The 72,089-nt window shown below is 41.3% G+C and overlaps 1 protein-coding gene and 1 long non-coding RNA gene across 3 annotated transcripts in view; both read left to right on the top strand.

Moving 5' to 3' along the window:
• The window catches only part of LOC143156355 (uncharacterized), a 46,761-nt gene extending 34,376 nt beyond the window's left edge, over nt 1-12,385 (top strand). The window contains exons 2-3 of one of the 2 annotated variants that reach the window (XR_012994612.1): nt 134-313; nt 10,773-12,385. This is a non-coding gene — a long non-coding RNA (uncharacterized LOC143156355). Of the gene's footprint in view, nt 314-10,772 lie in introns of both variants that reach the window. The other variant, XR_012994611.1, reaches the window with a different exon arrangement.
• A 17,908-nt stretch (nt 12,386-30,293) lies between these two features.
• Nucleotides 30,294-58,541, top strand: TGS1 (trimethylguanosine synthase 1). The gene is made up of 13 exons (XM_076329697.1): nt 30,294-30,409; nt 31,514-31,578; nt 33,453-33,625; nt 35,668-36,520; nt 37,970-38,087; nt 39,051-39,137; nt 40,215-40,386; nt 41,883-42,234; nt 43,150-43,323; nt 44,276-44,419; nt 45,751-45,967; nt 47,072-47,150; nt 58,248-58,541. Exons 1-13 carry the CDS (start codon nt 30,312-30,314, stop codon nt 58,362-58,364), a joined length of 2,649 nt encoding a protein of 882 aa, XP_076185812.1. The 5' UTR covers nt 30,294-30,311; the 3' UTR covers nt 58,365-58,541.
• Nucleotides 58,542-72,089: the final 13,548 nt, after the last annotated feature.

The following is a 72,089-nucleotide window of genomic DNA, read 5'->3' as shown; positions in this document are numbered from 1 at the left end:
ACTATCTATACGTTTTTAAGTGCTCTGTTATTACCTGTAATTGTTGGGTAAAGGATGAGTCCTAAAGAGTGCACTCCCTGGTGATTTGGTCATGGTATTACAGATTTCATCTTGAATTAATGTCCTCTTTCAGCTGCTGCCCTAGGCCTTGCCACTGCCTGTCTGCTCTGTGACTCAGTCCCACAGCTGAGATCATCCCTGTTTCCAGCCATCAAGGGTACTGGTTGTCCACATAACTCCAAACCTAACAACTGAAATCGCAAACAAAATACCATTGCTCCTGGTAGAATGTCCTTACTCCTGTCATCCTCAGGTAGGAAGCTACTGAAATTTTTACCATTTATATTTGAGAACACATAGTTGAATTAATGAATCAAAGAGTACCTGAAAAAAAGATGTCCTTTTTAATTCTCTGAATCAGGACAAATACACTAAAAATACATTTTCTTATGTTCTTTTCATTTTCTTTTATTCTTACTAATTTTCTTTATATTCTTAAAATACATTTCTTAAGGTAGTCTTAAAAATAGAGGATATTTGCTAAGAAGTGTCTACAGTTAAGTGCAGCTGTCATTACACTGATGTTTTCTACAACATCATGAGCTATAGGTAGATTGCTAGATAGCCTACTCCATTAATAGGAGTTTCAGAAGTTCTGCTTTATAGTAATATAGTCCAAAGACCCCTAACAAAACACTTGTCTCTTATACCCTGTAGGGTTTTCAGAGCATTGTCTTTGAATCATTCACCCAACAAGACAGTTCTGCTAAATGTGCAGCTGAAAGTAGCCAATAAGGGGAAAAAAAAAAAAAAGATTTGAGTAGATTTTTATTTTCTTAGTTTTCTTGCCTCAGTGGTGTGCCTCCATGCGATGATGCGTCAGTGAAAAAGCATCTCCTGACCATCACAAATGTGGCCAGCATGAGAAGCTGTTTAAAGTCAGGGACTGCTTCGAGATTCAAGCTCCTTTTGTATCCTGGTCAGAACTTATCAGGATCATTAAAGTAGAAGTGAAAGAACAAACCATTAATTGATTTCACATCTGTGGGTCAAGACCACCTTTGAAACCAATACGAGTGTCATTTACCTAGACACTCTAAGTCGTAGAGCTGATATTAAAATCATACTTTGTAAACAGTTTAATCAAAGTTCTAACAAATAATTAAGTCTTCCATTAACACCGCCCAGATGTGGAAATAATCGTATTAATCATCCTAGGTAAAGCAGTGCCTGTAAATAATGTCATTCTAGGTAGAGCAGTGCCTGTAAATAATGTTGCGTAACAGTTGACATTATATAGAGCCTTTCTGCATCAATATTTTTCTTTTTCTTTATATATTTTATATATGTCTAGAATACAGACTGAGCTTTTGGGTTTTGTTCTTTTTCTTAAAAAAGTTTCATAAAGAACCCGATTTAATAATAAGTTTTTAGACTAACAACAGTGATGTTAGAAACAAAAGGATTTTTAGTACCTTTAGTGCCTTGATGCATCTGCACCCACTTGCACCAACTAATATGTCCGTCCTATGAGAGGAAAATAAATTATGCTGTGCTCATCTACAAGAGAGATCAGCTAATGTTGCAGTAGTGAGCCTAAGATTAGCAATTTGTGGCTTTGCATTAGCAAATCTTAATGTCCTTTCTATTTAGTGCTTGTTTGTATAAATTACTTGCAAATGATACAAAAACAGATTAAAAGTTCCTAAGTGTTTTACATGCATTACAGATGTAATTTCCCTCCATGTAATAGTGGGAGTTGCACTGTCTGTTGAAATAATCTGTCGAAATTCCGGAAGACTGGATGTATTTTAATACAACGTTACCACTTCATATTCCACTCCTTCTATTTGTTAATGAAGGCTTCCTTTTCCTCATCTTACACAAAATTATTCCTAATCGTTTAAAAAGGACATTAATTGCTTAGAGTTAAAGGCCTGGCATGAGATTCAGAAAAGGTAGCCTGCCTTACATTTAAAGCTGGAGAAAGCTGCTAAGATGGTTACTCCCAGCATAAATGGAGACTTTGAGGGAGGTTAGGGTCAGTTTCTGACAAAATTCATTAGAGTACAACAATTGGACATCTGGTAGGTTAGAAACTCCTGTTCTATTGACATGTTACTATTATTGTGTAAAGTTTAAAGAAGCCCCTCAGGCATTTCTAAAAATTATGCATATGGTGATAACTGCCACTTTTCCCAATTGGTTATGAAAAGAAATCTTAGGTTTGGAGGGTAAAATGCCTTTTTCATCTCTGATGTTGTATGCCATATGGCCACAAAAAGATCATCAAGATTTTGAAAAAAATAGCCAGCTATCGCAACAGTGGTCTGAAACGTTCAAAACCATTGGCTGTTGAGACTCGTAGCATCCTGATCTCAGAATATCCACTCTATTGTTGTCCTCCCAAATTACCACACCATATCCAAATTCTAAGCAGGTTCACATAAAATTCAGTGGAATTCCTGTGAAAAAAACCCTGACATATAGTGTAAAATTATAAAAATACAACACAGAGACCCTGAGAGGTCATCTTATCCATCCCTGCTCTAAAGGAAGTTCAGCCATCTCTGATTATCTCTGACTGACAGTAATTTCACATTTTAAATGAGAAAGCGGGCAGCTCTGCAGTCCAGAGGAATCAGGATTCAATCCCATGACTTCCCCCTGTAAGACTTAGGGTCTGCCACTAGAAACCATCACCTGGGAGTGTTTCCCTATTAAGGTATTTCCTACCCTTCGTATTTTTTTGCTTGCAAGAAAGCATTTGTAGTTCTTCAATCTCAGCACTTTGGCTAGCAAAATCTTCCCTGTCTAAATGTATCTAGGCTTGAATTAGTAAAAGTGCATTTTTAAAGTTGGTCTTTGACCACCACTTCCGTGATGGGTTCACAGATTTTTCTGACAAGTGAATTTAAATATATCTGTAATTTCCTAATTAATTGCGTAGCCATAATACACAGAGTTGCTTTGCTTCCTTCTCTTCCCCAAAATGTGTCTTACTGATTTCTGGTTTTGGGGAGGTTTTTTAAGTCTTCTTTGCATTTTATAACTGTGTGTTTTTCCTAAGTTATTTCATATAGATAGTATTCAGTTCTAGAGATATGTGTTCATGCAGCCTTCATGGCTGCCGTCACGGACCTTCATGCAGCTCCACTAAGTGACAAGACACTGGTCTCAGTCCTTGCATTCCTAGAAAGTAATAATTACTCCGGAAGGTCAGTGGCATTAGCCTCTATGAAAGGGATGACATATACTCTCAAAGAGTATAGATCTCCAAATATATTTTGTGGAAGGCTATAATACTACATTTCATTCATGATTGCTTAAAAGATTTTTGAGTTTGTTTTTTTTTGGTCATCCTGAGATCATGGCAGTTTCTCAAGCAAGGTTCTTGATAAAGAGCAACTGATGGACTAATCTTACACCTCTCTTGATATATCAGAAGACAAACCAAGTGAATGGTCACATTTTGCATGGATATTTCTTCTCCTACATGTAATTTGTTATCAGAAGTGTGAACACAGTTCCCTCAGTTTTCACAAGCTAAATCTGGATTGCATTGTTAACTGGTTTTGATGAAATGTAATTCCCAATTTATTTTTTTTTTTTAAATCTTCTATAAATTCATGTCCTCACTTCTCACACTATTATTTTTCTTTAGCAGTTATGATCAGGAATAAGATTAATTTCTGTTGAAAATATCTTTTAAGTTCTGTAATCATAATTTCAATATTGGTGCAACGTGAGGTTTTTGTACACAGCTCCACTTTCTTTTGCTTTCCTGCTTGAAGAACACCGTTTTGATTTGTAAATTCTCTCTTCCTTGTAATTTAATGATAATGAATTTAATGGTAAGTATTTTTTATTGTCTTTTTTCTTCTCAGTAAATAGCATTAAAAATTAATTGCTCGGTAAAAGCAAACACAGACAACTTAATCAGGAGTACAGACAAGAGCCACTTCATTTGCCATGTGAACAAACCACATCAGAGTTTTGAACAAATAAACCCAAACAGAAAAAAGCAACAAGTTTTTTTTTTTAATGGGATTTTTAACATTTGGCAAAAAGTTTGATCTGGTTGATACTTTTTTCTGCTCAAAGAATATATGTAAGCTGAGTTGTGCTTCCTCAGTGATTATCTTTTTATATTTTTCCTTGGCCTGTAGAGAAACTGCAAGAGACGTGAGGCTTCCTGATTCCTCAGAACTGCTTCAAAGTCCAACGTCTCCTGTCCATGGGGGACCTACAGTCACCCTCACTAGGGAGAACAAAGACCCTGAAGTACAGCTAGTGATTTTCTTTGCCCAAGCAAGAGAAGTAATGTCTCTGATGGAACACTTTTATCCCATCCAGTCTAATTCAGATGAGAGAAAGATTCTGCAGCTAGTCCAGAGTGGGTATCTCTTTGACAGCCCCAAACCTTAGCATGGTAGCATTCTCTATTCAAACTCTGAATTTTAGCCAAACTGCATAAAGCTTATTGAAAAGCCACCAGAATTTTATCTGTATTGAAGAGTTTAAAAACTACAGGGATCAAATATGTACAAGAGTAACACACTGTAACTTCATCTCTCCTTCTCTTACTCCTTAAAATATGCCATTTCATACAACCTCCTTTTAAAATGTATCTGTTTCTGGCTACCCACTGAATTAACTACTCTTCTCCTAATTCTGTTTTCAGATATATCCCCTTTGATTGTCCAAGTCTTTTGAGGGATTCAGAACTGTAGTTCACAGCCTTTTGGATTCTGGTAGCTAATTCAAGCAGGAGATACCAGTAACCAACCACGGCTGGTTCACTAGGTGACATCCTTCTTGAGAAAAGCAAGATGTCCAAAAGGCAGTCTGTATGTCCAAATCAAACTTGCTTTGTTGCAACATCTTCTTCTCAAGCCTTCCCAATGGTTACATTTCCTCAGCCTGTTTTATCAAGGAGAGCTGGCTCAAACAAATCTAAACATGCAATATTAGGTGGGATAAATATTGTTGTCTTTCTGTTTCATTTCCCCTGTGTTTAGCAGAGATGAAATTTGTACTTTCCAGGAAAATAAACAAGCCTTCAGTGTGAAGAAAAACCCTAATAGGAACAAGCTACTCAACTCCCATTTGTAATACAAAACCACGGAACTGAAAAGAATAATGGGGGCAAATCCAGTCTCCGGAAATCTCAGGAACAGGCAGATGGCTACTGAAGAAGCCCACAGAGCATCTGCTCCACTTGCAATGACACCAAGCTTAAGAATTTTAATAAGAGGTCAAGAGCCATAGCAATTAAGTGTCACAGGGCAAGAACAGGGCAAATTAAGGGAGTTATCAATGATAGAGTTATCTGCAACAAGAAGGAATTTGTTGAAGAAAACTCCCAGATGGTGGGAAAAACCTGTTGTCCCTGCAGAACTGACTTAGGGAAAAATTCTCTGTTGACTGCAGTTCTGGCAAAACAGATTAATGCTGAGCGCATAAGCAGTATACACCACAAACACACCTTGACGGTTTTAATGTCAATAGAAACACAAAGAGATTCTGTCCTGCAAGCCCAGGGTTAGGAAAGTGGGGGAAAGATTAGGAAAGAGGGGGGAAGAGCCTCCTGCCCTGCTCCAAAGACGAGCAGCAGAAGCTGACACATGAGATCAATATAATGTTTGCATTCTGTTACACAAATGTAAATAAAAGTCGCTTTTGCTTGCCCTTTTGGAGGCAGTAACACATGCAATATATAAGAACTTAATTTCCTCTCTGAGGATCTTCTACATAATCTTTCAAAAAATGTTTCAAACTCAGTTTTAAAACCCTTTAGGTTTTTCACACTCAGGACTCTATTTAGGACATTATTCCAGAATTTGGTCTTCAGATATGGTTTCCAGTTTACATGTATTTATTAACAAGATAAGCATTTTGTCTTGTGCCAATATTGTCCCTTAACTTAAACAAATCTCCTTCATGTTTAACTCTATATGTGGGTTTTTTTTCCTTTATTTAATCTAGGTCAAAAGGTCATATATTTTAAGCAGATGAAACTCAATTCCTCACCCTTCCTTCTGTTTTATCTCAGCCTCTCTGGTGATAACCAACGTATTGCAACTGGCTGCAACATTCACTTCAACCTGTATGTTGCTAGTAGATTTTTGTTATCAATCTGCCTGTATATCTCGGGGCAGATATTGGGGCAACTTAGTCTATATTTGGTTAGAATATTTTTCTTGAAAGCAAGATGAAATCTCATCTGATCCCTTCCCAGGAACTTCTCCGCTCATATCCGATGCTATTCGCCAGTGGTGTGTTCTACGCTACCTCTTCCTCTTTTCTCTCTTCTTAAGAGTGTTTTACCCTCGGTGTAAAACCTAAATAGTATCTAAAAGCACAGGACCGAGAACCCAGTTATGCTAAGTACCAGATAAACACAAAAAGGTCTGCACCTGATCCAGAGAGCAAGTGGAAGGCATTCTCAGAGAAAGCAGCAAGGGAAGTAATAACAGTAATAGATATTTTACTAGGCCAAATTACACATTATATATTAAGTTTCTATCCAAGTTGCGCAACAAGGCAATGTTAAAGTAGAGAAAACCAAAGGAAGTGGCTGTAAGCAAGAACTGTAGAAATGGTGGGCTTCTCACCTCTGGCAGAACTGACTACAGGGTGTAACGTTAGGCTGGTTTAGATAACCACAGAGTAACAAAATTAAGATAAAGTTAGATCTGATTGCCAAGATAGGATATGACCTGTTACGTATATCTACCTCCTCTACTTTTAATGCGGTTTTATCTTAGTAGTAAGATTATAAAGGAAGGGCTTGTCTCCGAGGCACAACTCTCTGGTGTTTATCCTGACACTCCTGAGCCTGTGTTTATCCTGGTACTCCCACTGGGAGGTGCAATGAGACCTTCACTTTGCACCCTATTATCTTGAAGGTTAGGCAATATTTATTCCTAAGAGACGGGCCTCCTGTATATGTTTCTTAACAATTTAGAATGCATAAATTTTCAGTATTAAGATTTCTATCTGTCAATTAAATTTTGAAATGTTATTAGGGAGATACTTTTCTTTCCGGTAACATTTGTACTGTTTTAACTTATTCCCTGTATTAAGTGATCAATATTTTCAATAAAAGTAGTTCAAAATCAGTTCTAGAGCGAGTTCCTTGAATAATTCACAGAGCTTGAATAACCACACGGCTGATTTTACTGATAAATTACAACGACTGAAAGTTGTTTCTTTGTGATGAGTTGCAAAGTGGTTTTTGAAGAAAGTTACATTTGAGTCACAACTCAGAAAAAGAGATCCTGGCATTATCATTGACGGTTGTTTGAAATCATCAGCTGAATGTTTATTGGCAATCAAAAAACAAGACAGAGGGTGTCATTTTGTGACTATACAAAAGTATGGTGCTCCCAAACCTTGAGTAATTTGTGTAGTTCGGGTAGCTATATCTCACAAGGGCATAGTCAAGTTAGAAAGGGTGTAGAGAAAGGCAACTAAAATGATCAAGAGAATGAAACAGCTGTCGTTTGAGGAGACACAAAAACCTGACAGTCCTCAGTTTCCAGAGGAGAAGGCTGAGAGGGATGTGGTTGGGGTTTATCCTGTCATGAAGGCAGCAGAAAAGGTGAACGGAGGACTGTCCATCAACTCCCACCGCGGTAGGACTAAGGCATGCTCAATGAAACTAGTAGGAGATTGGTTAAATAAGGATAAAAGGAAACACTTGATTACACAGCAGACAGTGGACTTCTGGAATTTGCTACCAAAGCAGCTCATAAAGGCAGAGGGTGTCAATAGGTTCAGAAAGGGATTAGACAAAGTCACGAATAACTGTTCCTTAAAGAGGCACAAAAAAGGACAGGCAGAAATGTACCCTCTAACACTCCTAATACATTTCTGCATGCTGGGGAAATACACAGGTAAAAGACTGCAGAAAACGGCCAGGCTCACGTGGTCTTCCTGAATAGCATCTCCTATTGCCTCTCTCAGAGCATATTGGGCTAACTGGAATCACTGGTCTGTTGTAGTACGGCATGTCTTACATTCTTAAGAAAAAACCTTTTGTTTGTCCCCTGTTCTAGATGCACCTCCTTGATGTTAATAAATACAATTCCCCTTCTTGGTATTAAAGAACATATTTGTGTTTAAGTTAACATAAATTCATTGGTCTACTTTTTATCCATATGGACTGAAACAGAGTGAATCTATAATATAATATTATATAAGTATACAATCTATACTTAATGGCTATATACTATAAGCATAATATATTAAATTACTTGAGATACATTCATAGAAGAATGGTTAAAGAAGCAATAAAGGCTCAAATAAAAACAGGTCCTAGGGCAGAACTGTAGAAATGATGGATGTGTCAGTTCTAACAACCCGAGATGAAGATGCATACAAAATTAATTATTACTAGATTATCTATGCCTCATCCTGAAATAGCAATACAATCACATATCTGATAAGCAGACTGACAGAAGAACCAAACATACAAAATATATGCAGATTAGTAGCACGGTGCCAAGCATGTGCAATGTGAACTCAGTTCACCTGGAAAAATAAAAAAGTCCCTGTAATTCCACAGAAAAGTAGAATCACAGGATCTTAAACCCACAGGTTATTTCATGGATAAGCAGGGCATGTTTCTAAGCTGGCACCTGTTTGCAAAGGGCAAATACGTATGTCATACAGACATACGCTCATGCTGTGAAAGAGAAGCCTACTTTGCTCTTTTGAGGAATCACAAGGCAGAAGGCAGAACCCACGCAGCTTTCTAACCGATCCAGCCACTTGGATGGACAACAGACTGTCTCATATACGTACAGCAGATTATAGAGAGACCCCCAATAACTCTCACTCTACAGGTTTGGTCATATTTCACCATTCACAGAGAGGTTTTATGAGCAGTATATACACAGCTCAAGAGTACTCAGCAATTATTTATTGGCTAACACGAAGGATAAAGAGCTGGGACTAATGTGCAACTAAGCTAAGCATTAATATGCTCACCCTTGTCTTCCAATTCTCTATTTTTTTTCTTGCTATTGTCTCTCCTTCAGTTACTAGCAACTACCACCTCAATAATTACACTTTGCCTGTGGTTTTACTTTTCTTATATGGCTATAGCTCATGTACTGTATTGCCACTCAAAAACAATCTCCTTGAAGCATTAAGCCACAGATGTGATGCACCAAACTGGACTCTGGGTCACAGAGAGCTGAATCTGAATCCTTGGGCTGAACTACATCTCCTGTCTGGGTCATTCTTTGAGTGAGTTGGCTCTGGACTTTTCTTGCTTCTGCCAAAGCTGTGCTGTCCCGTTTTTCTTTTGCACAGTTCTTAAAACCTGTATTTGCCTTTTCTACTTGTACCCAGCAGTGAGGCATGATTTAATTACTGTATATGAAATCCATTTGTTATGCTGATGTAAAAGGTTATTTAAAATGGTTCATATTTTTGCTTGCAACTCTGACATCAAATGATTGTAAAAATAATTAAGTAATTAATTCTTCCAGCTGACAGTAGTTGTGTCTGAACCAAGCGTAAGTGAAATACTGAACAGAAAAATGGAAAATCCATTCTGTATATTATGGTATGGAGGCTGGTGTCTGAATTTAGATTACAAATTTAGGCTCTGAACATCTTATTTACTACAGAAGTATTTACCTGGTATCCTGCTGATAAAGTGATTAGTTGCTGAGTGGCAGAGCCAGCCTGTGTCAATGCAGAAATCAACTGAAATCTATAAGAACAGCGTCGTGGTAATAAGCAATAAGCAAAGGTCTTTCCAGTGTGGTTTCTGCATCATGCTGTTCATAAACGGTCAGGTGCTCAGAATGCTATACTTCCAATAATAGCTTCAGGCAAGTCATCCTACAGCGTAACGCCTTACAACATGCTGAGGACACAGTAAATGAAAGTACACATTAGTCAAAATTCAGCCGGCAGTCAAGAATTAAATATTTCAGCAATTATCATTGAGTCTTGGCAGTCAAACCTTTCCGAATGCCAGTATGGTCGAAATGCTGTGAAGACAATCCAAGAGCATAGCGTATGGCATGCTTTCCTTGTGTAGCATTCATTTTATTACAGAGGTCTAAAATTTCTTGTTTATATTGCTTCTGTGACACTTGTTACAAGCCAATTCAATAACAGCTTTTTTAGCACCAGTTTGTATAACTTATGAATACATGAATAAATGTACCATGTTATCATTTGGAATTTAAATTTACACACAAAAATAACACCAAAATAAATGAGTACATGAGGGAAGTAAGAATAATCCTCAAGTTAGAAAATTGACAAGATGAATATGAAATCATCACATGACTGAGCACAGGAAATCATCCTAATGATAAAAAGTCACCTATTTTTGTGATCAAACTTTTCATTAGACTTTGCAAAGAAGCTGCTTAAGAAATCTGCACCTGAGATTTTATTTGTCTCTTGGCCTATGCACAACTTGGTATTTGTGCATACAATACAATCAAGAGCGGGTAGCTACTTCCTATTAGACATATTAAAATTCATGTTTTACTTCTCTGGTCATCGTGATTAAAAAGAAGCAAGCATTGCACATGCATGTCCAAAGAGGAAGGTGACCAAAGAAATTTACACTTAATTCAGAAATGTGGAAGCAAAAAAAGACTCCTAATAAAAAGGGCAATTCTAAAAGTAAAACACACACACACACACACACACAAAATTTCAAAATTCTTTTTAAAAAAGCAAAATTGGTAAAGAAAGGCAATCTACCTATGGACAGTCTTTTCTTTGTTTTCTAGGTAGCACCGGGACTTTCATTTCCTGCAGTCTGAAAGCCTCATGTGAGAATGCACTTCCATTTTCATCTCAAAAATCAAGAATTCTCACAGACTTCCTGCAGCATCTTCTGAAGTGTATAAAGAAGAAGTCTGAACAGTTACAGGCTTTACATTCTCTTGGATTTGGTGACATTTTAGCAATATTCAGCAGATGCAGAGGCTTCTGCCAGCTCAAAGAGATACCTTTTCCAGAAGAATACCTAATATATGTTTCCCTTGGAAGGAGATATATTAACTAGATGATGCTGGGCAGTCCCTTTTGTACAAAAAAAATCTGTTGCCAGAGAACATCTCTTCATATCTAATTCCTAATAAAAGCCAACCGTAAAGATCAGGAAGTATTTTTATTTTTAAATAAACAAAGCTATTTTAGAAGAAGTTGTAGTCACTCATTACATATCACTTCACATTTTAAATAGAGGTGATTTGAAAGAACATTTCCAATGTTGCTCTTCAGAAAATGCAGGTTCTAAAAGATGAGAATGTTCTCTTGGAAATTTGAAAGGATTTTAGAAGAAATCCCCCTTGTCTCCTAGATTCCAGCAAACTTTTTTGTTTGGTTGGTTTGGGTTTTTTTTGTTGTTGTTTTGGACACACTGTCAGACAAGCTTTTCATTAATCTGGGCTGCTAGAGAGTGCGGAAGTATATTTGGCTTTGAAAACATTTTGGTCTATTTGAGTTTTTGAAATGACATACCATGGATTTCCCTTTCAGCAAAAGACTGTACTTTTAAAATGTTTGTCTCCAAATCAGGAGAAAAAAAAAATACATAAAATGAAAATAAAATTAAAAATAAATGATAGAAATTAAAGCCTATTTTCTGACCAGCTGTGGTTTAAAGTAAGTGGCAGAATACATATGTCACTATAAACCTGCAATAATATTCATTTAGAAATTTCAAGTCAAAATTACTTTAAAAGCACTCTACTAACAAAACCAGAGGGATGTTCTGAAGCAGTTTCTCATGGAAGCAGGTTACAGCCCAGTGCACTGTAAGCTCTTTGTTTTTAACTTCTGAACACCAAGTTCAAAGCTGCACAGTTCTCCTGCAAGTGCTTTTCCAAAACGAGTGAGGCCGAAAGTAGCCTGGGAAGGAGCCCAGGACTGCTAACAGAGATTACAATTAAGAATGTCATTAATAAATAGTAGGATTTACTGTGCTAAGGAGCAGGGATGAAGACATGTTAGAGGAAAAAAGAAAGCGAGAGGTAATAAAAGAACATGGCTAAGGCTTTGACAGGTAAAAGGAGCTGGGGTAAATGAATCCTACTGGGAGCAGATATGCAGCAGAAACTATAATCATTTCCCTGCAGACACTGTAGTAGCACCTGATATTATGCCGCTATCAGCAAAGATCTTTGAAAGCCATTGGCAAAACACCTCCTGCGTGCAGAGACTCACAAGCGACCCGTGCTGTGGTACGGACAGCCCTAATCCCACTGACAACAGCAAGGGAGTTGAGTGAACTCCATGGTGGAAAATCATTTACTAGGATTTTTCTTTAAGTGCTGAAAGTGAAGCACCTGTATGTACAGAACTGCTTTGAAAGGAAAAATAAATTCACGAACCACTACGCTGTGCATCTGATGTCTGGCTTTACATCTCCTCTTATTCTGGCCTGAACGCTACAGGACTTCTTACAAAATCTCTTGAAATGCCATAAGGATGGTGTTTCCAGAATAGTCTGCTCATGTCTGATTTATTTTTATTTTAAAAATCAGTTTGGTAGTCTAATCTCTCACCACTTACATATGAATCCCTGAAGATTAGCAGGATGTCACTTGCAGGCTTTTTTATCGGCTATTGCACAGCCGACATTTCCCAGATTCATAGAGATGTCACTCATTTTATCTGATACCATAGATTCAAATGATGCCTTGCCCAGAGCATCCCTCAGTACTCGCACAGTGTGTGAAAGATCCTGCTTTTGTCTCAGATCTTTCCTCTCCTTTAAAGACCCTTATCTATGCCTTTGAAGCCGTCTGTTGTGTGCCCAAGTGCCATGGCCCCTCTTTTTTCCACCCGCTGCCCCAACCACTTCCTTTTTACTCAACCAACAGAAAATGCCCCCGTGCTCATCACTGTGTCAGAGCCCTCTCATACCTTCCAACCAAGCCTCAGAAGGGAGGGAGAGGCCAAGAGGCCAGCTTTCGGGTGGGAGAAGCTGCTCCCCCTTCAAGGCTGCTATTACTCTGCGTTGATGGTATTTCTGCTTGGATCCTTACCACCTCCACTCCGGCCTCTTCCACTATCTGCCCCAAAGCTCAGGGGAGCAGTATCACGTGAAGCACTGCTGGGGAGCCTGCTGGGACCTCCCTGCCTAGCCTGTCTCCCTGGTGGTGGCCTGGTTTCAGCTCCAGCACAGCCACCTCTCTCCTGGCCCCAGGTTTCATACCCATCCTTCCTCTCCCAGGAGCAGACCTGCAAACTAACATCTAATGCCACCCGAGCAACATGCTGAATGGGTGCCATCAGCAGCTTAGTGTGAGGGGCTCTAAAGGAGAGGCAGGAGGGAGCAAGGTCTGGGCAGCTGGCTGTGCCCATCTTCACGTTCAGCTCTGGTCTGTCATCTTCCTTGCCTCTGTACTAACTGTTCTTCCTCATCAGCACTACCCTATTGCACTTCTATCCATTCCCTTAGGCTCCTGCTCCTCAGCCAGGGGGCTGAAGAAGTGGTAAGGGGAGGTACTGAGCTACCTAGACCATCCTTTTAATGGTTCTGCAGAAACCCACCCTTTCTTGAAATGAAGGTTAGGCTGGACTAAAAGCCACTGTACAGCTCATCAGCATGTATTCCTGCACAGTTCTTCTGCAGAACCTATGGTGCCATCAAAAGTCCCCAACACTTAATGCTACTGGATTCACATTCAAAGTGTGAACTGAATGTCCGCTGGTGTGGGGGGCCTTCTGAGCCCCAGCCAGCCTTCCTTCCCCAAACACGATGCCTGCTCTGAAGACTCCAAACACTTCATGTGGCAGTAGTTGCTATCTTACTGCTCACTGCTCCCAGGGGAAATGTCAGGTGGGTGGAAAGCTCAGACCACTGTAACAGACACTAGGGTGCCAGTCAGGGTATGGTTGAACCATTGCCACAGCATCTTCCACAGGGCAGGCTGGACTGAAATGCCTGGTTCTGGTAGCACACCGGGCCTCCTGCAGGACCTATCTTCCCAGAACGCCTGCGGCTGAACTGAGCATGGGAGGACCGATTTTTGATGTCTCATATAGTTTTATAGTTACTTTATCAGTTTTATGCTGCACCTAGCATTGGATAAAGTGAAACCAATAGCCAATTTTAATGTAATTCATTGTGACATGATGAAGTGCAGTGCTCATGATGCGCTTCCTCCTACTTTCACGGGGCCTACAGACGCTGCTCAGAGAAACATTTTTTGTTTGTATCAACTCTGGTGTTTTGAGCTATAAAAGCAGCCTGCCAGGGGGATCAGTACTGACTCGGTACGTTCATTACTCAATGAACCATTACTTCATTCAGTTAAAGAGACTCTCATGTCAGGACAACATGTTCTTCATTCGACTCTTCAACCACTATTTTGTTTCCAGCCACGAACTGAAACCACAGCGCAGCCAGCTAATTACCTTTTGTTTCCAGTGCCCTGGCGGGGGGTGCTTCTGATCATCCTAAAGTGTACCATCCACACAGCCTTTTATTTTCCAGAATCACCTTGCCTAAATATGGAAAGAATAAGCAAAAGAAAGGGACATGCATTTTTTAACCGATTTCTTTAAGATGTTGTTGACAAATTAATTTAAAAGGTCTGTAGGTTCTTGCTTAGTTTCATAATTCTGTATTTAGTATTGCCTACTCATAAACTCTCCTGATGTCCCAAAGAATGACTTTTGAAATTACTCTGAAAATGACTGTTATGCTTTCTTAGTTCCTTTAAAAGCTGTTTATACATCATATATCTCTACAGGAATAAGTTCTTCTATTTTTTAAACATAATTTATCATTCTTTGTTCTACTCTTGAGGTTCCAGAATAATTAAATACCACAGCTTAAACAGGGTACCCCTTCTCTTCTTTCCTAAAAAATCCCCATAATATTATTCCCAGTACTTACCTTTTCTGTAGTCTGACAAAAACTGTCTTTTTCTCCTTTTTATATATCTGTATCTCCATCCATATTTGATATCTACATCCAGCATTGTCTTATTCCTCCTGGCTGGTATATCACTCTGTTCTATACTTATATTTTCTCTGTCTTGTAAATGTGCCCTGACCTCTCTTCCGAGTTTCTGTGTGCTTGTCAGGTTTGGTTTTATTTTGTATTGTGCTTTACCGCAGGGTTTGGAGTTTTTCTGCTTTAACTTAATTCATTATGTATTTTGTTTTCTAAACATCCTGAGAAATGTGCCTGTCTGTGGAACAGGCAGCCCAGGGGAAAGGAGAATGGGCTCCTGCATCCTACACCACCCTGGCAGGCAGGGTGTCCCACGGCAGAGGTGACACCAGGACCTTCCAAAGGAGCGGAGCTGCCCAGGGCCCACCGTGCACGGCTGCAGGGTGATATTTCTGGGAGCCCCTATCAAATAATGCACTTCATCTTGGAGCCCTGGACTTCAAGCTGTAACTGAGACATTTAATACAGACAAGATAAAATCTCTGTGGTTAAGCTTACATCTTGTTTATTTGGGGGCTGGTATTATCCACACTTGCTACCCACAGAGGTATCAGCATGACAACAGAGACTGGTTGAATATGTATGATTCACCGTTGCGCTGCTTCCTGTATCTTTATCACATCAGAGGTACAAAACTGATTTGTTTTACATTGCCATTGCAAACCATCACTAAACTGATTTATGTTCTACTTTCTTCTTTAATGAGTTTTCTTCCAGAGCTTTCTTCTGATATTTCTTCCCAAACATGAAGCAAGGCAGAAGTTTCAGATATATGTCTTTTCTGATCTGTGACTGTCACCTCCAGACATCATCTAATAAAATAAGGATTTTATTTCATGCATTAAGCCACTTTATTTTTCTATATTTATGTTTTATTATCAGGAATAGTCGTCTTGTTTGACTGCAGATTCTTTTCTTTGTGCTAAGTGTGCTACCTTTTGTTATTATTTTGTTTTTGTTATTATTTTTGTTATTATTTTTGTTATTATTTTGTTATTATTTTGTTCTTATCTATTGCTCTTTCTTAGGTACCCCGACAACACAATTAATTGCTCTAACAACTTGTACTTTTTCCTTTTGAAATGAGTGGGAGTTTTTTCATAGCTTTTAGTGGGACCATGGCAAATACCTATGAACTTCACACACACACATATATATATGAATAGATATAAAACATACACACACACACACACGTGGAATTGTCATATTGATTTCAGTAAGACATCTAAGGGTTCTCTGTTATGTGTGGGATTAGGATACAGACTGGCACACTGGAAATTGAAGCTTTTTTTTCTTTTCAAGCTACACAACATGTTCAGCAAATACAGTGGCAGCACAAGCTTCCCTATGCTGGTACTTTAACACTGATCTGTAGGATCCACCTTAAGGGCCACGTAATTCAGTCTCCTTGCTTGTAGCTACATTAACAAATCAAACAGGACAAGGGCTGTTCCTTGGCCTTGAGGACAAGGGGTCCTTATGTCCATGGGACTGAACTCCTTTCTCCTCCCTCCCTGAAAGCAGGGTAGCTTCATCCATTCTGCCTGATGGGAACCATCAGTGGCTAATTCTGTCCCCCAGACTGTGCCCAGGAGCTGTCTGGGAGGCTGCTAGATGGCTCGGGCCAAAACTGCGCCAGGGACTATGATGGCATTTAAACAGAAACAGTAATTGCAACTCAGCACCTGACCCTTCCCCGTCCTGCTTGATTTCCTGGCGTAGCTAGTGCCTGAGGCTGTCAGTAAGGATAAACACCACCAACTATGTTGAAGTTTGTTGTGCTCATGGCTAACCAAGCTAATCGCAAACTTACTTCACACCAGGCAAACAGCTTATATGAAGATGGCAATAGTTTTCAACCATTAGTCAAGGATGAAATAAAAAACAAGATGTGCCATACTCTGTATTCCACTTGCTAATGCTCTGAATCACGCTGTCTCTCTTCTGATCACCTGTAATCACATTTTAGCTACTATCTTTCAGTTTATCTTTACAAATACTGGTCCTTGTATCTCAACCCTTTCATAAGTCTGTGCATAATGCTTTAATGATTGTACGTAAGAGCCGCAATATACATTTGTGAAACTCTACCTATGTCAACCTCCCCTATACTGTTCCTCTTCCTGAGAGCAAGAGAAGGTCCCAGTAGGTGCTGCCGAGCTCCCTGGATCGTTGGTTAATGTACGCTGTGTACACAATGTACACGCTGTTACACATAATGTACGCTGCTAATGGATAAGGGTAGGATAAATTTGCAAGGTGTGCTGTTTCTGATCACTGTAAAAGAGGATGAAGACTGAGAGATGATTGATGGCCATAGGGGACACCTTCAGGCTTTATGCAGACCTCCTTGCTACAAGAAAGTATGTCTTAACTCCTGATCTGCTTATCATTAGGCCAAACGTGTTTTGGCTATTATGGTTTGTAGTAAACCTGGCAGAACTTAGCCACTGAGCCAAACGACCATAAAAACAAGTCTGAATGCTGAAGTGTCTTCCTTGTGGTTTTGCAAAGTGTTCAAGATCCCAACCTTAAACATCAGTAACACTGGAAAAAACCAACAGAGCCACAGCAGGGCCAGCACTGAGACAACCCCAGTGACCAGCAGCAACACACATGGCAGCTACCAGGACAGACAGTCTTTTCTTTTTGATCTGTTTTTCTGGTTTCTGTGGACTTCCCAGATACAAGCCTAGAAAAAAAAAACCCACCACACATTTCATATTCTAATCATGTTTTAATATGAAACCCTATCCCTCTTTCTACAGCTACAGTGTATTTGCTCTAGCATAACCAGGACAAGTTATTAGCCTGGCGTGGAGCTGATGAAAGACCGAAAACAGGAATTTTCTTCAGATCTAAAATCTCTGCCTTGGACTTCTAAAGCTTTTTCTTTGCATAGACTTGGTTTAGGCCAAATGTTTAGGGACTTGTAGGTTAAAAGAAACTGCCTGTAAAATCACACAACTGTGAATAATTTTATCATACAGTACAGAGTTTCGCTTTTCCAAACACTGGAACACTCAAGCAACTAGGGAAATCTTCCCTACTCACAATTCAAAATCTTTTTCGGCCAGCACCATGATCCAAAAACGCATTCCCCCAGGCCTCTCTCAGGGTTACAAGCCACTGCTGCTAGGAGATACTGAAATATCCTTCTCTCTGTTGAATGGCACGTCTCATCCATCCCCATGTGCCACTTCTCAAATAAAGTACTGCCCCCCAAAGCAGTTGGACTCATTATGGTTTTGCATTTACCCTTGTTTTGGGGAAATATAGTATTTCATCTTAAATGAATAGCAGAGAATAAATCTACCACTTAAGTAAGATTTAACATAACAGAATTAGAAAAAACAAATCATCAGTGTGGGTTTCCAGTAGAAACAGCTTTTCTAATCACTGTGGCAGGACCTGACGTGACACCCTGTCCAGACTGCCCAGTGAGCCCTGTCTTGTGTCTTGAATTGCATTCATGTGCCAAAGTCCTAGAAGTCCTAAAGGCTTTAGAGAAATGGCCCAGGAAAAAGGACTAAGGCTTCTTCCTCTCCCCTCCCTTTCCTTCCCCTCCCCTCCTCTCCCTCTTTCTAATTCAGAAGAAATATGTGACCATGCCTGATCCAGACCAAATACGGGCTTACAGGGCATCCTATAGGGCACACAACCAAACTTCACTACTGTCTGATACTGCCACAGTTACACTAATTAAAAACCTGACATGGCAAACTGATGAGTTTTGTTTGGACCTGTGTAAAGCAGTATCAAAAGAACATCCCAACCTTTCAATTAACAAGAGCCCAAAATATACACATTAAACCTCCTATAAAATTGGTATTTATGATGCTACTGAGGATTAAAAAAAAAAAAAAAAGCAAACTCCATTAAACAAAACAAATCCATTGAGTTTGTCTCAATAAAAAAAAAAAGTACATATGAAACTAGTAAAAAACTAGTAGTAGTAGCAACGTAAAGGATAATTTCTCTCCATGTTACTTTACCATATAGGTACCTTTTGCTAAAACCACTGCTTAAAACAAACACGTTATGAAATACAAATTCATGCTAAGGTAAAAATGTTGATAACAAAAACAACAATGTAGTAATAACAGACATTAAAATAACACTAATGGAAAAATAGAGGGATGAGAGTAATGGCCTACCAAATGCTGCCTTAAACTCTCTTTCTAAACTTACTGGTTTTTTTCTGAAACAGACAGTAAACACAGTTCAGAGTGATAAACTCTTTCTGTGATTCAGATTGCCTGATTCTGTTTCTCTTGTTTGGAAAACGGGTCTTTTGACGTTTAGCTAAAATAGACAGAAACTGTCTATACAGCAAACCCTTGTGATGTTAAATGGAAAATCAGTTCAACAAAAAACATCAAAATTTCACTCCCTGTGACTTTACCACTACATTCCCACCCCGTAAGAAGGTCATGTCATCTCTTGTCCTGTCTAGAAGCAGCCTTGGACAGAAGCCAAGAGAAATTAAAATAAGGAGGAATAGAATTTCTCAAGACTCATACCAAAAGCTTGCACCTGCTACTTAAAGTCTGTGGCAACTAGAGGTCAAGGAAGGTACGACCTTATCTGGAATAGAGAATATACCTCAGACGTTTTACAGAAAGTCAACTATAAGTACAGTGACTTTGACTTTAAAAACAAATAAATTTAAATAAATCTATTAAAGAATTAAAACTTCGCCCTTAAAATATCACAAGCTCTAGCAATTCATTAATTCGAAAACTTCTTAGGATAAAATATTTCAACATATCAAACATATTAGTCAACTTTCTGATGTTCATGAAATCTTTCTAATAAAGCTCTTAGCATGTTTCCTGGTGGTTTTTCATGTCTGTCTCTTAGAGTCTAAACTGCAATTTTTGCCTGTTAAGAAATTTAAAAAGAAAAACAAACACACCTGGTAGTTGCAGGAACTTCAGTCTTTATATTCATGACATACACCGGTAAAATACGTCATCTAAAAGGCTTTAGGATTTATTTTCTAATCTGAAGTTGCAGTTATACAGGCAACGTTTGGAGGGAAAACCCCCCTAAGAAACTAATTTTGAAGAGTTTCTAGCTACCGACGTGTTACCGTATATTTGACAATAGCTTAATTCCTCCAAAGAAGTTTGCCCATATGGAGCTCAGGTAGGACTGGTGTTTATATCCAGTTCATTCTCAATGATGGTTATGTATGTGAAATCTTCCCTGTATCATAAAAGCAACAAGAGATATGGAATAAATAATTAGAAGATATTGGAAATGCAGCAAACATGAAGTACCAGGAGACAAGGAAAGAAAACCTGAAGAGGGAGGAATACCTCTCTGAAGTGTTGAGCTATATATAAGGAATATTCTGCATTTTTGTAGTTGCAGGCAAAAAGCAGCTAGAGGCTGCTTCACAGCATGAACAGTCCAATGCACATCAGACCATAACAGAATATCTGTTTATTGATAATGAAATTTTTTCCTTGGAATGTATGAATGAAAAAAAAAGTGATTTTCATCAAATATTTTACCTCTACCTCTTTGCTGGCTTTGTACTGAAGGCAAGAGGTCTTGCAGAAGGGAAGACTAGATCCTTCATAGTTTATACTTTTATACACACACAGCAAGTATTTTATTGTGCTGAACACAAGTGATTTCTTTTGAAAGCTTTCCTGCACCCCAAGGGCCCAAAGGAAAACCTTCTGCCCTGGCGGCTGTTGCTGCCTTTCTGCCAGAAGCCGCTGCTCTCACACACCAGCCGATCAAACAGCTCGTGCGGACGCTCCTGGCCTGTTTCAAACTGAATCAGCCTGTTTGGTTCACCCTGCTTATTCACATATTAGACTAACCCAGCTTATTTTGTCTCTGGTGAACCTAATGGTCACAAACGCTCTCCCTCCTGAGCAGAGCTGCAGGGATCGTAATTACCAGCAGGGGAGCATCACTAAACCAGCGAGCACAGTAACATCTTTCACTGCCTTGTCTCCTTGCTAAGTCATCACCTGGCCACGGCTAGAAGAGCTTTATTTTACAGCTTGGAGAGCCAAGAATAAAAACAATTTAACAATACGTTATTTAACTTACATTATTTCTAGGATGTCATCCAACATCATGTTTTCTTTGGTGGCAAGCCAGGTTTAGTAAGTCCCCAGCCCTTGCTGTCATGTTCCTCTTCGCTTTTGGCAGTCATCAAGAGAAACTGTGCTCAGAACTGGATCAGGCAACTGGTATTTTAAAAGCACTGAAAAATCAAGGGGTGTGGAAAGAGGATGGAAAGAAAATTTCTTGAATATACCTTAGATAAAATGTGATGTTAATAAAAGAGACACAGAGCAGGAGAAAGGGCACTGCTATGCTTTATGTTAATAATGCTATATTAATGGCTTCTGGAAAGCTATGCCCCGTTAGCAATTGTGAGCAATAGCACACCACAGATTTCCTAAGACTAATGTCTTAGAAGTCACTTGATTTCTGTAGTGATAAATAAGCTCAGTTTGGGATAGGCTGTGAGAGTCAGTTGGGAAAGAGATCCAAAACTTTTAATAGGTATTTCTGTGAAAATGTTATTACTGAGTCCCATGCTCAGTTATGGTCAAGAGCAAATCGAATGCTGGCAATTACAAGAAAATAAATAGAAAACAAAACAGAAAATATCATTATGCCACTATATATCATTCAGATTTATCTGGGGAACTACCATAGCACACATGGCTTATTTTTTTTCCTTAGCCTTGGTTAGCTACAGTTGGCCATGGCTGAAGAGGGATGACGGGGATAACTGCCCCTTTGGTTTGTCTCTTTATATTACTCTTTTCTTACCAGAATTACTGTATATACAAATTTATCTGTGAGTTTCATCAAAATATTTTAATCTAAAATATTTCTTACTTAGCATTCTCTCATCCAATGAGAATATTTCCCTGGTATTTTAAATGTGAAGTGACCAGCCTGTGCTCTGGCTGGATAAGCCAGCAATGAAGTACAAGGAGTCAGAAGGGATGGCTCCAGGGTGAGCGATGGACCATCTGGCATTTCTTCCACCCCGCACAGCTCCTCACCTGTTGAGAATATGAAACGTTGTAATAGTAATTTTATACCAGTCGAGTTTTGAGGTAACAAAACCTCCTGATGGACCTGTCCTGGTAGCATGGCCTGGATAGTAACTGGTGGTATGGCAGGATTGTGAATGTAAACAGCCCGTGCAGATGGAACACCCAAAACTGCCTGGTCTGAGAAGAGGTTGCCCCAAAACTGAGCATCAGATGAGGAAACTAATAATGACAATGTTTGTTTACAATAGGCATCCGTTGGATTAAGCAGCAACCAGGGCACTACCAAGAGGCTTTTGAGAAAAGAGTCAGCTTGAGGAGAAGTATAAAAGATGGAAGGAAATTTGTAACTGCAGGGTGAGACCTGGGAGTGCGAAGGCGCTTAGCGCAGCAGTCAGACCCCTGCCTCGGATGCTGCCAGGAGTCACCCCGCTGCCATCGTGCCCCCATCTCGGCCTGACGCGGCATCCTCCCTGTTCCATGGGGAGAGCAGGGCTGACAGGACAGGCTGCAGCAGCAGAAGGACCCACAGCTCGGGGTGCCTGCGGGAACTTGTGGGGTGCCCTCTTGCCAGAGCACGGACTAGCAGGCAGCAGGGAGCTGCACTGCTATGCACAAAGCGGGAGCAGCCCCATCTCCAGCAGGAGAACGTGCACGGCCAAAAGAGGGGGGTGTGCTTGTCATCCCCTGTCCTGCAAGAGAGGGGTGTGCACACGTGAACATGCTCCTGTGGGATTAGAAATTTGGGGGCTTAGTTATAAAAGGGTATTAGAAACTTGTAGGTGCTTTTTAACATTTTGCAAGTGTCTCATACTCTGCTTTATCTGTTGACCTGCTGATATTGATCCAGAATGTGAAGCTCCCTGACTGCCGGCTAATAAATCAGTAAATCGCTTTGATCCTGATTTGAGTTAAAGCCCGTGAGTCAAGCAAGCCTTCCCTGTCACACTCCCTTATGTTAAAAAAAGTTGTATGCTATTAAAAAAACCAGTAAGCAATTAGCTTAAGTGTCCCTGAATCACACTCAAGTTACAGCAGCTCTTTAAATCAGATGATTGACTATTTAATTTCCTAGCATAAATGTAGTTAGAAACTAACAGGCTGCTTCTTGATCCTCTAATTATATCACTCTTCATCTCAAAGAAAGTTGCTGGTTTGGAGCATTCCTGTGCCATTCCTCTCTATATGTGGTCACCCTTTAATATGAGCTTGTAACAGAGAAACAAAATTTCTTATTTGTAAGTTATATTTCGGTAGGTAGTCTCTCCTCACATTGGTCAGTGGTGTTTGCCACCGAACCATTGAACTTGGGGAAATACCTCCCAGATGAACAAACTGTCTATAGTTTCTCATAGTCACATGGTATAACTAAGGAAATTAAAAATACTTGATAGGCCTAGAGAGTGCAGAAAGAGCAGAATGAAATAAAAGTTTCCCATTCAGCAAAAAAACTTGAAAATAAAAATGCAGCTAAAGCTTTTGGGTCCTCAAATATGAACTGGGAAGCAAGATGGTTCAACGACTAGTTGAGAAACTAGTTGAGAAACAACATATCCCATAGAATTTTACTGAAAAGACTAATCATGAAACACAGCAAATAAACTTAAAACCATATAATCCAAAGGTACCATGAGAGAAATACATATATAATTGTTATGAACTTAACAGAAAGAAAATAATAAAGTTACCAGTCACTTAAAGTTTTAACGTAAAAAGAAGCTCTAGCAAGTGGCCAGCCTAGTGCTGCTACAGCTTTCCCCAGCTTCAGACGTTAAGTTGCAAGCGAGGGCATCCTTCCATCTGCAGGTCAGGACCTCAGCAGGAACAAGTTCAGCGTCAGAGGAAAACCCCTGTATGGAAGACCTCCTTTTTATTACGGAAGCACTAACTTTAAACTGTTTTACTGCAGATAGGCAAGGACATGTCCCTAATTTGCCACCCTGACTCTGGGAGGCTAGATCTGTTAGATTAGTTTTGTTACCCTGCAGTTACTTCAACCAGTAGGATCTTGTTTTGTGGTCAGTGATGGCTCTTGAGGTGAATCATTAATTGCTTCTATAAGCTCTTGCCTATGGCCATGTCCTTCGATTTGTCTTTCTTTGACATCACTTTTTGGCCTGAAGACATAATAAATCTCCACACAAATCTTGCATTCTTTATGCAAAGCTGCTACCCCTTCCTTAGGCTAGAAATAATCTTTTTACTCAGATTTAGTATATTTTTAGATATTTTTTTATATATATATTTATATTTATATATATATATATTTTATATATATATTTAGCATAATGGGTCTATGACTAGGGCTCTTATGCAATGCCAAAAACTCCATGAACTTGCAAGCAAAAATTAATAAGCAACAGAGAAGCATAAAGTTATTATTTCCAGAGCTATACTGGAAAACAGAGCTGTAATAAAGCACTATAAAACTTCCTTATAGGAAGAGTCACAGAAGGCTGCACCTATAAAAAGTAGCCCAATTCAAAGAGAAATATACTTTACGGTAAAGAAGAATTAAAGCTACACATCTTTAAATTAATTTTTTAAGATGTCCTCGATGTGTTCACAGCCTCAGGATGTGGTCTCCTCTGGCTTAAACTACATCAGCAGCACTTCCAAAAGTGCAAATGCACAGTGGCCACTTGTAAAATAAATGGTCTAGTCCATTATCTAGGACTATGTAACTGGATACAATTTAACTGCATGTACTACCGTACAAAAAAAGGAATAAAAAAAGTTAAACCAAAGACTACAATGGGCAGAAACAGAAATATTAGGTTAACGGTGCCTGATAACTGGCAAGACCAAGCTGTCTGTCCAAATTGGAACAGGTACTGTTCCAATTAATTATGGTTCCCACGGGATTCAAAGGTGCTTTGAAGACAACAGGCACTGACAACATTGGTTTGGGCTGTGAAGACATATGGAACCAGAGACAGTCAAATCCATGGTACAGGCATTGTAAAAGTCATCTGTTATCTGTTATCTTTCTAGTCTTTCTGGCTTTTGCCTCCAAGCATGAGCTAGAAGATTCTTTATGTAGGAATTAAAGGTATCAGCACTAACCGATGGGACTCCCCCGTGCTGCAACAAACCAGTTATCTATTCTGTGGCAATTACTCCACTCTGGTGAAATTTGGCCTGATTTATACAGAAAAAGAAACAGAAAAGACACCACCACCAAAAAAAAACCCCATAAAAACACACACACACACACAAAAACCCAAAACAACAACAAAAAAAAATCAGAGCCCTTAACTGTATAAAAGTAAGAGCAATTAAAATTCATATTCTGTCCTGGAATCAAAGGATGTGGAGCTGTGACTGAAGCACCCCTTTATTTCTTGTTTTCCAATAGACTTTCTCTTAAACACTTTTGCTTTGCTTCTGTGAAAGCAAAGTAATTACTGTTTAACAGTGTTATTGTTTCACTGTAATTGCAAATGCCGAACAAACCATAACAGCTAAGGCAACCACAATGATTACAAGAACCTGCATCTCCCACTGATTTGTCTAATGACACAATCTGAGTACAGCTACAGCATAATTAGAGGATTCTGCCCATTACTAGAAGGCTGAGACTTAAGGTGTCTTTAAGAAGGCAATTAGGGGATCAAAAACGCACCATGTAGTAAGTAACAGACCTAAATAACATGCCTGGATATCATGTTCGCTTTATGTCCTTTTAAACATTTGTTTGGTTCATCAACCGTTCAAAGAAAATATCGAATCTAGCTGGGACGGCTTCATGTATTTCAAAATAAAAGCAAAAAAAAATTTATGTGTTGAACAAGAATTAGAAGTGCAAGGGTTTTGGGACTGTAAGAGTTTAATTCTCACTGAGACAATGTTGCCACATAGAATTACTTTCTCACGTGCCAGATGACTCATATCTAGGTGTCAAAGGGGACTGTGACAGAAAAAAAAAAAATCTTCTCTCACAGACGGTCACAAAATCGTATGTCAGACTACCTTGACCTTATGATTTGCATTTGCTCAGTGGACTCCAGTCTTTACAAAAAAAGTGAAAAGGAGATAATACTGAGAGACCTCTAGTTCTGCAAGTCATGAATAATATTTGAGTATCTGGTCATTTATACATCAGCAAATACCTTTTTAGAAGACTGGAGGGTCTCTGAAGCTTAAGCCAGTTGCACATCCTTCTGTGTACATCTGCAACTGGAGAACTGACATTTCCTCCAGTTCTTCCTCTTTAGTAGAGACTATTTTCAAGCGAAAAGAAAAAACCCTCACTTACCATGCTATAATTTTCCATACAAGTTCCACAGATATGTCACCATTTGCCACCTTCTGTCCCACAGTTCATTGGAATAATGTCCCTTTAAGCCATCCTTTCTCTTGTAAACGTGAAGCAAAAGACTGAAAGGGTACAGAATACCGGGCAGAAAAAACTCAGGTACAAAGAGCATTATAACTGACATTTGGATCAGCCAGAACCAGTGCACACATTGCAGAAAATCATCCAGATACTTCAGCTGAATCAATGCCTCCTATATATAAATTGCAGAGGTAAGAGATTCTCATGTATGGCATTCATGTCTACGTAACCCTTCCTGCTAAGAGAGAATACAGTACCTTGAGTTAAACACTCTCAAATATTTCTCTTAGCTTATCCACTACAGAAAGATGATAGAATTACTTGTCTTTTGTAACATGTAACTTAGAAAATTTTACTATGTTTAAATACTGTTCTTAATCTTATCATCTGTTTATAAACCAAGATGTTGATAAACTGCTTGTTTTTTGATTACATTCGGATACATATATAATCCGATAATTTCCTCCAGGAAAACAGTGAAGGTTCTTTTCTAGAAGTTCTTACATAAACATATAATAAACCCCAGATTGACTCAGAAATATTTGCCTTATTTCCCCAGCACTTCTCATACATGGTAAGGGAGACGTGCATGTAAGGCTGGAGCTCAGAATTATATGAGCAGGTAAGAGTTACTGTGAGAATATCTTCTATTTTATACACATGGTATGTATTTGCTTTTGTTTTATTTTTAATAGCTAAGGATGCTGTTCTCAGAATCCCTCAACTTATTGTTATTTGGTCAGTATCTGTTGTGGAAGTTAGCCTTGAAAAGGGATTTAAAAAGATGGAAATAATGAAGAGCTTTAAAGTCATCTGGGAGGCAAGGTCACGTTCTGAGAAGCACAGATAAAAGCGGCAAAACCAGGGTCACTGGAAAGTGGAGGTCTTCACTATCACCTAAGATATAAAAAAAAATAGCAACAGATAGGTCCAAGAAAGGCTTTGAAGCGGAGGCCCAAGACAGTGTGTGAGAGCAAGGAGCAAGGAGCAGAAAACAGGTGAGGGAAGCAGAGAAAGAAGCGTTTCAGAACAGGACCTGCCAGAGGAAAGCAAGGGCGGGCAGAGGAGGGCAAGGCAGCCTGGGGAGCAGGCTACAGAGCCGCTGGCTGCTTTGGCTTCATTCGTGTGGATCAGGTAAATCATTTCAGGTTCCAGTGGAAGGACATATCAACCCCGTACCGACTCAATGTGAAGCAGACCATTGTTTTCCTACAAGACAGGCTCCTTGCCAAGCACAAACTTAAACCAGCTTCATTACCTATGACTTTTTAAATCAGTAGCATCTCATCAGTGCATATTTTTTAAGGATGGCTTATTTTACTTTAGCTTAAGCATGTTATTTGCCAGTGCAAGCTAAACCAAAACAAGCGTTGTTACAAGCATCTTTTTGCTAGTTAAAGTGTAACATTTTAAAATCATGTCTGCTAAAAATCACACTCCAAGGGCACTGCCCTGCCTAGGTCAGACCTATCAGCACAGTCGTGGTCCAAAGGGGATATCACTACTATGATATAGTACAACTAGAAAAAGGTCAGAAAAGAGCAATGAGGAAAACCAGAGGTATAGACTGGCTCCCAGAGAAGGAACATTGAATATGCCAGGGCTCGTCAGCTTGGAAAAGAGAGAGATTATAAGGAATATGACTGACATCTATAAAATCCAGCAGCACAGTAGGTGAGTATGGATCAATTGCTCACTTACTCTTCCAATAAGCGAAGCATCACTGAAGCTGGGAGAAGCCACGTTCAAAACGAAAAAGGTGGCTTCTCATGCAACAGCTGATAGACCTGTGCAATTCACTGCTAGATGATGGGTCCAGGGGAAAACTGGACAAGTATCATGAGGAGAAATCCGCTGTTTTACTAAACAGGCAGAAACCACATGCCATCAGCTGCAGATGGCTGGGGAATGGGAGAGTACTAGGAGGCATTCCCACATGTGTCTAGCCTCACCCGCTGGTGGCTGCTCCTGGGGGCTGCAGGATATCGGGCTTGGATATTATAAAAGAACAGTCATCTTGTTCTTCTACAAAAGTATTCTCTGCATTTCACTTGAAATGTAGTATTGTTTCCTTGAGGAGTATAATAATTCTCAAAATATTCTGCAATTCACAATTCAACTTCTCTACGCTCAGCATTTGGCTGTTGCTAAACAATTTGTGTTGAAAGATTTTTATTTTGCTGCATTTTCAGTTTTGAAATGTGAAGGTGATGTAGCATCCTAATTGCAGACACAGTTATACCCATATGAGTGCTAGAATTGGCGTAATCTTTCCCAGTGTTTCTAAAGTATTTAATTACTGTAGTGATAGATACATACAAGTCCTGACTAGTGATGGCATTTTATATTTCTGGTTATATCAGATGTAAGATGGTGCGTGATTCAGGATACAATTAATTTTAAGATTTTTTTTGTAAGTGGATGGAATTTGTTGTTGGACGGTTGGTAATTGCGCTACTGTCACCTGAACGGTCAGTCCTTCTGCCTCCAAACTCTTTGCATATTTCCTACATGAAATGTCTTAAAAATCCTGTGGACATCTTGCATCCTCATGAGGCTGTATAGCCTTGTTACCCAAAATGTACTGATGCAAACGGAATGAGACAGAGCAGCAGACAAACCGCACAGCACATCATGAGTTGAATGTAGCTAACGTAAAGCCCAGTATCCCAGCTTGTCAAAAGCAAACACCTTGCAGAGGGCCTAAAAGCAGGGCAGGCATGTATGATACACTTCTTTCTAATACCCTCCCAGTGTCCAGTAGGCAGTAGGCTAGCAGGTAAGAAGAGATCACAAAGTCCGTAATTATTATCTGAGAAATCCTGTCCCAGTGATGTCTAGGAAGGCTTTGTAATGGTCTTCAGAGAGACCTGGATTTCATGCATTTTACAGATAAACTCTGAATAACCTAAGTAGAGCTGAATAGTCCATTGCTCAGTGTCTTACACAGGAAATCTCTCAAATCTTATGCATCATCATATAAAGTCTCTGCAGTAGAGGCAAGGATAAAATCTAATTCTACAGGGCAGCATCCCATGGTCTGCTCACCATTGCACCTTCCCATCTCTCCTACCAACCTCCTATTCTAAACAGCCTCCAACTCTCACAACAGGTCAGCAGGTCTCCCAAATGAAACAGCCTCTTTCACTCCACAACGATGTTTTCCCGGATTATATGTGATCCGGCGCCTGAAGCAGGACTCCACAGGAAAGAAGTCTGGGAGCAGAAGACAGTTACCTGTATCACTGTACCGTATCACACATTGCTGCTTCCCAATGCTTTCCTCCCTCCCCACCCAACCTCTGCCTCCAGCGCCTCACTCGACCTTGCCGCCTCGCCCTGCCTTCTCCCAGGCCCCTTTGCTCACCAGGCTTTGTTTTCATTTCGACTCCTTCTGCCCGCTCTGTCCCCATTCTCCCCTCATTTTGAGCTCTCCTGTTACTTCTGCTCCAGTCACTACTCCACTACGCTTTGCTCAGGTTTTCCACTCCTGTTTTCCACTCCCGGTTTTTCCAGATTTTGCTGCAGTATCTTTTGTTGCAGATTTTTGTTGCCATGTCCTTTCCTCCCCTCCTTTCCCCCACTCTGAACACCACCAAGATGCAAATATTCCTCGTAGGGAGTCACTGAAAGCACAAGAAGTCATATAACTATGGCTGCCCTTACACAGGCACCCCCAACTACAGCTCTCAAAAGCCCAGCTACTCTGGGCTGGGGAGCCTGGGACGCCGACAGGCAAAGCAGGGTGCTAAAGCTTGAACCCCCAATTCGGCTGCAGCGGCTGCTCTTTGAGCGGACACCCCGCCACCGCCGCGGCGGGCGCCCCCCCCAGGCGGCGCGGCTCGGCTCGGCTCGGCTCGGCTCGGGCCGCCCCCTCGGCCGCAGCCGGGCGGGCCCGGGGCGGGCTCGGCGCTCACGGCAGTTCCGGCGGAAGGCAGCGGCGGCTCCGTGCCGCGGCGTGGGTCTTCCCGCAGGGATGGTGCAGGACCCGCGGGGGCGGCTGGTGGCGGAGCTGCTGCTGCGGGCGGGGGCGGCCCGCAGCATTCTCTGCCTCTGCTCCCGCGCCTTTGTCGAGTGAGTAGCGGCCTCGCCGCCGGCACCGGGCGGGCGGGTCGGCCGGCCCCGCGTGGCCGCGTCCCCCGTGGCCGCGGGAGGTTTGCGCTGGGGAGGTGCGGGGAAGGGCCGTGCTGCTGCGGCCGTGGTGGCTGCAAGCAGGAGGAGGTGCACAAAAGTGTCCCTATAGGTTGTGTTTACCAAACGATACCAGCTATAGGGGGGGCAGAAAAGGTGTGGGGGGGAAGCCCACCCAAACGCCGGTTCCCGCGGGGGGGCCCTTGCCGGAGCGGGCACGTCCCGGCGGGCAGCAGTGGTCCCGTCGGTGGGAGCCCGCTCCCTCCCGGGGAGAGCGGGCCGCGCTGCGATGTCCCCGGCTGGGGCGGCGGCTGTTCGGGGCTTGGCCCGCAGCGCTCCCTCCCTTCCGCGGCCGGGGCTCCGGCGGGCGCCTCCCGTCCCCCTCTCCCTTCCCCAAACGGGCGCGGAGGGACCTGGAGCCTCCCCGAGCCAGAGAGGAGGAGCAGGTTTGTCAGCGAGGAGAGGAAAGAGAGATGCTGCTCGCGGGCTGTCTCTCGCAGATGCGTGATTTGGGAGGAGAGGTCGTGGCCGTTGCCGGAGCTTTTGACGTTCAACACACTCGGTGTTTAGCAGAGGCACTTGCAGAGATGAGGTGCCTTCAGCGTTGGGTGGTGGCTGAAATATTTGCAGTTTTGGACCGAAGACACTAAATGCCACCCACTTAAGCAGAATGTTTTGTGCCCCAAAAATTTAATTCCCGGGTATTCTGTGTGGCAGCAACGTTTTCTGAATATCTTTCATGTAAGCTTTTCACGTCAGGCTTTAAAGTGCTGCATTTTTCATATTTTTCTTTCCTTCGTGTGTTTAGAATCACAGAGCAGCCCAGGTGGGAAGGGACCTCGAAAGATCACCTGGGCCAGCATTTTGTGGGAAAGGGAGCCTAGATGAGGTTATCTAACACCCTATCCAATCGCATCTTGAAACCTCCAGCGATGGGGACTCTACCATGTTCCTGGGGAGGTTGTTCCACTGAATGATATTTTTTACTGTAAAAAAATTTGTTTTAATGATGACCTTCTGCATCCATGTCTCTTTTCATTTTTACAGAGATCGAAAATTATATAAACTGGGATTAAAAGGATTTTATGTCAAAGATGACAATGATAGTACAGGTAAGGTAATAAAATGTACTGTGTAATATCATGTGCAGTTAAAGTGAGTTGTGTGTGGTTATTTAAGGTACAGTAAGACTGTGTAACTGCTAACCCATAGTTTTATTCTTACTTCTGGCTTTTTTTTCAGCACTTTTGTTACGGGGATGGATGTGAATAATAACTTAGCACTTGCATAACTTTCAAATTGCTATAATCTTGACGTGGAAGTTTGTGTCAAACCAGGTGCGATGCTTATTACCGTTTGCACAGATTTACCAGCTCACATAATCTCCACCTGGTGCACAGAGCAGATTAGCTTACAAGTGCCTGACCTGCTCTAAAATCATAATTTCAACTTTCCTAGCTCAAAATTAATTGTATCACAGAGGGTCTGCAAATCCTAGATGTTTGCTTGGGAGTAATACTGTCCTGCTGACTCTACCGCAGCCTACGACATTAGCTGTTGCTGATTAATCTGCTGGGCCAGAAGTAGAAAAGCAACAATAGCCCTGATGGGGGAAATTATGATTTGCATGTACATGAGGAGTCATATGAGGAGGGCTGGAGGGGTAAGTCTCTCCCTGCTTGCTTGTATTTTAGGAATAATCATAGTGCATGCTCTGGCAAATTCAACACCAGTCCCTTGCTCCATCCTCCCAAATTCCCCACACATGCCTGTCTGAACATAATTCCTTTGGTATCTGATTTTTCCATTGGTGTATTGCTAGCTCCAGCATCATATAATAGCTTGATTTGAAAGGAAAGAATCTGAACAGAAAGGAATGACCATAGAAGCTGAGAATGAATAGCACAGGTTAGATGGAGGCAGTGTGAATGGAATGAAGGAGAATGTAAACCATGTTTTTGTGCATATATGACTGAATTGTGGTGAGAGTAATCAGTTAAGAAAAGAAGAGTCTTGTGCTGTGTAAATATATATATATATATTTGGCGGTAAATATATCCTGATCAAAAAAAAAAATCTTAAATTTTTGAGTTTTATCAACTGAGTCAAGAGCTTTTGTGTTTCATAAGTTTCATCAGTATACAGTTCCTACTTTCTCAGTGGTATTTGTCATTTTATATACATACGATGTTGCTTAAAAATTTGATAGATGTGCACGCAGTGTTTCAATAGTTGATCAGTTATTTCCGAGATGATGATGTTCTGTAGTTCACACATTACATTTTTGTAAAATTGTATTATCTTTGTTAGCGTGTTTTTGAAAGATTTGTAACAAAACCAGCTTCTTGTATTTTATGCTTGCTCTGATACATGCCAAAAGAACTCCTGTAAAGAATTTTCTTTTCCTAATACTAATTTTTCTGTTGTTTGCTGGGTGTTACTGTAGTTTGCTCTGCAAGTTATTGAGGTGAATGTTTGTGGTGGGTTCACCCCAAGCACCCACACCCTCTACCCCAGTTTTTATTGCTGAGCGTCACATTATAGGGTATTGATTATCCCTTCAGCCAGTTTGGGTCAGCAGTCCTAGCTGTGTCCCCTCCCGATCTCTTGCCCACCCCAGCCTACTCACTGGGGAGGGCAGAGTGGGGAAAAGAGAAAGCCTTGGTGCTGTGCAAGCACTGCTCAGCAATAGCCAAAACATCGGTATGTTGTCCACACTGTTTTGGCCACGAATCCAAAACACAGCTCAATACAGGCTGATATGAGGAAAGTTAACTCCATCCCAGCCAGACCTAGTGCAATGTTTTGGCTGTCGAAGTTAGATTTTGGTTCCTACTGGTAGTTATGCGGACAGTAAGATGCTTATGATGAAAATTTTAAATGGGAAAGGAAGCTTAAGAGGCAGTTCTGCTCATTTTTGTAGGCCATGCTGTTGCATTGAGGTATCAGTGCCAGGTTATATTCACTTAATATAACTTGTTTATAGGGGAGGAACAAGCGTCTGAGGAGGAGAACCGTTGTCCCAATGTGACATTAAAGGTGGATACTAATCATGCTCTCGACCTGGAGGAAGTTGAACTAGACTCGGAGGCCGAGCTTATGAAGAGTATGGGATTGCCTCTTCAGTTTGGTGGGCAGTCAGCCCACAGGGACTTTGTGGTAAATCTTTATTTGCTTTATTTGTTCTGTTTATTTTGTGTTTCCAGACATAGTGGCATGTCTGCTTCTCAGTTAGTTTAGAGACTGCAGCCCATGGAAATGTATCCGAGCTGGCTTTAAGCTGCCTGCCTTGCATGCTTGTAACAACACACAGCACCGTGTTCTGTGCAGTTTGTAAAATCCACCTGCCAATTTGACTAAACAGGGTCAGGCTGTGCTTCATGCTTCTGTATCTGTATTCCTCTTGCTACTAGAGAGAGATGGTTTAAAACAGCTGTGGTAATGTTGGTGCTCTGCATCAGGACAACTAGCACACTCCAATCTGAGCACGTGTGTTCATACTGTCTGCTTTAACCACTTAGCTTTAGATACTAATACAAAAAGCTAGTTCTCAGATCCCCCTTGCAGCTGATAAAGCCAGGCTGTTCCAAAGGGCGGGAGTGAGGCTTGGGTGCTCTGCTTCCCATAGGGAGCACTTGGGCTTTAGAGGAAGACTAAAGTTGTTCACAGATGAGAAAAAGACAGTGGGATGTCCACATTGTCCACTTTATGGAATATAGACCTCCCTGGCAGTGAGAGAGTACTTCTGTGCAGAGCACTCCATGGTTCTGACCTGATTAATTTGTAAATAAATAGGAGAAACTTGTACGTGATTTTAATTGATGGCATCTAAATAGACCTTACAGGCATCCAACTTCAAGCACAAAGTATACATGCAATTTTTGTTGCTATGTAGTAATACCACAAATAAGTTGAATGAAAAAATAATGTATGTTTTTACTAGATTACTACTAAGCATTGTGCTTTGCACTGTGTGTATTAACACGACATTATGAGGTACGAGGATGAAAGAATAATGCCAGTTCTCCGAACCTAATTTCTTTATAGTCCACCTGATGCATTTGTTAAGGCAACAAAACTAGGGATTGCAGCTGATGGGAGGTCTGGAGTAATATCTGTACGTTTGCAGTCTTTTGCCCATGTGAGTTGTAGTCCCTCATCACCACCGCCTTTTTACCTGCCAAACTTAATTTGGCAGTTTATGAAAAAAATTGGCAGATTTATCTGATGGAAAAACTTGCTTTTCTTGGATGTTTTTCTCTTGTTTATATCTGTAAGCACAGGAAGCCCCACTGAAACAAGTGGAGTTGTATTTGATGAAACCAGCAAGTTACCTTAATGTTTCCGTTCAGTAACAGGTTTTTCTGTCATCTGTTCCACTAGACAACTGTAGTAGTATGAGTTTGTTGTAACAAGTGAAATGGTTGTATTGCACAAATGAAAGGGCCACCTGTTTGGAGAGGAGGCTGTTTCCTTGTGTTTCTGTTAGCCAACTTGGAGATCAGTATGGGATGGGAAGAATATTACACCCCTCTTTTGGGTCAGTGTGTTCAGACATATAGAGATTCAGCTGCAGGATTTACAGAGCTCACGAGTATAAAGCGATGCTTTTTTGTTTAAAGCGCCCAAAGATAGCAAGGATTTAACATTCTGTTAGGCTGAGCATTATATGTTCGCTACCCTAATTAGACACCTGAACAGTGTTTGCTGGCCAGGCAGATACCAGCTGACAGTAAGAGTCAGCTTCCACAGCCCTCTAAAACAGGTCCTTGATGTTACTGAGATACCGTTTTACTGTTGAGCTCAGCCCAGTGACGCCTCAATTCCTGACCAACCTCCCTTTAGGATTTTACAGTGTTTCATGTTGATGTCTTTCCTTCTGAATCCTTGAGCTACTGATGACTTCCCTCTCAGCAGCCCCACTTCTGTCTGTAATTCTGCCTTTTTTTGTGTGTGCGTCTTTCTACATACTTTCTCACAGCTCTTTCTCACAACTTCCTCAGAAACGTCAGCCAAGGTTGTGCAGTGGGGCCCTATGAGACCCATAAACCCTACAACCTTTTGTGGGGAGAAAGCTAGCAGCAGGGTTGCAGTGAGAGGGAGGGTTACAGCAGAAACAGAAACGTGCTTGGAGAGAGGACAAGAAAAGACTGCATATACATTGTGGACTTCTAAGTATGTTTTTTTCCATTATATTTTAGGCGACAGAAAATTATAGAAAGAGAAGTAACATGAAGATTATGAAAAAGAAAAAGAAGAAGAAAAAAGAGTTACAGCAAAAACATGAGGATAAAATGAGGCAGGAACGCCAGGATCGAGCTTGTGGTGGTCATATCCAGTCCATTTCTGGTGAGCTGGCCCTTGCTACAGAGCAACGTGAGAAGAGCAGCAAACCTCAGGTTGTAAGTGAAGGGAACTGTGAAAGTTCAGGAAGTCTTGCAAATGAGGCTTTACCCAGCGAACTTAAAGAAAGATGGGAGAAGTACTGGAGTGAGTACGGAGAGGGCCTTCTTTGGCAAAGTTGGCAGGAGAAGCATCAAGAGGTCTCATCGTCTGAGGCCACCACAGCTTCTGAGCCTTGGAATAGTCCGGACACCAGGGAAGAGTGGGAGCAGCATTATAGCGAACTGTACTGGTATTACTGGGAACAGTTTCAGTACTGGACAAGTCAAGGATGGACTACTGAGAGCTCACATGGTGACAACGTGGAAGCTAATGGGGTTACCCAGGAGACGGGTCTGTCAGGAAAAATGGACTTGGTTAGCCCAGGGGCTGAACAGAGCGAAGTGCTGAACTTGGAGCTGTCTTCCTCTAACACCAGAAGTGAGGAAACGCTCCCTTCGAGTGCTGAGCCCCACAGTGAAATAATCACTGGGATTTGTAACTTAAATCTGAATTTGGAGGAAGCGCAGCAGAGCAGTGCAGCTCTGGCAGTAGCCCGTCAAGGTCCTCAAGAGCGTAGTTCATCTGACAGTGAAAGCCAGAAGGAACCCTGTGATGGAGGAACCAGGAAAAGGAGTGCATCTTGTGAAAATAAAAGTATTAACCAGTCAGGTAATACAAAATGCGCTAAAATTGATTCTACCAGAATTTCTCTAGGCAGTTATATATAAGAAACAAGGGCATGTCTGTATTATGCCATTTTTAAAAAGTCGATCAAGTATTTTGTGGGATGATTGCATACTTGATTCCTTTTTCTTCCCTCTGCTTATCTGGACGATCTCTCTCCTCTCTAACCTGTATATTGAATGTGTTCTTCAGCCAGACGTGATTTTAACAGAACATGTACTTCATAAATCTTCAAATGTACTACAGAAAGTGGTGAGAGAGCACTGTTAGTGCGTATTTATTTTTTTATCTTGGTATTGCAGCTGTGTCATTCAGCTGATGTGTCTTTTCTCACTGATAGTCTAAAATGAATGAAAACTCGGGTTGATGTTCTCATGAATCTGACAAATTTTAATAACAGCTTTCTGAGGAAAAAAAATAGTTCTGCAGTTCTGGGGTTGGGGGAGGGGTTTGCCTTCTGTCTAAAAATGCCATACTTGAGAATAAACTCTTGTTTTGTTGTACTGTGTTACTGTGGACCAGATGTCTTCCAGAGGTCCCTTCCAGCATTAAGCAATCAATTAGGCAGTGAGCTGCAGTCATCTCTACAACCCCAGATTCACACGTTCACAGCTAGTGCTAACAAGTGAAAGTGCCAGGTGGTGTAGTAGTATGATGAAAGCCAGTGGCTGTGCCTTACGCTACTGGAAGAGCTTCTGTGAGGGAGGTACAAGACTGGGCTGGAGACATTTTTGCCAGCCAGTTCAGCATGCAGAGAAAGGAGGGGGCCATCTTGTTTGCCTGCCAGTTCTTCCTGCCAGCATTCACTGTAAGCAGCAGTGTAACGTCTTTCCTGACTGGTGTATGGTTTCTCCTGCTAAAGAGGAGGGATGAAGCATGTGAGTTAAGTTTCAGCAGCCCAGGACTTCAGTTTGGTGGGAAACCTCTAGAGTCTGCCGCTAGTGACTTTCTAAGGAAGGAAGAAGCAGGTGTGGTCCCATCTTGATCCTACAGTAGAGTTGGAATGGGAGAGGTGAAAGGAAAATCTCCTTTCCAACAAGAAATGAGAGGAGTGTTGGAATCTTCTCTTATTAAATGTATGTGAATATCTTTGCATAGCTAATGAAATGGAAACAAAATTTACACACAAGGAAGAAACTGTTTTGAATTTGTACCTTGTAGGCATTTTATTTTTCTTGGAGAGCTGAGATAATTTGACGTTGGTCCTGCTTAAGATTATTAACTCTACAGTGTAACTAAGACTGGAAGCTTGCATTGGTATGTTGTCCCTCAAACAAAGACAGGTGAAGGTATGTGTGTTTGGCACTTGTGCCTTATTTGTCAGATTCAGGTATGTACGACAACCTAACTGTAGCTGCAGATGTACTTTGGGGACAGGAAGATAAGGAATTCATTTATGCAGAAGGAAAATATGATCTCATCTGTCTTTTTTAGGTTCACAGGGGTCATGTAGCTCGAATTCAAATGGCAAAGAACAGTTGCTGCTTCGTGACCAAGATGAAGATGAAGATGAAGAGCCTCCTGAATACAGACATGCCAAAGTCAAGAGAAGGCAAGTCATGAAATTTAGACGAGCTTTTTTGTCAAGAAGCCCAGGTCCAGAAGCCTCCTGATTTATAGTAACTATTTGTTTGATTGAGATTGAGAGTTAAAACTTCAGTACAAAACCACATAGTCTTCCATCACTGCTTGTCACTTTACCTCGCAGCAAGCGGTGGATATTTCTTCTCTTCATTGCTTTATGAAAACAGTGTATGGCCTCGATGACCATGCAGGGTGATGGTACTATTCTTGTGCCACTGCAGTGTACAAGATTGTTAAATTGGATAGGACAACTTGCTTATCTAGGTCTAATTAGCGTCGATGATACAAAAATGATAGTAAATAACTTGTATTGTTTAACTGAATTGTATGCTGCCAGTAAAGTGCTCCATGCTATGGCAATCATAAAATAGCTAATCTCTGCCTTGTCACGGTCTTTTTCTTTCTTCTCTAAAAATTTGTAGCCTCAAAGATGATGAGATGGCTCTTCCTCTCTAACAGATTTACAAACTCGAAGGTTAAGGGATGGATGGAATTGTTATGGGCTAATCACGTAGCTTTGGTTTTGTTCTAATATTTTGCTGTTGCCATAGCATTAATAATAGATAATAATATAGATAACGTAATAGATGATGAAAGTAATTTGGAAACAGGGTGGACAAACACTATCTTCATTGATTTCATGTAGGGCTTGATATTAAATATTTTAAGAGGTCATTCGGAATAGTTGGAATATTATAACCCCAATAGAAGGACATACATCCATAGAATTGGAGGGGCGTGGGGGGAAAGTATGTGCTCATGCATATGAATAGGCTGATGTTACCTGCCTTGCTTGGTTTCAGCAGTGTGTGGAAGAACTTACTGAAGCCCACATTTAAATGTTTTCATTATGTGAGTTTCTTAGTGGTATATCTGTAAAATAAGAGTGTGTTTTACAGCAAGTAACTTTGTTGTCTGTGTTTTTTCCTAGCCATGAACTGGATGTGGATGAGAACCCAGTGGAAGATCCTGAGGAAACCTGCTCTGTTTTGGGTTTCAAGTGTGGCACAGGACAAAAGTAATTGCTTATGAGGAACTCAGGGTTTCTTCATAGCAAGTCAGCTCTCTCTAGACCATTCATCTCCATTCCCATTTTGTTAAACTTTTGAAGATGATTCCCAAAGTTAGTCTCTGCTCTTAATAAAACTGTCATCCTTTGGCTAGAGAGAGATGCAAAGTTACAGAGACTAATTGAAGAACAAGAAAAGTTGTTCCTTAATTAAAAGAAAAGCTTTGAAACAGAAGTGTAACTCGTTAAGGTACTTGCAGTTGTGTAAACGTTAAATGGCTGGTTAGCTACTTAAATTAGAGCTTGAAGGCTCTGGCAATGAATGGTCCTCTCAGTTTGGAGTCCTGTGAGCTTAGATCATAATTTATAGCTGTTTCATATTGGAATGAGGCTGCTTTACACTAGTAAAATGTTGCTATACTAATGAAGTGTTGCCAGGGTGTTGGACCAGTGAAATTTCATTTTTGGTGGTATGACCTAAAGATACGGTGGTCAGTGCTGTAGAAGTAATATCACAGGGCACAGGTGGACTGTAGCTTAGGTCTAGTGCTTCTGCAGGATGCAAGTTGTTTAGTGTGTGTGTATATATGTATGTTTCAAAGAGGAGTGTGTTTTGTAGTTGACAATCTCTGTTCTACTTTATAAAAATTGAAGTGAATTGCCCATATTTCCCTTTTTTTTTTTTTTTTTTTTAAATTGTGTTTGCCAGGAGACAAAAGTAGCTGTTTTGGAGGTTCTTTACAGCCACCAAAAGATGTTTCATTGTACTAATCAAGATATTTTTTCATTTCCTATTCTTCAGGCTGGTCTGGGTAATTGTTTCCACCTAAAGTTATACACCTATTAGGAAAAGAAAAAAAATCTAAAACCAATTTGGGTAAAAGTTTTCAAATAAAAATATTTAAAAGTTTTCATGAAGGTACGTTATTTTGTAGCTACATCCAGTGACATATATTTTAAGAGTGGAGCGAACATCTCATAAAGAAATAATTTAGTCTAAATCATTTTCTGTAGACATCAACATTCATGTTAAAGCTTCCAGATTGGAAATTAACCAAGTCCTTTTTTTTTTTTTTTTAACTTCAGGTATGGTGGAATTCCGGATTTCACCCACCGAAGTGTGCAGTACTTGGAGAAAAAAGCAAAACTCAAGTCCAAATTCTTGGATATGCGTAAACCAAGGAAGAGCAAAAACACACACATCTTCTTTACAGAGGAATCTGAAACGTCTTGCAAAAAAAATAAAACTTTGAAGAAAGTAGGTTTAATTTTTAGTGTTGCTGTGATTCATAGATTTATCTGCTCCCTTAGGTGTTGAATTATGAAAATGAAAAAAAAAATAATTGCCCAGAGTAGGTGGCATTTTTTAAGTGTCAGTCCACTGCTTTTTATTCTTCCTTCTCTTTTTTTTTTTCTTTTTTCTTTTTTCTCTTTACCTTTCTTCCCTTCCCTGCTTAGGCGAAGAGTAGTTAGGTTAGGGTGGATAGGGAAAGGCATTGGTGGACTCTTGGCAATCTGTCAAGAGGAATGTGAGCTTAATGGTGAAGTTATGTGAAAGTCATTCCTAACATCTGGGTGCATCACTCCTTTAGAGGTGTGTGTAGGTTTCTATAGTTATTAAAAGTATCTCTGATTTTAAAATGCATGTGAGGGCATTTTTTAGTGCTGGCATTTCAGCAGTGAGAGAAAAACGTTTGTATAGGTTAGTGTATTTCATGTAGCTCCATGTTCTTAGTAATTTGTATCAACATTTTTGCTTACACCTCTACCTGCATTTATTTTCACCTCTAACTTTATGCTTTAATTTTTTTTTAAAACTCAGAAATTAGTAATTAGTAGAAAAACTTGTTCACTGTAGATTTCTTTAGTTAAGTCTCTTTAAAATCTGTTACCTCAGATTTTCGATGTTACTTTGCCGCCTTCTGGGATGCTTGGCATTCCCTAACACCCAAGTGCGTAACACTGTTTTCTGGTGGTGACAGCACATACTGTGTTGAACCTCAGGCCCATTGCTATAATTTTTGGTCAAAGGCTTGACCATTGCCATCTTGTACCTGAGGCCAGTACAGTTTGAGGGCAACTTTTAATTATGTGAAGAAAAAAAAAAGTTATAAGTTTCCTCAGACTTTCTGGTAAGGAGCTGCCCCAGGCCTAGTGCCACTCAGAGCAACTGTAACGTAGAAGTGAGCGTCTGTGTGTGCCTTTGAGGAGTTTGGACTGGCGTCTGCACGTTGGTTAGGATGCAATGTTGAGCTCTCTACTGTGCAGCAGAACCCTTTAGCACATGCACCGTTTGGTGCATCTTGGAGATGAGGCAACTAATGTCTGAAGGTAATTTTACCTGTTTATGCTAATCTGAAAGCAGAGTCCAGCTGCTCCAAATGCAGATCGGAGAAAAGACAGTTAATTAAAAAGTAGTAGTGTTGGTCAGCTGTGCTGTGGCAAGTCTGACTATATTTCAGATATTACTTGAGAATTATTTACTGTATTTATCAGTCGATTTTGTGGAGTTTCTCTTTTGCAAGTAGCTGGTATCTAGTTCCCAAGGACAACTTGTTTCCAAATGTTGTAAAAAGAGAGCACGGTTAAGGACTTCCTGAATGTTTTGACTCTGGATATTTTACTTTTTTGAAAATACATGTGGTAGAGAGTGCATGCATGGCAGGTGCTTTTGAACTGTAAGGCTTTTAAACTGTGCTCTTGGTAGCTGGTTAACAGCACCATCTAATCGTCCGTGATATTTGACAATTGCAGGTGGAAGAGTTCCTAAAGCGGGTTAATAAACCTGGGGAGGAAGCCGCATCCCAGACAGCCTCCCCTCAGGGTAAAGCGGAGGCATTGTCCGTGAGCAGCGACTCGGAGGATCAGGAAAGCATTGCTGCCGCACAGACTGCGACACTGAACGCCGAAAACCAAAAGCCACCGTCTTCCAGTGCGGCCGTCACAGAACCTGGAGGGAATCACCTTGAGGAGGAAGCGCAGGACGCGGCAGCGAGCAGCTCCGATGGGCAGGGTGTGGGGAGGCAGGAGCGTGGCTGCGGGCGGCAGCTAGTCTCTCTGGATATTCCCGATTATCTCCGGGCAGAGACAGAGGACGTCAGCCAAGGTACATCAGTTTCCTACAAACTGGAAATGAATTGGCAGTGGACTTAATACTGCCTTCCCAAATTACAGCATTGTGTGGTATTTATTTATTCTGTTTATTCAAAAAGACTCGTTAGGTCCAAGGGGTGATGAGGCTGATGGAGAGCTGTGCTAGTGGAAGTAGCTTATTCCTGGAGCACCAGAATCCCGGGTCTTGTCTCTAATATTGGCAGTATTTCTTTATAGATGAACAGTCATTGTTGATCCTAGATGTGATCTAACAGGTCTCCAACTCACACCCTTTTTCCCCTGTAAGGATGAGGGTCATTAACCTCTGTAGATGCACAGACCGTCAGGTTTTGGGTTCTTGGACGCACATTGCTGAGCTTTGGGGAGCACGTGGTGTTAAAATTATTTTCTAGGGGGAAAAAAAAATCTATAATATGAACTTTTCTATTTAACACTGTAAACAAAGGAAAACCAGATTATTCAGGTTTCTACATATAGTTTAATCCTTCCTATAGTAATTCAATTATGTTAGATTTCTACCGTAAAACTCTTGTCTAGATTGGTTCTTATTCCTTATTTATATAAGGGCATTAAATTGGTCTCTGATCCACTTGTTTTGCTCACTGTGTAGAGTTTATTGCCATCAGTTGAAGATGATGGCTAGCCTGTTAAGGCTCTTAAATAATGGGTGAACTGTTAGGATTTTTAGGACTGTGACTGATACCTGTCAGGTAACACTATTCCCTTGAAATATAGGATGCTCTTTTTTAACTTAAACCACTAATCTGCATAATCTGGCAAACAGTAATAAAGGACACTTAGCAGTGTTGTTAAACATGAGCATCTTGTATCTTAACTCTCACCTACCTACCGATTACGTTCCTAGCCTACAAGAACAGTGACTGTTAACTTTTGCAGTGTCTTCCAGCTGTAGATGAAAAAATTACCGCAAAGAAGAAGGAGAAAAAAAGGAGAAGAAGGAATAAAATTGTGCTGGGAGCTATACCTGCCGAGATTGCTGCTGATCCGGAGCTGGCCAAGTACTGGGCACAACGCTACCGGCTGTTCTCTCGGTTTGACGAGGGAATTAAACTAGACAGAGGTGTGTTTAGTACAAAGTGTGCTGACTTGGTGGTACAAGAAGTGTCCAAAACTGTGGCCCTTCTTGCAGTTTATTACTGCTTTTCTTACAAGAGGAGCATTGCCGAGTGTGCGTTTGCACCTCTGGATAAATTCCATCCCCCAGCAAGCAGACGAACAGAAGTCTTGGACTTCAGTAGGGCTTCTAGCATGGGACACCCCTGTTTGCATTAGTCCTGATGTTTGCCAAAGATCATACTGTACTGAAATTATGCGTGGTCAGGACTTTTTCAGAAACTCAGTGACATTTTTCTGTTTCTATATTTTATAAAATAATTTTGTGAAACTTTCAAATATGCTGATGGATCTAGTTTTGTTCTGTTTTGTTCTGACTTTCAGCAGTCACTTTCAAAGTTACTTTTTTTCATGTTTACATGGAAACCACTTCCAAATCATAAATTTATAGGTAAAGAAGGAATTAAGATTAGTAATCTTTTGTATCTTGGGTTTGTTGGTTTTGTAAGCCTTTCACTTCTAATGCTCTCCCACATAAACACGTAGATTATTTGGCAGACCAGACATTGCTGTAAAGAAAATAACATGTCGGATAAGAGAGAATATATTTCTGGTTTTATTTGTTACAGAGCAGAATCGTGATGTATAAATTTTTTTGTAGCTGCTTCAGTGGACTTGTCCTTGATAAGCCAGAATCCTCAGCACCAAGTTCAACAAAGCATTTACCGAGATTCAGGCATATCTGTTTGCTTCAGCGAGACTTTGTTTGCTTAGCAAATCGCTGGACTGACCAGAGTTTATCATCTTCAAAGCCTGTATTTCCTGGTCGAATGTGCTAAGCCAAAATTGTTGGGATTAACGCTAAACCTTCAGTTGTGTGTGGGGGTTGGTGGTCTGTTTTTCATTTGGGTGACCTTGAAATAAGAGGCGAAAATACACTTCTTCCTTTTCCGTTGCAGAGGGTTGGTTTTCTGTTACTCCTGAGAAAATAGCTGAGCATATTGCCATCCGGGTTAGTCAGTCATTCAACTGCGACATCATAGTGGATGCGTTCTGTGGGGTTGGAGGAAACGCTATTCAGTTTGCGTTGACCTCAAAAAGAGGTAAGCAGGTGTTGTATATAGCGCATTATTTTGTTTCTTCAATCTTTTTCCCTAAAAATTTCGGTATGCACTTTGTTCGCTGATTTTTTTTTTTTTCCTCAGTGCTTCTGAAGCAACAGAAGCTTTTTTGCTTCATCAACAGAGCTTTCTGTTTTTAAAAAGGACCTATAAAACTGCTTTTCTATTTTAAGTCAGAGTTGGATTTGTGTTGTACTAGTCAAAGTTATTTTTACGTGGCGTAGTAACTAGTCTGTCGGATGCTCTGAAGATTGCTGGTAAAGGTTGAATTCTGTTTGCAGTGCCGACCTGCAGAGACACCACAAAGCTGCTGCTTTTCCCAATTGTTACACCAAGTCTGTGTACTCAAAAGCAGGTTACCTGTGAACAGTACTTAAAACACTTGAATGGGATAACCTGCAGGTGCAGCAGAACCACATACAGAAAAGTCATGATAACTTAGTATTAGTCTAAGTTCCTGTTGCCAGCTAATGAAATTGCAGTGAAACATTGGGAGTGCTTTCTGTAAAAACACTGACTACTTGATATTCCTCTACTCATCAAAGAGTCTGGTGAAATACCAGCTCATCTAACACTTCTGAGTAATTTCTGAGCATGATAAATGGTAGTTTCTACTGCATTAAATTTGGTAGGCTGTGGCCCATTCTATAAATATTTTCTGAATTTCACTTAGCTTTTTGTATTTCCTGGCTAAATTTTTATTTCTATGATTATGTACTGCCCTTGTATCATCTCCCTTGTGCTGTGTTGGGTGGTTTTTTTGAACTCAATTTTCATTACAATGTGATCAGCCACAGATAAATGTTTATCTTTAACAAAGGAGAAGAGTAAGCTTCTAATTGACACCATTTAAGCTGTCAGGCTCCTGCCAAGATTGAAGCGAGGAGGACTTCCTCTCTTAGGCGGGCAGCCTTACCTGTCCACTACTTGAGCTGAGATGGAGGATTGTCATGGCAGTATATGTAGTAGCTGCCAAAAGCTAAATTTTCCCAGCTTTGCAACAGCAGCTGAGCCTTCCCAGTCTTGGCTGCGTGGCCTCCCTTGCTGGTTTGATTATGCAGCTGTTCTGCTCTTGGTGGAACCTCTGCTCCTGCCACGCAAGAGCAGGTCCTTCCCCTCTGAGGAACTGTAGCTTCATGTCTACCATAACCTACAAAACTGAAGTAGTCACTCACCACGCAAATGTAGATTATAGATGGACTTGTGTCTGGTGGCTGCAGAAGAACACCTTCCTTATGAAACATCCTTTTGGTGGTCAGGTGGCATTCACAGTTCACGTTAACCTGTGCGTTTGCTTGCTCTTTTGTTTGCAGTGATCGCTATTGATATTGATCCTGAGAAGCTCAGTCTTGCGCGCAACAACGCTGAGGTGTACGGCGTGGCGGATCAGATAGAATTCGTGTGCGGAGACTTCATGGTGCTGGCTGCCGACCTGCAAGCAGATGTTGTGTTCCTCAGCCCACCCTGGGGGGGGCCTGACTATGCCACTGCCGAAATCTTCGATATTCAAACCATGATTTGCCCAGACGGATATCCTTGCAAAGTTACGCGTTGTTGTGATTTTCAGTAGTTTACAAGCGGTTTTCTCTCTCTCTTCTCCTCCCTCTCTTGACATGGGCTTTGCATGTCCAGTTGGCTGACCAGGGATGATACGACCAGCAGCTGAAGTCCCAGATGTGCCGAATTTGTTTTGTCCCCCTCCCCCAACCTCAGCTATATGACTTTGACCACCTAAAATTAAATATTTTTTATTATAATTTTTTATTTTAAAATAAAGTCATGAAGAGTTATTCTTAAAAGTAAAAAATGCTTTAGAGAATTGTAGTAGCTTCTTAACTTAAAGCATTAATTCAGCAGTTTTAACTCCTTTATATTATTTTATTAAAATACCCTGAAGTAATCAAATAGCCATGTGGTGTGTATATATAGGTAATAATTAGTTACGTGAGCTATGACTTTGTCATTAATTCCACTTTTTAATTGATTTATAAAAGGTATATCTTATTTAAAATATCTTACTCAAACTATTCTCAATCATAGCACCTGCCTGTGACTTGGGAAATCACAGAAGAGTGCAAGCAAAATATTAACCCTTTTAATTAATATATAAAATTCCATACTAACTTATTAACAGTGGTACTGACCACTCATTCATCTGGGAAGGTTTTAGCATAATAGTTTCATCAAATATGAAGTGTGGTGGGTTTTTTCCAAAAAAAAAAAAATCTGTTTCCTTTTTGGCTAAAATGTAGCCATATTTGTTAAGAGTAAGGAAATCTTTGTGTGCATCTGTGAGAGATATTCCACGAAACGGATTAGAAAACAAATATCAAACAAATGTACTAGCTATAAACTACATTCAAATTTCTCAAATACTTCTCTGTAGTTCAGTTAAATTTTCTTGTAAAGTGAGGTGTTGGGTTTTTTCTACTTTCTAGGGCAATAATGGTGAAATAGAGTTTCTGCGTTTAGACAATACTAATTTCTGCATTTCAGAAGAGTATCTAACTCACACACCCAGAAGACTAACTATAATTTAATTGTATAATAACTGAATTTGGGACATACTTTCAAAATGAATGAATATAAAGCAACTTCTTCCCCATTCTTGTTTTTTCCTTTACTGGCATCTACATTTGAAATTTTCAGGCTCTCCAAGAAGATCACCAACAATATTGTGTATTTTCTACCTCGGAATGCTGACATTGACCAGGTGTGTTACTGGATAAGGGCTTGGTAATTACAAAAAGCTCAGCTGGCTTAAAACATAGGTATTATAAGCACAAACTTAAGACTTTTAAGTCTGTTCAGCTGAATGTGGGGGTCTTTTTTGTTTTAAGTTTGAACCTTAAGTGATTTCTGTGTTTGCAGTACTTTTGATATATTTAGAAATGGGAGTAGTAGATTATTTCCATGATTTTGATAACTGTTCCTTCATAAAACAACAGATTGGAGGTTCTTATAGAAGATCCAAAGCCAGTACATTTCTTGAGTGCCAGACAGATACATCATTATAGAAGAAGAAAAAAAAAGTATTTTAGCCAGGTCTTACTATCTGATAAGTTGCTGAGTCCTAAACTTTCACAGCTTTCAGTTTATGAAGGAGTTGCAGAAAATCACTGTACGGCCTGCAATCACTACTATCACTGATTAGTAGATCAGAGACAAATGTCATGCCACCAGAGGTGGTACTGATGCTGTCCACACAAGTGTCTGGTTCCATATGGGCTGCTTGCATTGCAGTGATTAGATAGATGCATCACTGACTTGGTAAACACACAATTAGTTTCAATTGTGTGGGGTTTTTTGTATTAGAGATTTTTGTTAGAATTTTCTTTTTTAAGCAATTAGATGACTGTAACAATTCCCCTGAGTGTCTGGTTTAATTTCCTCTGTGTATTTTCTATGTTAATTACGTCTTGTAGCTTTTTGCAAAGAAGGGAGCAGTGAGATGTTCTTCTCACCTGCAACATGCCACAGAACTTCCCAGGGTTATTTCCTGCTTTTCCAAAAGCTGTGTCTGACTTAGAGGAGGCAAGGTCTCAAGCCACATGGTGGCTTGCAGAACCGTTGGTGGCAAACAGCTGGCTTGAGAAACAGACTGAAATTCACATGGCCTGAGTATTAGCACGCTATGAGCCTGCGTTGTGCACAGCACCATTTGTACGGCAGGTGGTGATTCAGTTGTGTTTTGCATTTCAGGCTGGTGAAATGTCAGTGGCTTATGAATCTTTGAACAGTGACCTTGATTTTAGGCAGAGTTTCTCTAGTTTCAACTTCTAACCACTGTATTTTATCAAATGTTTGATTCCCACGATGAAGAATGACCTTACCAGGTTTCTGCTCTGCTCATGAGCACTTTTTACTGGATTTATAAATGGGCAAAGGCATCTACATTTCACTTACGTTCCCACAAAAGTATCTAAGAGTACTATCCACAGGCTTGCACCTATTCATACAGAAGAGCTTGGCACCTCTACGTGGTTGAGTTAGGTGTCTTGCCACCTCTACATGTTGGTCCAGTTGGCTCTGAATGTTGTTGATGTGCTCTAGGTGTTCCTTGATGTACATCCATGGGTTTGCCTTTACACAAATGGCTGAAGAGTACTTGCTGTTGCTCAAAAACATGGCTTTGTGGTCACAGGTTAGTTGTTAAAAGCATGTGGCTGGAGGTCTGGGTTCAGTTCAGTCATACAGGCTATGGGCTACTCTCAAGAAGAGAAATCAGCTCCTCATGCCTTTCTCTAGAGATTGTGCCAGTATAAGAAAAAAAAAAACGTAGAAGTTGATGATCTGAGAGCAGGGAAAGAGAATGTGAATGTAGCCTACTGTTTAGGGAAATGTGGTCTTGATCCTGTGTGGACAAAGGTGTGTCAAACATGACCATCGCAAACATGACCTTAGCGGATACTCTGGTCCATAGGAGACTGGTTATGGGTTTGGCTGTCATCATCTCTGGCTGTATTTAAGAATGAAGTTTCTGAATTTACTGCCATTACACTTCCAGGGCTATGAATCTCCAGAAAAAAAGATGATTTATCACTGAATTTCCTTAATGGTTAGTGTAGGCAGTTGACTTCTCAGTTTGCTCATGGTTTTGCCCACAGTTCTCATCCATCTTACTTTTCTCATGGACCAGATAGGGTGGCTTCTGCTGTAGCAACTGCCTTGGCAAGGGCCTGTGGACACCACTGCTAGGGTGTAGTGATGTAGCTTGGCTTGTGAATGTAGTCCATAAACTCTAGGGGCCTATAAAAGCTTGATGAAGTAAATCTTAAACATTTTTTGCAGGAGATTAATACCTGAAAACTGAATAACTTGGATAAGGCAATATTTGCTGAACAGATTATCTGATGCCTTAGATGTGAATGGAAACTTAAAAACCTAAGTTTGATTTGTGATGACATTGCTCGGGCATGTAAGATTTGCTGCTTCTGTGTCCTCAAAAATTAACTCTGTATGCACATACACATATGTAAGGCTTTCAGAGATTGCTTAGCTCCTAGAATAGGTGGTCTAACATGCTTAACACGTAAGGTGGCAGTTGTTAAAACTTAACAAGAGACAAGAGGCAGAGTACTTGACAGGCTTGAATCTACAACCGAGGTGTGCTTGTGTGCTTTGTCAATTAAAATTGATTTAGAAGCTGACTTAATTGCCATTGCAAACCGCCATGAAGATGTTTATACTGACTGTAATCCAGTGTATCAATGCAAGTTTGCTTGTCTGACAGTGGATCTCAAGCAGAAATGGAAATAAATGCCCAGCAGTTAGAAGCAACCTTACAATAAAAATACTGTTTAACCTTTAGTTAAGGTGATGCAAATTTAGTGGAAAATACGTGCTTCTTTTTACAGTTAGATAGCTAACATAGAATAGGGATCCTGCTGCTGGTGTGAAAGCAGGTGGTAGGTGACCTTGACCTAGCTGTGTCGGAGGACTTGATGTTCATTTCCTTATTGGTAGACAAGACATCCAACCTTGTTCCACATGATTTTATTGCAAAAACAGTGCTTATTATTTATGCAGGCACGGCCTTTTCTGTATAGCGTTAGTCTTGCACAGAGAGATGGGGTTCTTTGAATTCCCTTACGAAATTCATGTGAGTTTAGGTGGAAGAGGAGAAATGAACTTCTGTACTTCTGCCTCGAGAGGGAGCAGCGAACCAGTGGAATATGGTTGGTGTATTTACAAGAAATGTGAAACATTTCCCTTAATTGCATCAAATCTCCTTGTTTACAAGCATGTACTTGTTCCAAATTTTGTAAGGTATATTAGGTCCATTTTTAGGTCAAATCAATCTTTCAAAATATTCTTTCTAGTTAAGGAATAATCAGGAATTATTATATATATGTGTGTGTGCACATACATAAAATTACATTGTTTTATTAATAGTGCCTATTATGTAGCTCATGTGTGACACCCTTGTTGACACCCATCTCTTTGCAGCATCTTTACATCTGAGTCTCTTCTTTCTTTAAGTTTTTTTCATATCCCTTAAAAAAAAAAAAAAAAAAAAAAAGAAAAGAAAAAAGAGGGGGAGTTGTGGAAACTACCAGTCAGAAGTATATTAATACTGCTTCAGTTCTGGGGGGCTAAACTTGTATTTGGCTGCCAGTGGTATTTTTGAACAGCAAACCGAAAAGGTTGACCTACTTAGAATTCCCGCAAAGTAGGAAAGAATTAGAAATCACTGTTTCAGATAGGTTTGCATATTTATATCAGAATTATACCCCAGCGAAATGAAGTGAAAACACCTGATAAATACTTGGGTAGTTGAAAACTGTTCTTGTCTTCTGTGAGTAGAATTAATGGTACTAATTTAAGCTGATATTATTTAAAAAAAAAAAAGTGAATATGCATGCCTTGGCAAAATTTGGATGAAAGTAAATTTCTTCCCCTTGCTCTGCTGTTGATTGACTCTAGTGGCAGCAGGGAACCTGCAGTCAGGGAATGCTCAACCTTCCCCAGCATCCTTCCCCTTCTTGGCTGGTTCATTTCCACCAGATCAAGGGGAAGAAAGGTGATATCTGCAGGAGATCCTATATTTAGGTCTTAATACTCCAGCAAAATGTGAGAGAGACCTCCACGAGTGACTTGAGAAGCAATCTTGTTGAGACAGAATGATTAAATGTTGTTTATGAAGTGTTTAGCAAGCTGTGCTCTGCCTCATTGTGCAGGGTGGGAAGTGTGTACTCACCTCAGGGACCAGGACTCATCCCAAGTAGCCCAATCTCTTGCACAGACTGTTTTCTGTACCAGATAATACTTCTGTATCTTAATAGTTGCAGCAAAGGAGGAGGAACCTGGGATTTGTTGCTGTAGGACCTTCTTCCTAATGGTGAGATAGCTTCTTTTCACCTCGTTGCAGAAGGCATGCTCAGCTACATGAGATACCAAAACATACCCTCCCAAGTGTTCACATACTAACATAGTGATGCTCATGACTCCTCTCGTAAGCCGTGTGAGTGCTGCCACTGAGGTATTGTTCTCTCACCGGTGGTCAGAATGGAGTCAGGCTGCATGATGGCTCCCCCCAATAAACTGATGAGCCTAAAATGTTGGTGACCTGGTATGTTGTGAGACAGGTGACCACATCAGCATCTTTACCAGCCTAGCCAAGTTTGAGAGACAGAGTACTGAGGAATCAGGAGTTTATTACTTATCCTGACCGTGGATGGTTAACTGCTTAGATACTGTATTATGCCTTAGTGATTATCCTAAACTTCTTCACCGTTCTTTGAAGACAGTCATATTATACAAATTTACAGATGGTGGTTTAATTCAGAAACAGATTTTTCTCTTTTAGCAAAAAGACAATCTTACACATTTATCTGTTTACCATGAGATTATCTTTAAGTCTTTCTGATTTTTAGCTGCTGGAAATGTTGCATATTTAACATCTCGAGCATACAGTAGTACAAATTTTAATTTTGGGTCATGTGTTAGTATATCAAAACAGCAGGATAATTGAGTCCAATTTTCAGATAACATTTCAATCTTTATTACCCTTATAGCAGAGCAAGCCAATCTATTAGAATAATATTCATCGACTCTTAAGACAGAATACGAGTTACTTTGCTAATTGAAGATGATTCTGAGAGTAAAATGCCTGATTATTATTCAACTTGAGAGCTATCTTTTTGAGTTAGAAAAGTTTTGGTCTATCCAAGATCCAGCCTGTCACAAAAGAAAAAACAACGCAATTTGAGAAAGATGTGCCAGTGTCCAGAAGCCTTTCTCTCTGTGTGGGTGAGTTAAAGCTTAAATAGAGATCCCTAGAAGGGATATGGCACTGTGGCTCTGCTCAGAGGATTATAGCCACCGTGTTGTGAAGTCACGTCATGGGCATTATTAACTTGCTCTACAGTTTTTGCACTAGCGGGCTTCTTGGTGGTATGGGGTATGAGAAAAGATCTAATTTAGAAAAAAAAAAAAGGTGTCAAGAATTTTTTGAAAAGTGGAATGACTGAAAAAGCAGTCCCTTTTCAAAATTTGAGTCTACTTCATAATCCAATGTTAATATAGTTCCAGTTTCATAAACAGGAACTGTTTTATTTATTGAAAATAATGCCTTTTCCTGTTAGAGTTGCTATTAAACCTCTGCAAAATGTCCCCCTTTTCAGCCAGCTATTTTTGTCCCTTATACTAGTGTAGGGTAACAGAGGGAGAGGAGCAATGCTGCTTTTTGGGTAATATATATCAAATAATAATATTCTTTTTTCTTTTAACCATTTTTTGAGTAGTATTTCTTCATCAAACTATATATGAAGCTTTACACTTCATAAAGTATTGGAGTAAATTCCTAACATAAACTTTATGGTTAAGAGAACTGTTAATTGTTGATTGCTGTCCATGTCAACTGTAATTCTGTAAATTTGACAGACCAGACAAGATACTTGCGTTTAAAATTATGAGCAGAAAGCCGTAAGAGGCAAAACATTGTCAGGTGGATGGGTTTTTTTTAGATGGCTGCAGATAACTTACTATTCAGTATCTGCAGGAGGAGTTTTTCCCCGTCCTTAAAACTTTAGAGCGCACCTCAAGGGTTTTAAATTAAGCCTGTGCAAAGGAAAGGTTCTGTCTTTTAACTTTCAGTCAAGACTGTTTTTTTCAAACATTAGTCAAGACTCTAGCACTGCAGCCTACATTCTCTATGACCACATCACTGTGATGGATGAGAGAGTTTTCAAAAATCTGTGTGTTCTTTGAACCTTGCTGAGAGAGGAAGCTGACCCAGCTTTTGAGGAGCATGGGTCCATTGGAGGAGCACGGGACAGTGGGTGTACTACTTCGGGATGCAACAGCAGTGGCACTGGGAGGATGCGCTGCATGAGAGCAGCTGTGTGGTGGACGTGGTGCGACATTTCACAGATGTGTGGGAGATCCAGTGGGAAGCGATAAATGCTCTGCGCTAGCAAGGTGTTCACAGGCATATGCTCTTCTAGCTATGTTATTTATGGTATTCTCCCATGAGATTCCTACTGGTTGACTGGAACTATATAAACTGGGATCGTAATACAAATTGGCAGCCTCTCTCCACTTAAACTAGCTAGTGATTTATTTGTTACCAGCCAGTTGTAGTTCTGTCCCTCAAGAGCTGACCTACCGGCAGTCTGCTTGGTGTTGTATAGGTTTGTAACACAGTCCCCACTAGGAAGACCTTATGGGCTGCATTTATTCACTGAAGATACTGTGTTTTTAGAAACTGAAGCAAGGTGGGAGGCAGGGAAAGGTTTACGTTAGTCTTTATGCACTGTTGATAATTCTTTTTTTTTTTTTTTTTTACCAGTCACTTTTCAGAGCTCTTCCTGTTTTCTGTATTGAAAACTTTGTGTGCGTCCTTACTGTCTGAAGACTTGCTGACTGGTGCAAAACTTTATAAATTGGGCAGATTCCTGGGTTTGGGGTTTTTTGGGTTTTGGAGGGCGGGTGTTTGGTTTTTTGTTGTTTGTGATAGCTATGCCTAATTTAGTGAAATTTCACTGTTGTTGGAGCTTTTGCTGTCCTAAATGTTGGTGTCTCAGACCTGGCTTATATTCCAAATACTGCCAGAAGATACAAACTACCTTTTGTTCCTTGTCTAGTGTGTAGAGTGATTCCCTGAGCCCAGAATTAAGCAAAGTGCTCTTGACCTTGATAGTCATACAAAGAATACACATCATGCAGGTATTTTTCTTTTTTTCTTGCCTTTGTTCCCACCTCATCTTCGTCATCCATTTTGAGAGAATCTGGAGTTAGACACCGAAGCCTCGTTCTGTCTGCAAGCTTAGTGCCTGGATGGGAAGATGTTTGCTGTGTTTCTGTTTTTGAAAGTCCAGTTGTTACAAATCACTGGTCAATGAAGGGAGTGTAGAGATGGGTAAAACTCATTTATTTATTTTAATTCTGTCTGGTGTCATTCAGAGAACAGAAAATCATACCAGAGAGATCAGTTTAATAAAAGAATATATGGTAACCTCTGTGAATTAAGAAATTTGATGGGAGGCTGACTAGTAAAACTACCACTGGCCCCGTTCGTTTAGCTATGATTTTAGACTGGAGACCTAGCCAAATGGGACCTGCCAAGCAATGTCATGTTTATTTAGAAGTAAATATAACAATAAGCAAAGCAGGGAGTGAGAGGCCAGGAGATGAACTCAGATTAATTTGATTGTATTTTTAAGATGCTTGGGTATTAGGGGAGTTGGCAGGTAAAAGACTGTGGCTTCATGTGTTTTGCAGGCTGATCACTTCTGAGTTAATGTAATTGCATACACTTCAGCTGTGACTATCATGTTTATAACGGCAGCTTTTAAGCAGCTTACTTTAAACTCACATCTGTTCCCTGTCCTTGATAAAAGATAAAGCCAGAAGATATTCCCAGTGTACACCAAGCCAGAGTGGCACTTCTGGACTTCAGTCTTCCTAATGCTCATAGCACTTTAATACTGAATTGTAGTTTGCCCACCTCAAGTTTAGAAAAAACCAATAAATCTCTTGCCTGTCAAAGGGTGGCAGCACCACTGTGGCAGTGGCATAATTCACCTGCAGACCTGTACGTTTTGAAAAATGCTGCCTGAGAGCATTTTGTTTTATTATGTTCAGTGTAAAGAATACCATTGCCTTTTTTTTCCAAGTGGGTTGGGATTTATTTTTTCCCCTAGCCTTTAGGTTGGTTGCAGGGAGAGGGGGTTCCTCTTTTTGCTGGTGTTCTATAAAATGAAATGAATCACAGTGTCCTTGTGTGACTGCCTATCAAGCCAAAAAGCTTGTATTTCTCGTACCCCAGAAAAGTTTCTTGGGGGGCGGGGGAAATGATGATAAACTTTTTATCCACAGTTACCTTAGTTGGTGTCTGGAACAGATAGGAAGTTACTTTACTAAAGGAATTTCAGTATGATAAAAAGAACCTGCAAGGCCGGCAGGAAAACCTTCCGAGTTCAAAAATACACCTGACAATACAAAGCAAGTTTGCACTTTAAGCAACTTGTGCTCTTGAAGTAATCTTCCATGTTCATTTCCCTTTTCATATTCCTCTTGTGATGTCTCCTATTTTAAACTCGAGACCAAACCTGCTGGCTACTTTTTTAATGCTCTGTGGCTGTCTGTAGTTGCGGACTATTTCCATCAGCAGTCGCTGAACTGAAGGATGAAGCATCCAGGTGAGAGAGATGCAGGGAGGCGTTAACTGAAGCTGCATCCTTTGCCTCTGCCCGGGGAGGTGTGTGGCACGTGCAGAATTACCCAGCGCAGCAAAGGAGGCAATATCTGCCCCCCAAGTACGTGGGTTTGGGCTAAAGAACAAACCAGGATGAGGAGAGTTGCCAGCAGGGAATTGTTGTATTTGCAAAGGAAAATGCAAAATAAGCAAATGTTGGACTAGTCCAATTTTTAAAAGAAATTAAGAAGCCTTTCTGTACTCACCATTGTAGTTTCTAAAAATAGGTAAGCACCTTCGTTTTTCTCAAAGCATCTTTCCTCAATCTGCTGTTATTTTTAGAGGGCCTCCCTCCGCCAAGCTGGCACCTTTCTGAAGCTTGGTGTGTGGCAGCTTTCCCTTGTTACGCCATCAGGGTTGACTGAGCCCTTCCAAGGAAAACTTGGCAACTCCTACATAATTAAATTTGCAGCCTCCAGCAATTTACAAATAAGCATCGTCGCAGAGGATTTGCATTTCTCTCCTCTGAATATCAGGGGGGTTGAGGAGCATGCGGTGCCGATCCGTCCCTGCGGAGCTTATGTCCATGTGCTTATTTAGATTTTTGTCACCTTTGGGTTTATCAAATACTTTTAGTAGTCGTTTGAAATTAGCCTTAGTTATCCCGGATTTAACATTTAGAGACTAGACACAGTGTATGTAACTTCTTGGGTGTCCTTCGGTGGACACCACCCCTCAGCGGAGGAGCAGCATTTGCCTGTGTTACCGATGAAGCATTTTGCTTTACTTGGTCTTCTAAGAGAAATATTTAGTAAACACTTGTGTTCAGTATCAATGCATTCGTCATACTTAGAGATGCTAGTGACACAAATTGTGCCCTGAAAGCGGGAGTACGTAACCCCGAGACAGGAATTTCAATATTCTTATGTTAAGTTGACTAATCAAATTAATATTGTAGAATACTTAAACAACACTAGCTATAAAGTGCAAAGCCTCTAACGCTTTTTGGAAGGGACATTCCAGCTTTTGTTCGTAATAAATTAGATGTACAAACTTAACGTCTTCCTAGAAAAAAAATGTGGCTCGCCCCACATCGCTTTTAGGATTTCAAGTAAGGAAAGATAAGTTGTAAAATTAACATTCCTGATCACTTGCCAATTTCAGATTCTTGTGCTATTTATAAGTCAGCCAGCTTCTGCTTTTTTACTTAAGTGGCAGGTTCCTCTTTGACAAGAACATGGAGACTTTTTTCCTATTACCATTAAAGTGAAGGATGAAGAAAATGCTCACACTTTTGTTTTTGTCTGCAGAAACAAAAAAATGAAAAGGGGAAAAAACAAAACAGAAACGTAAATGCTTAGTTTAGATAAGTGTGGTAACTTTCTGGGCAAGTCAATAAAGGTTCAAAGTATAATGTAGATTAATCTGTTATTTCCTCCTGATAGTAGGCTGTTTTTTTACTTAAAGTAAAATAGAGGAAGTTCAGCATGTTTATATTTAAACCTGCTCTACAGAGTCAAGTCTCAAAGGAGTTTAGAAGTGTTAATAATGCAACCTGAACTTTAAGTTTCAGCTGCTAACATCACGGACTGCTTGGTTTAAAGATCAGTTAAAATCTACTGCAGGCTTGTAGACCTTGATCGCTGTATGTCTGCCCGGGGAGTTTCCCTGCATAAGGAACTATAGAAATAGTTTTCCTGTAGCACGCAGGGAAAACAGCAGCACGGAGCAGAACTGGCTGTGGAGCAGGGACCCCACCGCAGCACAGGTCCTCGGGGCCCACGGTGTGGGGGGAAAAAGCAGTCGACGCTCAGTTTTGGTGGTGTTCTCTTCCTTCTGTCTGTGTGGTCTGTCCTGGTGAGAAATCGGTAGCCTGTGTGGCTGTCGTCCCTCAAAGGGGTGGTTCTAGGCATCATGGGTAGGAGCAGGAGAGGAGAGAGTATTGCATGCTCCAGCCCAAAATGCAAAGTCCGCTGCAAAACGTTGTCTGTCTGTAATCATTAAGCATTAAAGGCGTGCACCGGGCTCAGTCAACAGAGCATGAACAGTGAAATTCTCACTCCAGTGATCGTAAACACGAGAGCTGGGACCAGCGCTGCCTGATGGGCTCTCCCTGCCTGCAGTTACTCAGCTGCCCACAGCCTTACCCTCAACGCTGCCTGAGGCTCCAGTGCATGCAACAGCATTTTTTTTGGTCGCAATAGCAACAACAGCAAACTGTAACTGTTTTTTGTGAGCTTTTCTGCCTGTTTGGGGTTTTGGGGTGGTTTTTGTTTGGGTTGGTTCTCCCCCGCCCCGTCAGTGCAACCTTTATGCTTCCTAACTCCAGGATTTGGTTTTACTCTTCCCCCAAAACTTGGGATTTTGACACCTCCAAAGCACAGTTTACAGCTTGCTTTTTGCCGCAGCTGGGTGTCTCAAATGCCAAGTACCCTGCAAACCAGAGCCTAGCATCTCTCGCCTCAGCACAGCATGTGAAATGATGACTATTTATCTCTAGTTCTGAAGTACTGTTATTTTTGTGGCTTGGGGTGAAGAGGGATTTTTTTTAGTCACAAGAAAGCCAGCCAAAGATGTGTTTTACATGATATTTCACGTGAATAAAAGGTTTGGGGTTTTGCCTCTTTTCCTGTGCATTGATTGATTTGCTTTTTGTTCTTTGTTTTTCAGGTGGCTTCCTTAGCAGGGCCAGGAGGGAAAGTTGAAATAGAACAAAACTTTCTCAATAACAAACTGAAGACAATAACAGCTTATTTTGGTGATCTAATAAGGCATGACATCTCCTGAACTCAGCGTGGATTCTTCCAAACCCAACCTCCCTGACTGCTGCTTTGCTTAAGCTTTTGTACAGCTGGCTGATCAAAAATGACTTAAAGCCATTTGCCGCTTTAATTTCTGTTTACAAAAAAAATTGTTCTGTTTATTGCTACTGTCAATAAATGTTTTATAATAATTTTGACAAAATTCTAAACATAGAGTAGCTGTCAATGTAGGAAAAAAGCTCTTTATAGAATGCAGTCTTGCAAGGTTCAAGTCCAGCCACTTGAAGGGGAGTTCAGGATTTCTTTGCAACTCCCACATGTGCTACGTCTGTACTTGCTCTGGTTTTGAGCATTCAGAGGGTCAAGAAGAATAGCCTGAAAGCTGCTGTGTGTCAAGAACTGCTGTCTGTGCTTGAGAAACAAAAGCATCTGAACATCAGGTGGAACTAGAAGGTCAGGTACACCACCAGAGGTTAACCGCAGTTCACCTCTCTGGCTCCATGCTCACTGGGAAACCTTTTCAGCTTTTCTTTGTAGGGTGAAGGTCCACATATTTATTACAGCGAGTACTCTGGCTTGTTGCAGCACAGGGAGAGAGCGGGGCATGTTTGTGGCTGGTGGCAGGGCTCTACCCTCTGGGTTTTTTTCATTTTTTTCCTCCTTGCCAACCCTCTTTGTTACAAGGATATTTTGAAGAAACCGTCTAACTGGAGGTTTGTCTCAGTTACCAGAGGGATATGTGTCCCCCTTCTTTTTGAGGCCTTTTGGATCCTTGCACAGGCTTCAGGGAGGGCAGAGGGAGCCCAGCTCTGCCTGGGGAGGGCTCTCCGCTCCCACTCGGGTTTGGAAGGGAAGAGTGGCTTTTGGGTACTAATCCAAGCGGAAAAGGAGGCAGGTGAGAAGCGTCTAGGGCATGGATATGGCGCTCTCACTGAAGTGCACTTACAGTAAGTACCCAAGATCAATTTTGAGCCTGTTTTTGAGGTAAGAGTGTAGGAATATAGTTTGTAAGACAATGAATTAGTGCTGCTTCTCGTCTGCTTGGAGCGCAGCAGGACGCTGAAGGCAGCAGAGACTAAGTACTAAACCATGCATTAGTGTCGACAAACAAAACTCTATAGAATAACTGTGTAGAATAACCAAATTAGAGGATTCTTTTTTTCCCTCCTTAAGGAATGAAATTCAACTCTTCAAATCAAATCTTCAAAGTTAGGAGACCAAAGTGTTTGTGTGTGTATGGGACGTTAAAAAACACGTATGCAACCTGACTTGGTGCAAGTTTGCAGTGCACTAAAATAAACAAACTTGGGACATCATTTTTTTCTAACTTTACTGTCCATCCAGTACCAGACAAGTGCTAAACTGTTAATGACCGTTACATCCATGCTTCATGTAAGGTATTTTAGATTACTTTGAAGATAATTTGACTCATTTGCATCACTGCATTTTGCCACTGTACTACAGCGAGGAAGAAGTGCTGTGATAGTGCCAGCCTCTGTGTCAGTATTTGAAGGGAATTGTAAAGGAAAGAAATTATCTGCTCTTCAGTATCCTGTAGAAGTTTGTTACTAGGAGGCAGGGGAGGTTGGCAAGAGTGCTACTCTTACAGGAAGTCCAAACCTACCGTAGCAGTGGCACGTGAATGTAATGATGCTGTTAAGTTTTCACTACAAACTACAAAAAAAATCCGGGAGAGTCATGAAGCCAAATGAAGAATAAATTAATTTATGCTGTGTATGTCACAGTAGTCGGACTGTTCAGTGCCCAGTATGCAAAATGTGGAAGCTGAAATATGACATAAAAGGTACGACATGTACTGTTTTAATGTTTACTTCCAATATAATGAACTTACTGGGTAAAAGGAACTATTTATCAAAGGTCTCTGTTGAGCTTTGTAAGCACATGAAGCACCAAAAGTGGAGGAATATCCTTGTTCGTGGCTGTTCCTCTCTGTAACCAACAAGTGCAAAAGGTCTTGTTTTTATTTTTTTGTTTAAATACAACTTGAAGTCAGACTACACTCTGCTGGGTTGTGATAAATGTTTGCCCTCAGCTTCCCACTCAGACAGAACAGGTGAAGTTCCCCAAGGCTGTGAATCAGTCAATCTGTTAAGCCTAAAATACATCTATGAGTATTTTTACTTCATTGTTAGCAATTTCAACCAACAAACACTTCATGGAGGACAGCTTCATTCATAATACGAGTTTCTGTAAAATGTTACTCTGCTTTATATTGTAGAAATAAAGTTAACATGGGCTGAGACACAGTTAAATTTCTGGACATCTCATGCCCAGAGTTTTAATACCCTTTTTGGATTCAAGTAGTATTTTGCATATGATATGTTAGGCTACAAAGAAGTTATGTTGCTACTGTAAAGTAAATACTCAAAGAGGTTTGGTCTTGTACCAATTTTAAGCCACAAAATAAGCTGTAGGAAAAATGCAGAATTTTTTTTTTTTAGTTAACTAATATTTGGACTAAATGCAATAAATACATACTGTTTTATACTTTCCACTGTGCTCTTGAGCTCCTAATCTCTTAGGTTTATCTTAATTAAATCCAATATTAAACCAAACTCATCAGTTTCTTTTGCTGGTGCGTGGTATGAAGAGAAGCGATGGAACACACAGTTAAAACAAGAGCATTACAAGGCTGAAGCCTAATTGCAGATTCTAAGGGGAGCAGAGCATCAGCAGGGCTGAGCAGCCCTCTCTTCGTCGCAGGACAGTTAGTGTTGTGCCCTTCTCTGAAGGAGGCCCCGTTAGTGTTATGATAAAAAATCACTGTTCCGTGAAGTTCTCATGTGCAGGTTTTAGAAAATCTTCCCCAAATGCAGTGGTTCTGAAGTAACATCTGGGTCTATATGTGCAACTCAGGGATTATATAAACAAATTAACGTTACACCACAGTGACCATGGTAACATTTAGAAGAGGGAAACCCCATAAATAGCACAAGGAAAAAATTACTTGCAGTAACTCATTGAACAAATCAGTAGAAAATTGGGTCATTTTCACTTGGTTTACTCTCTCTGCTGTCATATGCCTCATATTCACTGTTTGCTTTAACTGTCCTTCCCCCCCCGACCCCACCACTAATCTTCCCGCCTCCAAATACCAAGGAAGGAGGGTAGTCCTAACGAGTAGCATGAACTAATTTAGCATTGCTAGTTTAGCCTTTCCAACACAAAAAATCTTGGTATTCCCGCCACTGGAATATCTTGGTGTGGTCCAGAGTACTTAAACAAGGTTGATTTTCAGTGGTGAGGAAGTTTTAGATTTCTGTATGAAAACAGAACAGAGATATTTTTGCAAGTGTGTGGTGCAGCAGCAAAGGAATAAATGCTCTAAAACCGGACTTGACATCGATTCAGACCCTCTCCTGTTTCAGCTGTCAGACGGTGAACCTGTCAAGCGGTCCAGCCTGCTCCATCGGTGTATTACCCATTCACACGCTCCAGGGAAGTACTTGTAAGAATGATGCTGTGTTGATTCAGTTAAGTGAAGTCCCCCAAATGCCCAAAGTAATTAATACAAAAAAAAAAAAAAAAAAAAAAAGGCAGCTTGTTACTCGGGAGGCTGCAGAAGTGATCACTAGCTGAAAGGAAGCAACAGGAACAGCTAAAACCAGCTGGAGTGATTGAATCTAGTGAGGCTGGAGATTTACCCAAGCGGTGAAAATCCTAGCTGCAACCATGAAGGGAGGAGGCTGGAGGAAAGGCTGACTCTGCAAACAGGGCTCGTCCACCCCAGAGTTTGGTTTCCACCTCTACTCAGCGTGGTCCTGTGGTGTCTCTTAAAGATGCCCGAGGCTTTGGTAGTGCCTGAGCGATGCTGTGAGCAGGGCTGTTGCCCGGGGCAGAGGTGGGGATGGCAGCAGCCCACCTGGGAGCCGTGACTGCGGCTGGGCTCTGCTCGAGGGTTTCCCTGTGTCGGGGAATTCCCCAGCCGGGCTGCGCACACAGCTCTGCAGAACCCCTGCAACGTACAGCAGGGTCCCACCATCTACCTTCTCTTTCTCCTACCAACCTGAGTCAGCCCTGGATTTCTCCATATAAAGACCCAAGGATCGGTGTCTTTTTAGCACATGTCATGACAGGGCTATCTCTGGGTGTCAGGGAGCATGGTTCTGCCATCAGCCCCCTGTGCACTCTTCTTCAAGTCTCATGCAAATGCGTTTTCTGAGCTCTTCCTTTCGGCACATCTCTGAGGTCTTGGCCTGTCACCTCGCGACGTTCCAAAACCGGAGTGAGTTTCAAAGTGCTTCCCAGCAGCACAGGCTTTGCTGAAAACCCGAAACGTCGCTCTGGGTTTCTGGGTTCTCAGACTGCTGAGGAAAAAAAAGTACTGTTGGAGGCAGTCTAGGTCTGATGACAGCGTGATCCTTCCTGTCTCTCTCTGTGGCTCAACTCATTTTCTTCCTTTTTCTCAAGGCTGTGCTGCAATCTTGTTGTGAAACCCCTGTGGCTTATTAGGGGAGTGCAATGGCATCACCAGAGCTTTAGCACTGCATAAACATGAGTAAAGAGGCTGCCAGTGTGCCTTTGTTGTTTTGGGAGTAATGAAATACCTTTCCCCAGTCTCTTATCCTAAAAATGTGGCCAAAGAATGGGCATCGAAGAGGATATTCCTCTGCATAGCTATTGCAGGCTGAACTTACAATATCAGCGCACCGCTACCTAGAGCTCTGGGGGTTCGTCACATTGTCACAGTGTCAGACACAGCAATGGTGATGGTGGCAAGAGCTTTTGTGAAAGGCGGTGTTATGATCTGACAGCAAAACCTATCCTAAGGTATTAATTAAATTGTTCCAGGCACCGGGACAGCCTATGATTATGCCAAACAGGGGAGCAAATTGTACGCTCTGCTTTCCCCGTATACACCAACTTAATCTGAAAGTCTGCCTAGGAACGTTAAATACTGACAGCTTTGCCCAAGAAAACTCCAAACTGGCAGAGCCCATTGCCCGGAGGGTCACTCCAGGGGGCACCACCCATGCCAAACATCCGTGCTGCTGCGGGAATGATTTCCGTGGATGCAGGTTGCAGCTGGGCTTATCCAAGGGGTTCCCTTGGACCTCAAAGCGTTTGAATGTTCCCAGCAGATGCAATGTTATCTGCAGCTCAGGCTCAGACCTGTACTTTTGGAAAGCGACCATCCCCAGACGGGAAGCTGGAGTTCCCCAGGAAGCGGCTGTGCGGGGAACCCCGGGCTGCGGCTCCTGCTGTGGGGGAAACAGCGTTCCAGGAAGTGCTTTTAATGCTGGGTTTTGACACCGAGAAGCCCAGTTCTCCCAAGAAAAGCGAGTCTCGTGGAGGTTCTTCACCTAATATGGAAATTAGCAGCCAGCGTATTCATTAACCGTGTCTAGAAGAGGTGCTGTTAAGAGTCAGGTGTAAGAACAGCCTTTGTGGTCATGTAATGTAGAGCGGGACGTCTCCTACCAGCAAGTGCTCCTGATGGCTCAGGAACGAGCCAAGTACTGGGAGCAGGACAGAGTGCAGGGCCAACGGGGCAGTGTTCAGGCTGTAGAGCTGAATGCCATGGTGCCTGGATTGTAGCTTCTGCAAGACACGCTGCTTGTGTCCACTTTTGCTCTTGTTGCCAAGTTTTGTGACTTTACTGGCAATCTTTTGATTTTTTTCTGCAGTTTGTAAAGAGCATTGTCTGAAAAAAAAAAAAAGAGCTTTCATCTAAAAATAAATCTGTAGTCCTTGCAGTTAAAAAAAAACAAACAAAACCAGCTGACACAAAAACAAGACCTGGATGCATTATAATAGTTCAGAAATCAGATAAGAATGTCCAAAATGTAACTATTTTGCAATTGCTTAGTAGGCAGGTCCACCTCATGTTTTGGCCTGAGGCACAGAGATGGAGAGAGGCTGATGTGATTTTTCAGCATTTGGGATTGACCATGCTGCTTGTCTCTGTTGCTGCTCTGATTTCTCAGCTTTAAAGACTGGGGGCATTTATTATAAATAAGTTAAAGTAGGAAACAGTCTGACTTCTTGCACGTTTATTTTCTCTGTTAATGAGAAGAATGACCTAATCCAAAATTATTGTCACGTGTTATAAAAATTCAAAGTGGAGAAATCATTTAATCTCTTTGCAAGTAGAAAACCAGTTCACAAATGGATGCAGTGGCTGCAGAATCAAGGTCTGCCAAGAAGAAATCCAATTTGGCTAATCTGGCAAAATTAACACTGTTCAGTTAGCTAAAAAAAATGAGCTATACCAGCACAGAAGACTCAGAAAACCCTGGAATATTCATGATCTCAACTGAGCCCAGAGGAGAAACCAATGGTGAGCAGCTGTTTGACAGCTATGAACCATGGCAGAAGTGAACCCGAGTATGTGGCCAGCTCAGAGCATGTGGACAGACATGATAAGTGGTGGGGATTAGGGACCTGGGAAAACTGCCAGGAGAAGAAATTCCAAGGAGCAGGGGGTCCCAGCTTGGAAGTCAACTGCTTGGGTGAGAATTAAAAAGAGCCAGAATTTATGGATCATGGTTTATAGGTATCCGGTCTCGCAAAAAGTTCATGAGTTTTAAGAGAGAAAGACAAAGCAGATCGTCATGCCCAGGCGAGTGCAGGTGTTTGTGGCAATGCCTGGGAGCAGACCTGGATTGGTTTGCTGGTGCTAAAGATGCTGCTGCCTCGCACAGCAGGACCATCGTGAGAGGAATGGCAAAATCCATGGCAATTCGCAATAACATAGATAAAGGAATATAAGAAAAGATCCAATTCCTGCTGGAGTCCAGGTTGTGTTAAGCAAACGCTGCCTCTTCCTTTCCTCTCTTCGTCTGCAATATGAGTTTTGTATTGCCTTTCAGGCCATGCAGGGAACTTTATTTTTCATTTGCATGAGAAAAGCAACCAGATTACCTTGGTGACAGGTGTCGAGTCATGTTTTTGAGACTACACGCCGAGTGGCAATGCTACGATCCCCACCAGCAGTATCATTTTCCACATCTTATCGCAGAGGAAGTAAATACACGAGCTGCTCCGTGCTGGCCACAGCAGGACTGCCAAGCGCTGTAGCACACCAGGCAAACTGCATTTTAGGGAAAAATACCACAGATGCTTCAGCTGGTAGGCCTGGGAGCCAGCTGTCCTGTGCTGGGGGTAAAGAATAACTGGCCAATGTGACCCGAATAGGCAGCAGGGCGGTACCGGGTACCCTCTTCACAGCATCTGAAACACTTCAAGCTACCCATGGGTCTCTGAAGAAAGCCGGGGGAAGGAGGCAGTGCAGCTGGTGGCCAGCCCCCATCTATGCAGGCTAGCACCTGTGCTGTCCTTTCCTGGTTAGTTTGTCATTAAAAACATGTCAAAATGAGTCAGTGGCCTGAGGCGGTGACACTTAGCTGCTGAGGTGTGATAACTGTTAGTTTTCTGGTCGTAAGAGAAAATGGCAATGCTGCAGTTTGCTGCTCGCACTATAAAATGTATTTGCCAAGACCATTGGGCAACCCAGATTCCAATCCCCAAATCAGTGTCCAGAGCCGTGCAGGGGAGGTTACTACAGCTAGGTCCACATGGGCCATGCAGCACCCTAGGAAGGGAGCTACAGAGGAAAACAGCCAGTGCAGAGGCCCCATGCAGCACTTGTCGCTGCGGTTTTATCACAGAGCAGCTCTAATCCGGTCCCGTGGGCTGAGTGCGCATTGGTGGTCAAAGTGGTCTTCTGACTACGTTTCCCCTGGCAGGAATGCAGCTTGCACACTCCAAGACTACGCTGCAACGTGAGCCACAGTAAGGGGGGCAACCACAAAATTAATTTAAAAAATGTGTTCTTGGTCCAAATTAAACTACCATTCTAGAGATACCTAGAGGTAACAGGTGCCTTACCCAGGGACTGAACTCCAGCTCAGCATCCCAATGCTCTCTAGCTGGAAGAACTGGAGGGCCAACTGGAGCTAAAAAAAAAAAACCTCACTGCTAGCCATCTGTGATTCTTCTTACTTCTATGTCTGTCTGTCTCTACAGACAGCAACTGAACACTTCTACTTTGCATGTCAATAAAATTTCACTTTGCCTTCAGTTAAAATTCATTTCAGTTTGAGCTGAGTGATTTCAGGCTGGCTGGCAAACTATCAGTATCTCGTTCTCTAGGGAACAGCAGTCCCAGCTGGGACTGTGAAAGCAGTGCCCACCAGCTGCAGGCAAGGTCCCTGTGAAAGCGGAAGGCACAGAGCTGTTCCTCCACCAAACCGTGAGGGCTACGAAGCAGCAAAGCAGTGAAAGGCAGCGGAGAACTGGAGTATCACTGGCATAGCACATGACCAGGAACACCCAAATCCTGGCTGCCTCTCCAAAATTATCATTCTTTTCCTTCCATGGCATTTTCTGTGGACTAAAACTGTATGTCACCTCATGTGAGAGCTGCACCCTTACAGGTGTTGGCTCAGAGATTAATTTAATAATAAACATTATTCTGTTAATTATATATCTACCGTGGGTTTTCCTAAAATATCAGATGCTGCTATGTAAACACCACAGTTATCTAGACAGGTTACCTCACACACTACCTCCACCTCTTTCCCATTCATCTCGATCTTGTGAGGCACCAAGTGCGCAGGGATGCTGTCCGTCCTTACGCCCGCGGGTGCTCGGGACAGTGCAGCTCTGAAGCCGCGATGCAGAAGTGGAACTGCTGGGTGTAACTCAGAAAAGAAATGATGCAACTCGGTCTAAGAAATTAATGAAGTGGTAGCAAGTAGGGCAAGATTGTTTTGAAATAAGAATTAATTATTGTTGTATACTAGGCCGATTATGCATCCGGGTTGAGATGTACAGAATGGGTGGGCTACGCTATAGCTGGGAGAAGCCAGGCACACAGCCAGCCCCATACAATGTGTGTGTTTGTGCGGCTGGTGGCAAGCAAATCCGTCACCCTCTTCGGAGAGTACTGTAAATGTGAGCAGGGTCTGCCAGATGGCAGACATCCGGAAAGACACAAGGAGAGAGCAAAGCGTAACCGCATTGTGCGTGGCAGTAAGCAGGCTGGGTCTGTCCACAGATGGAAACTTGCAAATCACAGCCCTGGTGCGAGCTCATGGGAAAACGCTGACAAAGTCAGAGCCCAATTCCCCAGCCTCCTCTGCGTATCTGAAAAATCAGGACAAGGGTCCGGATCGATCTCATCTTCTAAGGTTGCACAAATCTGGCGGAAATGGCAAGCCTGGATGTGGCTGAGCTGCTCTTGGTGTAGGGCACACAGAAAGGCTGTAGGAAGACAAACTGACTTACAGTGCTCTTGTAGCTCATTAGCTCTGGGGCTAATTAGAGACTGGATCATCCTGTAGATTATATCAGACTAAAATTCCAAAACCAGAAAGTACAAGGAATGCAAATATGTTCCCTCTTCCTCCTCCCGCTTCCTTTGCTTGTCATTTTCCATGGGCAGCCACAGGATAAGGTATCCTAGAGCCGCTGAATGCCAACGTGGAATGGAGGGGGGAATTTTTATGTAGCTGTTTTCTCAGTTGCGTTATGCTGCTACTTCCAAAAATTGAATTCCATGAACTGAAGACAAGAATGGCTGGAAGAAAAGAAAGCTTTTTTTTGTTTTTCCTCCTACCGCATCCAGTCTGTATTTGACTAAGTTTCTTGCTTCTTTGCAAAACTTTTTGTCTTTTTTCCCTTTCAAGGCAGGCTGAGGAAACAGAGAGCAACAGGGGACTCGTGTCCTCCTCCCTCACCTCACCTGCCTCGACTCAGGAGACATGCAGGCAAGGACGAGCTGCAGCTCCATGGCGAGAGGGTGCTTACCTGAGACTTCTGGCTCAAGCAATGAGTCTCTGTGCAACACACTTTCTGAATCGCTCCTCTGTGTGATAAATAGGGCCAGTCTTTTAGCTTCTGGTATCCTTAAGTTTTATTCTTATCCCATATGAGCCAAAATAAGAGAAGTCTGAGACCCCTGTCTGGGTCCAAGTGAAAACAGGTAGCTCAGAAAAGTTAATTTGATTTACACCAAGGGACAAACCTGTTTGGACAAACCGGTATGTCTTTTTGAAGCCAGCTACTGATATGGTTTTTTGAGTTCCACCTTACTCCAGTAACAAAAAGGCCTAGCAGAAACACCACGATTTGGGTGTTGGGCTGCGATATATTTTAACACCTCCTGTGCAGCAGCTCTTTAGACCATGTTGGGGTGTGTACATTTGTCAAGGATTGACAGAAGGGTGCTTTGTAAAGATACGAGGCTCTTCCACACTGCTGTGATATAATGGGTTGTTAGTGACTTGTCAGTTCATGTTTTCAATTACTGTTATTACTATTATTTTAAAATTGTGGGTGTTTCTAAAATTGCTTTATATCAGATAATAAGTATACTCATTCTTCAGTTACAGTAATTTGCATTCTGAGTTTGATTTTGCCACCTCGATGGCTCCAAGAGCTGGGACTGGTTACCACATACACAAAGCTCTTAGCTCTTTTCCATTAATAGATTACAACCTCCTAGTTTTAACTCTTGATGTCCCAAAGACCACCCTTCCTGCCTCTGTCTCTTCTGTGGCTCATTCCTGTCGTTTCTTCAGAGTTTCTCTCCCACCAAATGATATGTCTTGCAAAGGAGTGCCTCTTTTTGACCGAAATAAAAACACAGTCCCTAAGCAATTCCCATCCCTTGGCATGTCGCTGTAGAGCACATTTACTTGAAGCGGCCCTAGTGAACAGCTTCTGTATTAGCCCCTCCTGGGCCGCTCTTAGTTTCCTACCAATTGTGCACGCATTCCCCAGCCCCGGGAGGGAACACTTCAGATCATTGCCAGGCTACAGCATGGAGCAGCCCGAAAATGCCATGCGTGCCCATCTAGCTGAAAACAAAGCTGGTGAGCAGTGGGTAGAGCAGGGAAAAGTCTTGCTTTTAAAAACTGCCTTAAAAAAACATCCGAGTCTGACCTAAAAATAAGCAAAGTAGCAGAGCAAAGCAAAGAGAGGGGAGGATTCGATAGTGTGGCACTGCTGGATGCAACAACAGCTTAAGGTATGTTATTAAACCAGAAAAATGTTTTCCTGAAAAATTTACAGTATTTCACTGGAGAAAGCCCTAAAGGGACGTTTCAAAGGAAGAACAAACCAAAGAAAGGAAAAAAAAAAAATCCAGACGAGCTGAAACCTTGGAAGATGGGCCACAAGGACTTGCACTGAACTGACGAAAAGAGACTGCATTATCTAATAGAAGTGACCAAATTAATTTCTTTTAAAGCCTTGTTAGGAGGCTCCATATGCATTTTATGGTCCATCTCCTGGCTGAGGAATATAATTTTCTCAGAGAGAATCAAAATCTGCCTTTGTAATGATTGGGAGATACATAGAGCCCTCAGACTGTGGTACAGTTAACTGTATTTCATTAGATAAACAGTTGTCCTCCTCACCAGACTACACATGCATACCATTCAGAAGCTAAAGCCTGTTTACCTTGTTACCTACCCAGAAGTTTGCTGCTCTCCTATTGCCAGACGAAGCATCTCAGCTGGTTTTCTTACAGTATGAAAGTAAAGGAGCTGCTGGCAGATATTCATTATGACACGTCATCAGGTTTGAAACTCACTTCACACCTTGGCTTTGCCATCAGCCAAGTCCCAGGCCCACTACAAAGCCTGGGTTTTTCTCACAGATGGTATGGGGTTTTCTATCTGTGCAATAGCTCAAATTGCTCAAATAGCAAAAGCATCCTCCATTTAACTGCCAACGTGGGGGGAGAAGAAATGGCCATACTGGAGCTCAGGACAGAACCAGGTCTGTTGATCGCCGCCTGGATGTATTTCCACACAGGACATCTCGCTCCGACTGCAAGATGAAGCTATGAACTGGTACGTGGCTTTACTGAAGGTGCCAAAAGAGCCAAACCGACTTTTTGTTAAACATGACAAGGTTAGAACATACTGGGTTTATTTTTAAGGAAAAAATATACAAATGTGCTCCTATTTCTAGCACATTTATTTGATTTCTAGCAAGTCTATTTGTAGCGTTTCCACCAACACTAGGAGACAGCTCCCTAACCTAACCTACCACTGGTCCACTTACTGCATACGACCAACACATCCTCCTTTCTGTGGTAGTTGGGTGTATTAATAAAGCAAACAACAACCCAATAATAACGGTGAGCTCAAAACCCTGCTCCTGGCTTGGCTGCTGCCAGGGGCCACGTTGTAGATGTGCTGAACTCAGACACTTTCCCTTGTTTTTTATGTGCTGGGGAGACCTGTCTTGGGGTGCCAGAAATGCCACGGAAGCCATTTAACTCTTCCGTGAAGGCTTCAGCCCCCAAAAATCCCCTATCTTCAGGAGAACAGCACCAACCTGTTACACCCTGCTGTTGAGGGAGATTGTAGCTCGTTAAGATGCAATGAGTAACATGTTTGAAAATGTAATTAAAATGTTTTTCAATCATTCATAAATACTCTTTTAATGCAGTGTAAAGCTTGATAATGTCTGTGTTTGTACTTTGACCTGATGAAAGCTCTGAACGGAAACTTACACAGTAGGTAATATTTACTCTGGCAGTGTGTCAGTAGGCAATGTCTACTGCTTTTATTGCTCTGTGGAATAAAAGTTTTGAATTTTGCTCTGTACTGAACTGTTTATTGTCTTGAAATTGGCAGCAGTAACACCCAGCTGGATGCCGATATGTTTTGTGTTTGTGAACAGGCTGATCCATGGGAAACAATCTAGCAGACAAATCAACTTCTTCATGAATTAAACAAAAACTTTACTTGGGTATGAGGCATTTGAGCCTGAGGGAGCTATTATTTTGGAAAAGGCCCATAAAAGGACTTTTTAAGACACGGACTTTGTGAGTTTTAAGTATGATATTCTTAGACTGCCTTTAGTTATGCCTTGCTTTGCATAACCCAGTGGACTTTTATAAAACAGTATCTTCTATGTAAATGGTGCTGGGGTCCAAAGCTCTGAATTGAAAGTCAAAACAGAGCTCGGTGTCTGGCCAAGTTGTTAGCTGCTTAAATTGTTCTTCTTCTGCCTCCCACCTTTTTTTTCTGCCTTGTCCCTGGGACAGGAACTGCCATTTCCTATCTGTTTCTCTATTGCATAGCATTGAAAAAATCCTTCTTATAAGAAAAAGAGAGGTAGAAAGTTTACCCAGAAATAGCTGACCGCTAAGTACCAAAAATAAGCTTAGCATGTAGAGATAATTCTGTGTGCTTAAAGCCAGTCCTCTGGCTATCAACTCTCACAATCTCATGAATGTCATGGGATCTGATGTTTTCTTAATTCTCTGGCTGATGGTAATCGAGGAACCACATGATAATCTTGACTTCATTAACACAATGAAAAAATCACATGTAAACTTCTAGCTTTGTGGTTGCTGAGAAAATATGAAGCAAGACAGTCTTAAATCCTGAAGGTAAATAAAATCATCTGATGGTCATTCTGACCCTTTATTCACTCCTCCTGGGTTAACATGCCTACTGTTTCTTGGCTGCTTCTTAGACATGACCACATAAAAAATTGGTTCCTAGCTCTGGAGCCCTCAGCATAAGAAAGACATGGACCTGTTGGAGCGGGTCCAGAAGAGGGCCACGAAAATTATCAGGGGGATGGAACACCTCTCCTATGAAGAAAGGCTGATAGAGTTGGGGTTGTTCAGCCTAGAGAAGAGAAGGCTCCAGGGAGACCTTATTGCAGCCTATCAGTACTTAAAGCGGGCATATAAAAAAGATGGCGGTAAAATTTTAGCAGGGCCTGTTGCAACAGGACAAGGGGGAATGGCTTTAAA

The sequence above is a fragment of the Aptenodytes patagonicus genome, chromosome 2, assembly GCF_965638725.1.
Source record: "Aptenodytes patagonicus chromosome 2, bAptPat1.pri.cur, whole genome shotgun sequence".
NCBI lineage: Eukaryota > Metazoa > Chordata > Aves > Sphenisciformes > Spheniscidae > Aptenodytes > Aptenodytes patagonicus.
The sequence above is the reverse complement of the archived record's forward strand: the minus strand, read 5'-3'. Positions and strand labels throughout refer to the sequence as shown.

What these genes read in the sequence shown, in the direction of transcription:
- TGS1 (XM_076329697.1), top strand. Translation starts at nt 30,312, where the DNA reads ATGGTGCAGGACCCGCGGGGGCGGCTGGTGGCGGAGCTGCTGCTGCGG. An exon ending in GGGAATTAAACTAGACAGAG is followed by an intron (nt 43,324 to 44,275) that starts GTGTGTTTAGTA and finishes TTTCCGTTGCAG; the next exon opens with AGGGTTGGTTTTCTGTTACT. An exon ending in TGCGTTGACCTCAAAAAGAG is followed by an intron (nt 44,420 to 45,750) that starts GTAAGCAGGTGT and finishes TTTTGTTTGCAG; the next exon opens with TGATCGCTATTGATATTGAT.